This window comes from Hemiscyllium ocellatum, chromosome 45 (assembly GCF_020745735.1).
Source record: "Hemiscyllium ocellatum isolate sHemOce1 chromosome 45, sHemOce1.pat.X.cur, whole genome shotgun sequence".
Taxonomy (NCBI): domain Eukaryota; kingdom Metazoa; phylum Chordata; class Chondrichthyes; order Orectolobiformes; family Hemiscylliidae; genus Hemiscyllium; species Hemiscyllium ocellatum.
The window spans coordinates 16,226,348-16,298,436 of NC_083445.1; the positions used below are offsets into that span (position 1 = coordinate 16,226,348).

At 40.9% G+C, this 72,089-nt stretch overlaps 1 protein-coding gene across 2 annotated transcripts; it reads left to right on the forward strand.

The window, feature by feature from the left end:
- Positions 1 to 6,880: 6,880 nt before the first annotated feature.
- LOC132835944 (adhesion G protein-coupled receptor E3-like) lies at positions 6,881 to 59,101 on the forward strand. Of its 2 annotated transcripts, XM_060855081.1 has the most exons (19): positions 6,881 to 7,007; positions 10,656 to 10,748; positions 11,587 to 11,742; positions 13,084 to 13,176; positions 14,906 to 15,058; positions 21,406 to 21,498; positions 25,475 to 25,533; positions 27,046 to 27,147; positions 29,646 to 29,823; positions 31,089 to 31,208; positions 36,794 to 36,993; positions 37,629 to 37,799; positions 40,922 to 41,119; positions 41,885 to 42,117; positions 44,105 to 44,171; positions 47,098 to 47,189; positions 55,403 to 55,571; positions 57,810 to 57,911; positions 58,550 to 59,101. In XM_060855081.1, exons 1-19 carry the CDS (start codon positions 6,974 to 6,976, stop codon positions 58,559 to 58,561), a joined length of 2,325 nt encoding a protein of 774 aa, XP_060711064.1. In that variant the 5' UTR covers positions 6,881 to 6,973; the 3' UTR covers positions 58,562 to 59,101. The 2 variants fall into 2 exon arrangements, with proteins under 2 accessions (XP_060711064.1, XP_060711065.1); XM_060855082.1 differs by lacking the exons at positions 47,098 to 47,189; positions 55,403 to 55,571; positions 57,810 to 57,911; positions 58,550 to 59,101 and adding an exon at positions 46,475 to 46,497.
- The last annotated feature ends 12,988 nt before the right edge of the window (positions 59,102 to 72,089 follow it).

The following is a 72,089-nucleotide window of genomic DNA, read 5'->3' on the forward strand; positions in this document are numbered from 1 at the left end:
GGCAGAGTTGCAAAGTTACATTTACACCTCACCCAAAATCCTTAAAGATGGAATCACTTAAAGGCAAGTTAAAAATACAGGATTTCTTTCCCTTAAAAAATCATTAGTTAGTCGGGTGGGTCTTTATGACAATTTATGATATGTCATGCTCACCTTTACCGAGGCTAGCTTTAAATTCCAGATATTATCAATTGATTTTAATTCAACCAGCTGCTTGTCCTCAAGCATTACTAGTCTAGTGATATTACTGGCTACCATCTCTCCCTGCATCTATGAGATAAAGGGATTGAAAACACAGTGTTGCCTAGTATGATTGTTTAGGAGAGGAAATCCATGCAGACACATCTATTCAACAATATGAATCAGGTCAGTTGCAGCATGTGTTATGATGTGGGATGAAAGATATTACAGGTTAGGGGTGCAGCAATTACTGGAAGGACCTGCAAGATGATACATAGCTGCATTTTGGTGCAGGTGTGGTTTCAATAAGACAAGTGTATGAAAAATAGGGAGGCATTTTGTAACATCCTTCATTCCCTCAGGGCATTCTCAGTGAGTGAAATATTTGGAAACACAGTCACTGTAAATTGTAGCAGCCAATTTTCCATCAAGTCTTATGAATGGTAACTTAAATGAATCATTGGTTAATCTCTTCTTGGTGATGCAACTTGACCCAGACACAACAATCTCTTCCTCCTCTTTCAATGGTGACATTCTCAGCATACTTTAAAGCCACCTAAATAGGAAAACAAGACCTTGAAGATCTCACATAAAAAACAGCTTGGTGTAGGAAATATTTGCAATGAAAACAGCATATATAATGAATATGAGCTATAGCAGGGTTACATCAGTTGACTATAGTGGTGAGGAGAAAATTAATGACATAAGTTGTGCTACACAGTGCTGGATCAAGCAGGACTGGGAGTATGATGAAACAGGGGACTCCACATCTATACCAATCTTTTCAATAAATTGTGACTGTTCATATATAAAATATACAGTGAATGTCCTTATGTTACTGTCTATTTATAAAATATTTTGTGATTGTCCATTGGTGTATATGGTGAAATCTGCTGCTTTATCAGAATGGTGTATGTTGTCTGTGTTCACTGGAATCATCTGCTATAAGTAAACTTGCTGCTATCAAGCCGCCTTATCAGTATTAGTATAAGTTAATGTTGCCATATGGGGAACGATGCTTGAGCAAAGTTTTCAACAAAAAGTAAGGCTGAATATCGATAAACAGCTTATTATTTGGAATTTAATAGCTACTTATATTACACCTGAGGTACAAGATTGTTTCTTGTGAGACATTTGACTCTGCTTAACAGGAAGACACATTCTTGTTAGCTACATTGATCTTAGCACTTGCAACTGGTACTGCAATACTGGAACAGTTGGTACACAACTGATTAGCTTCTTACAGGAACAGTGCTATATATCCTGATTCGCATAGCTTTTCTCGTGTTGCCATTTAACCCTTTAAGGTATTAGTTATCTTATACAACATCCTCCCTGAACCTTTTTTTCTATGGTTATTAAATTCTTCATGCAGCTGTTCCAATTTAGTAAAGTAGGTTTACCACTACCCCATCTCTCCCTGTGTTTTTGACTTCAGAAATGACAGATGATTTGATTAGTTTATGTCTGCTGCTTGGAGATGAAACATTTAGGTTCAGTTTATGACTATATTGAAATCTTGGTGGATTTTTAATTTCCCAGACACCTTTTGCAGAGGTGCAAACCCTAACCCTTAACCCTAAGCCTTTGATATCGATGTTGCTATTGAACATTTATATCTTTTAGAAGATCCATAATTTCCTCAGATAGTTTCAGAGAAAGACAGCTATGCTTCTGGAAAAAAAAGTAATCTTCTCCTTTTGATGTGATAATGTAAATTTCCGTGTGATTCTTTTCATTCTCTCTCTCATACTTTTGGATAACATCATCATTTTATTAGGTGAAATCATAGACAGTCAAGCTGATGGAGCTATTTTGGTACTGCTTCTAAACAGTCAAATTGACTCGCAAATATCCAATACTAACTCCTGCTGGTTGTGTTGTCAAAGGTATCGAATGATCAGATTTTGAAGATTCATCTCCCTTTGGAAGACAACTGAATAATTCCTCCAAACTTGTGAACTAGTGGTATCTTCTGATCTCTCAGTCATGAAGATATGCGCCAACATAATGAATCCTGAATGGTGCTCTTTTTCTCTTGGGTTTGGTGAGTATTCTTCAGAGACCTTGGAGATGTTGCTTAGAAGTATAGCCTCTTTTTCCATTATCATTGTGTTTCATTGCTATTATTTCTTGTTAATGATTTACTTGAAAGCTGTTGAAGGAATTTTCTAATTGTTAATTTATGTAGCTGTTTGTGCTGTTCAGATTTTGAGTTGTATATTCACTGCAATTATATTAAATGTCATTTTCATCAGCAAGTTTTCAAAAATAGTATATTAATATTATGTTTAATGAATTGATAATGAAGTTGAATTTAATGAAAAATTTAAACTTCCACTTATTTGTTTTATTTTTCAGAATTTCCCTTTGATTATTGTTGAAGTTGAAACGTTTCTAATATTTTAGAATGTGTTCAAAAATTATTTTTGAATCATTTAAAGATTGTTAAATACTTCAAAATGAAAAATGTTGTATTTTTATCTTTTCTAAGAAGGCGGCAAAGACTATTAATTCCTGCAATTTTTCCCTCCTTTGCATTTTTCATGCTTAGAAACAATATGAATGATTTATGCCTTTTTAATTTCTTCTAAATGATGTTTGCACTGTTTTGGAATGAAAGAGATGCTGTTAATGTGTTTTTAACAATATTTCTGGTTGCACAAAAAATTAGCTTTTTCCTCAACGCAGTGATTTTTAATAAACTTTTCAGCTTTCACTTTTCTCACTCAAATTAAACAAATTAGCCAGCATATTGTGTGCAGTCTGGAAACCACATTATATTGAGGGATATAATAGCACTGAGAGTGTGCAGAGGATTACCAGGGTGTGCCTGGACTGGAGAGTTTCAGTTATGAAAAGAGATTGTATAGTCTAGGTTTGTTTTCCTTGGAAAATAGGAAACTGAATGGGGACATGATTGAGATGTATAAAATTATGAAGGCTTAGATAGAGTAGGCAGGAAGAAACTTGATGGAGGGATCACTGACCAGGGGGCATACAATTAAGGTAAGGGAGGAAGGTTTAGACGAGATGTGAGGAAAACTTTTTTCCCCAGAGATTGGCAGGAATCTGGAACTCATTGCCTAAGAGGGTGGTAGTAGCAGAAACCCTCAGAATATTTAAGAAGTACTTAGATGTGATTTGTGAGGACAAGGAAGACAAGGTTATGGGCCAAATGCTGGAAATTGAAATTAGAATAGTTGTAGTTGTTTTTGATGGCATGGGTGCGATGGACCAAAGGGCTTTTTTCTGTACTGTAGATCTCTGTGATTCAGCAATTCTAAATTACACTGCATTTTAGTGATATCCTTTTTCTAAATAACGTTTTCACAGATTACCCCAATCATTTGAATGATTTGTTTGTTAAATATTGCAATTAAGTCTTTCAGTTTCTCAGCATAAAAGTTTTCTTTAAATCTAAGAATTTTCACCTTACCTTTAAGTTGCTGTTGCCTGCTGCTCTCTCAGAATCTAACTGGCTCTGTGTGCTTGCAAAATGTTGAATATTTAAAGATACACTATATTTTCTGACTGGAGATTTTTTCTTCTTTCTTTTCTTCAGATGGATGTGGCTTTGATAGAACTGAATATTTCTATTCAAATAAATACTTATCCAATTCCCTATTGAATGTTCCAGTTGAACCTGCCTTCTCCACACTTTTAGGCAGTGTCTTCCATATTCTGACAAAAAGGGTAAAGTCGCCATAATCCTACTGGACTTATAGGGCTGCTCTGTCATTAGAGAGAGATGACTGATGATGGTTTAACCTGAGGGTCGGCACACCTCAGGCAAGGTGGGCAATTTGAAAAGGGGAGTCGTCATGAACCTGACACAGTGCAGGATCCACACTGTTGGTGTTAATCTCTCTTTAAATCTGTGTCCTTTCGTTGGTTTTCTACTTTATCCAGCTGGCTCATGATTTTGAAAACTTCTATCAAATCTCCTCTCAACCTTGAATTAGAACAGTCTCAACTTCTTCAATCTATCTTTGTAACTAACTTTTCTCACTCCTGGAACCATTCTTGTAAATCGTTCTGCATTTTCTCCAATGCATTCACATTTTTCCTCCAGTGTGTTGTTCACAACTGTATATGAAACTCGAGCTGAGGTCTGCCAAGTGTGTTGTACAAGTTGAACATCACCTCCCTGCTCTTGTATTCCATGCCCCTATTAATAAAGCTGAGAACATTTAGAATTGTATCCTGATTTTATATTGTCTATCAATATTCTTCTGATCAAAGTGCATCGTCTCACAATTCTCTGCTTTGAACCTCATTTGTCCCGTATCCCTAATAATTATTTGGATTAAAATGGTGTGGAAGAATGGAAGGAGATTAGCACTCAGTAACAGAATCAGTGCAGACACAATCAGCCTAATGGCTTCCTTTCACCCCAGGCTTCACACACCTTAGGCACAGCTCTGCCTGAATTGACAATACACCCAGAGATTGGCTCGAGGGGGTTTAGTTACTCAAGCTCCTCTGTAGCACCAACAATAACCTAATGTTTTGCCAGTTGTGTAGATGTCCATGCTGATCTCCCAATGGGCCCTTGAGGGAAGATCTATGGAAGATGATGGTGAAATCACTTACAGTTGGAATATGGAATATCTGCATTATGGAAACATTAATTACTGCAAAAATGCAGTATTGATCACACAATTAAGTTTTCATAATTTTTAATTCAATAACCTTTTTAAACTTGAGCTGTGAACAAAATATGCTGGAGATCGCAACGAGTCAATCAGTATCAATGGAGAGAAAGCAAGCTAACATTTCAAGTCTAGACGACTCTTCATCAGAGCTGAAGCGAAGTGTGCAATTTCATGGAATCCCTACATGGAAACAGGCCATTTGACCCAACAATTCTACACCAACCCTACGAAGAGGCACCCAGATCCATTCACCCTCCACTCTACATTTACCCCTGACTAATGCAGCTAACGCACGCATCCCTGAACACTATGGGCAATTTAGCATGACCAATTCACCTAACCTGCACATCTTTGAATTGTGGTAGAAAACAGGAGCATCCAGAGGAAACCCATGCAGGGAGAACATGCAAACTTCACATGGACAGTCACCCGAGGCTGGACTCAAACCCTAGTGCCTAGTGCTGTGAGGCAGCAGTGCTAACTGAAGAGGTAGCAGTTCTGCACTAGTTGTGGAGGGGGGAATTGGGGAAGGTGGAGTGCTGGGGAGAAAGGATGTTGATAATTCAGATTAAATGATTGGAATGTGCATATGTTTATGCATTTAAGGTGTAGGTTTGCTCACTGAGCTGTAGGTTTGATATCCAGACATTTCATGACCTGGCAAGGTGACATCATCAGTGGCGACCTCCAAGTGAAGCAAAGCTGTTGTCTCCTGCTTTCTGTTTATATGTTTGTCCTGGATGGGGTTCCTGGGGTTTGTGGTGATGTCATTTCCTGTTCATTTTCTGAGGGGTTGATAGATGGCATCTAGATCAGTGCATTTGTTTATGGCGTTGTGGTTGGAGTGCCAGGCCTCTAGGAATTCTCTGGCATGTCTTTGCTTAGCCTTTTCCAGGATAGATGTTTTGCCCCAGTCGAAATGGTGGTTTTTTATTTCATCCGTGTGTAGGGCTACGAGGGAAAGAGGGGTGTGTCTTTTTGTGGCTAGCTGATGTTCATGTATCCTGGTGGCTAACTTTCTTCCTGTTTGTCTGACGTAGTATTTGTGGCAGTCCTTGCATGGAATTTTGTGGATGACGTTGGTTTTGTCCATAGGTTGTACTGGGTCTTTTAAGTTTGTTAGTTTTTGTTTGAGAGTGTTGGTGGGTTTGTGTGCTACTAGGATTCCGAGGGGTCTTAGTAGTCTGGCTGTCATTTCTGAAACTTCTTTGATGTATGGTAAGGTGATTAGGGTTTCTGGCTGTGTTTGGTCTGCTTGTCGTGGTTTGTTCTTGAGGAATCTGCGCACTGTATTATTTGAGTATCCATTCTTCTTGAACATGTTTATGCATGTTTGAGCTGCCAATTTATGTGAATTATATATAAACAAATTCAAAAAGTAAATGTAAAGATGATAAACCATATTAGTTTGATGGAAAAGGAGTAAGTTTCAGCTTTGGTTAAAAAGAATTCTTATGTAAAACTAAATAAATTCTTTTTGTCCTTATATTTTGCTAACTGCTCTTTTTTTGAACTATACCTTTATCAGTAAAGCCATCCTTAAGATGAGTACATCGAAGGCCTATCATTTTCATTATTAAATTAAATCTAATGGCACATTCAAATAATTTATCATCTCAGCCATATTGCAAACAGTGATGGTCACAGTCATTAAAACCTGGTCCTCAAACCAAAGGCAGCATTTATAATCAAGTTCAGAATTGCTCTACAGGGTTGTGTGAGTTCACAAAGAAGAGTTATCATCCCTTTTTCTAATCCATAAAATGTGACATCAAGGCAACAATGCAAGTGTACTGATAATATCTCTCCATCAGATATAATTGTGTCTGGCCCTCAAACAAATTTACTTTGGATTCTCTCCTTCAGCTCAGCTGCTGCTTAAGTCTGCTTGTTTCAACACGTTTTCAAACTGAACAAGCATCAAACCAGTGCAATGATTAAGCATTTCTAACTGACTTGGGAACTCCCTGAAAGCATTCATCCATTTCCCTTCTTGTGTCCTGTGACTATAAGAATGCAGCTCCCGACTGGTTATGTCCCACTTCTAAAGAGGGCACAGAGCTGTACAGAAGTGTTGAAGAGTGTGACATGCTATCTGGAGGGTCATATCCAGACAGACAACATCTTGGAAAACCATGGCATTGCTAACCTCAACGTATCTGATCTTAGGTAAGTGGTTGACATTTAGAGCTGGAGTCATGAAAGCAGAAATGATGTTGCACAGAAGATATTCAGTCAGTGGTGACTATAAGAGCTCTTTGAAAAAGATAACCAGTTAGTCCCAGTGTACAACCCTGTTTCCCCTGTCCTAACCTCTCAGATACCTGTGAATCACACTCACTGATTTTTTTAAAGAGCCTTTTCATTGTGTTGGAAGTTGGGGAGCACAAAGCTTTACTATAGGCAGCCTCTTATTATTGCCATTTTCCCAACTTTCAGGTCCTCAGGAAGCCTAACCCTAATGCTTTTGCTGGACTTTGAAAGGAAAAAAAAAGGGCTCTTTTTTGCATTAACCATCCCTGGCAAGTTGACACTAATGTGTCTAATCAGTGACAACTCACTGCATTAAAACATTTGCCCTCATACTTCTTTTCCAGTCACCTTAAAGTAGCGTTCTCTTGTTCTTGATCATTGCACTAATGTGGAGAGTTTCTCCTTAGTTACTCAGTCCAGACCTGTCATGACTGTGAACACCTGTATCAAATTTTCCTGTTAAGCTCACTGCATAGGCTGCAAGGTGAGGAATGTCCTACAGTCTGAGTTTGTTGAAAATGCTAAGCCTTCCTTTCCTCTTGGTAGAGGAGAGGAGATCTCCCTGACATCTTGAACCATTTTATATCTTTTGTCAACATCACGAACAAAAATCAATGTATTTGTCATCTTCACATTGCTGCTTGTAAGATCTTGTGTGCAAGATGTGATGTTTGTTTCGTACATTCAACATTGACTGCACTTCAAAAATACTCTGTTGGGTGTAAAGCATTTGCTGTATATTGGTCTTCTGAAAAGCATTAGATTTGAATACTTCTTGATGATTAAATGGCTTCACATTACACTCAGTCCTCAGAATTGAACCAGTCCCAGTTCATTGTAAAGTGTACTGCGGCCTGAATTTGAATCATGATAAACTTTGGACCAGCATGTCAAGTGCAAGGTTTACAAACGTCGTGTGTGGCAGATTGATGCACAGAATGACAATGTCTTACAGAGTTGGCCGACACTGCCCTGTCACAGTGTGTTCTGTGTGTGAGTCACTCTCACCATAGGCACAGTTTGTTGTAAATTTAAGCTGAACTTAATATAAGGACTTGGATTAAATAAATATTGAGGCAGTGATCTCGTACACTGTAAAATTTGGATGAATAAAGTATTGATCTAATAGGGGAAGCTATTCTAATAGGGGAAGCTATTCTACCCAAAGCTTTAAACACTTTGAAGGCATGTTCCACATCAAGTCCCTTTCACCCATCAAGATTTTGCTTACTGCCTCACAGCTTGACAGAGCTTTAAGTACAAGTTTCTTACTCTTCTTTGTAAACTTCTCCCTATCATTCTGAAGTCTTTCCTGTAGAAACTGGTCAAAGTGAAGGCAAAGTCATGAACTATCTTTGGGCTTAAACAGAACTATAAATATATAAATACTGCAGTATATGATGTTCGTTGGTATACCATGCTCAGCTTTATAGTCACATTAGCTAAGGACTAAATCCATCTTCTTTGTGTATTCTTGTCTATGCTGATTATGTCGTCTTGAATATAGTGTGGTACAGTTGAGTTTGGTCAACTGTGTTCCAGTTCTGCCTACACTGTGCTATTTATGCTGAATGATGTATAGCTATGTGATATCATCACAAAGTTGTTGCAGAGTCCAGAAGCCCTTTCAGAACATATCTAGCTTTGCAGTCTTTGGAGGTCACTGTGCTCCTCCAATTCTAGCCTGTAGTTTATCTCTAAACTCATTGATCTGCTGTTTGTTTTCAGCTACTTAGCTCTAGAAATCCCTCCATACCTCTCCATCCTCCTTCAAGGACCTCCTAAAATAGTGCTGTTTTGAGGGATTGGGGGGTTTGGGAGGAGGGAGAGAGAGAGAGAGAGACCCGTGAGAGTAACAGGATGGCAGTAGTGTTGGATTGTGGTGTTAGGAAGAGGAAGTGATTTGGGCTACATATGAGGTGAAGTCGTCTTTCCATTGACTTTTTCAGAGCAGAAATCAAGCCTCAAAATTAGGCCATACCCCTATTTTGTTTTAAAAAATGGAGTATTTAAGTGGGCCAGGCTTGGTCCTAGCTTCATGCCAGCCATTGCTTCCTCAGAGGTTTAGAACCCAATGTTTTGGCTCACAACCCCACTAAGGGATGTAGACCCACAATTTACGAATCTCTGTTACATTAATTACCTCTTTGACCAGGCTTTTGATCACCTGTGCTAAAATCTCCAGACATAGCTCACTGTCAAATTTTGTACGATAATCAATCCTGTAAATTGCCTTGGGACAATTTACTGTGTTAATGACATGGTGTGAATGACCATCATGGAATACAATTGGGAATTTGTGCGCCACAATCATAACCCAACTAAACTTTTGTGCCCTGAATTGATGGAATCACAGACCAATGATCTAAATGCTGAACAGGCAGGCGATGGTTTTGGGCTTGTCTATTTTATGTGGATTATATTTGATGATTTGGTCTGTGTGGAAGTTCTGACAGCCATTGCGTGACTAACCTAGGCTCAAATTGTGTTTGTCAGTTGACTAGTGATTGATTAATAGCTTTACTCAGTAAGGCAGTAATAAATGTACATTTGGAGAACAGGTGAGATGTGTCTGTTGATGTTGAAATTATCTTCCCCATTGCAGAGTCAACCAGGTGAAATACTCTAAGGCTTTGTTGATGATTGAACAATTAACTTGGCTCATTAATAGTACCTGAAGTGCTGGGTTCTTATGTTGTAACCACGCATATTAACACGAAAATTGTGCAGTTAGATCCCAGCTGGATAAACCATGATAGGTCTGGACAGAGCAGTTCAGGAGAAATTATCTACTGGCTGCACTGGAGAGGGAGCTGGCATTGATCTGAGGCAATGATGACTAAGGCAAAACTTTTTTACACAGGAGGTGATGAGGATTTGAAATGCACTACCTGCTTGTTAAGTGGAGGCAGATTCAATTGCAGCTTTCAAAAAGGAATTGAACATTTACTTGAAAATAAGTAAATTTGCATGGTTGTGGTGAATTGGTGTCATGGGGACTGAAATTAGTTGCTTCTGAGGTGAAACCAGCACAGATCTAGGAGACTACTTGTGGTTTAAACATTGCGTGATTCTGTGGATGGAATAATATGTACATGGTGTTTTGCCATGTCGAGACTAAATGCATTGAGTAAGTGATGGACAGATGAATTTAACTTGACAAAGCCAATTGCATTTGTAATGTCTCTGTGTATCTCTGTACAGTCTAGGACAAAACTGGCCATTCCACATGCCTTACCCATTGACTCTGCATTTACAGTTGAGGTCTGTAAACATTGCAGAGACTGAAGGAAACTGTGGGTGGTGATGAGGGGATATGCAGTTGTCATGTATGCCAAGATAACAGTGGGCATCAGACTCGAAGAAGTAGCTCACCATCCCTTGTGCCCTGTGCTTTTCTGTATGTTCATTCCCCTCTGTCAGCAGTGCCAGGCACTCACCATGGCACTGGTTACCTGTGACAAATTTAAACTAACCTGATTAACAAAGCAAATCCTCTTCACGCAGCAAACTGAACAATATCTATTTCATAATGAGTAATTAAATGTTTCTTTTTTTTTACAGTGAGCTACTTTGGGAGGTTAATGAACCAATTTATCATCTGCAGTGATAACTGCTCACCTTCTGTCTACTTTCAAAACAACATGGTCTGTATTGGTGAGTCCCTAACCACAAAAGAAAGCCAAGCAGCCTTCACGGCCTCACGGTGTACCAAAGCACTTTATCGTCAAATAAATAATTTTTCACATTTATTATTATATGTGAGAACTGTTATAATATAGGCAATTTGGCTGCAGCAAGCTTCTATAAACAACAGTGAGGTAATGAGCAGATAACTTGTTTTTAGTGCACCTGAGGGAGCAGAGTGGACATCAGTTAAATAAGCCACCTGGAAACAGCTCTTCAGCAAAGGACTTCAGTGTTAGCTTTAACCATGTGCTTAATTTCTGCAAAACCATGTTACTACTGGATTGACATCACACATTACTCTGTCTAATATGTTTTGTCTTTCATAAGATTCTAGAATTACTTAGCTAGAGCTTGTTCTAAACTCTAGAAGGATTTTGAGTAAAACTTGTGTTGTCACCAGATGCTGATGCTTTCTGAACCTCTACAAAGGGGATATGACACTATACTGTAAGATCATGGGGTTGGGATTTCCTGCCGTTTTCAGAAACTTGTCTCACCATCCTTTGCGAAATATCAAATTTCTGTCAATGGTTGCTATGCTGAGGCAGAAGAGGTTATGAAAATGGCCAGAAGGCTCAGAGAGACAATCAGCCTGCAACTTGCTCAGTTCTGCAATCTCCAGGAATTGTGGAAGTTTTATACAGTTTAGCAATTGATGCCAGTTTAAAATAATATTTCCCATCTCCCTTCGATATCCCAACTCCCACCACCTTCAAACTTCAAACAAAAAAAATTCACTGTCTTCTATTTGATCATCTTAATTGATGTATTTAAAATGTTTTTCTAACACTTGCCTATATTTCAGATTATGACCACTGTGACATGGATCGAGTTATTCAAATCAAAGACTGTTCGGGGGCTGCAAATTGTCAAGATGCACCTGCGGGTTTGCACTGTCAATGTGTCAAAAAAGAGAATTCCTTTTTAGCAGAACTTTCCAGTTCATCACCAAGCTGCAGAGGTAATAGCAAGGAATCACACGTTATACTTCTCTGTGAGTTAATTCTGAAATGTTGTTTCAGAGTGAATCCATTCTCTTTGTTATTTTTCTTGAGTACTTGGAAAGAGAGGGAATGAATTGGCAGGGGTGTGGAACAGTGAGGGTTGGCCAAAAGACTGGCTAACATAACTATGGCCAACTTCTGTTCCTAATTCAGTTAGTTGTTTCTTCATGTGTCTGCAGTGAATGGGAAAATAGAGAGAGGACCGTGAAACAAAATTCTGAAACAGAAGGATGCAGCAGCAATGTTTTCATGCCCTAATACTATCCCTGACAACAACTGCTTATATTTATATAGCGCCTTTAACACTATTGCAAGAGGAATGGAATGTAAAAGTAGGGTTATTTTGCTCTAGTTGAACACTGTTTTGATGAGATCACATCTGGAGTACTGTTCACAAGCTTTGTAAATGGACCAGAAATATCTATACAGAGGCTGATATTCATTCAGCAAGTCACACTTCATTTTTATGTTCACAATACACCAGACATGGCCAGCCAGCTCAGAGTCGATCCCTCAAGTCAGGAGACTGTGGGTACCCTGTTTATATGTATCATCCAGGGCTCTCTGATTAGCACAGGTTAATAACTCCAGTCAAGAATCTCATGGTCAATATAATCCACTTGGTTCCAATCACTACAGAATCTAATTGCATTAGAATCAGTTCAGAGAAGGTTTACTCAACTGATTTATGGGATGCAAGGGTAGCTTATGAGGAAAGGTTGGGCTACTTGGGTCCATGACCATTAAAATTTGGGATAATGAGAGGTGATATTATTGAAAGACCATTTGCTGGACTTTTAAATTGTCTAAAATCAATAACTGCACAGTGGAGGATACTGTCACACAGCTTTTAAATTCATATTCCATTCTGCACCTCTTATGTTGTGTCTGCAGGAGAGATAAAGTGGCTTGGATAAAGCAGCTATGGCAGAAATGATATGAGTAAATCTGACTGGTGTTTTGCAAACCCTGCATACTTTTACTCACAAGGGACACAAGTCCTGGTCATGAAGAAAATAAGCAGCTGTAAAAACAAATGGTACATCAAAAAGCTGAATGTCACCTTTGCAGGGCCCAATGCAGGTCCTTTCTTGTTAAAATGCACTTAGTCCACCAGAAGACCAGAATATCTTGCTGTATGTTGCTGTGCAGTGTAAGGTTAATCCTGAATGCCACCCTTAAATCCCCTCCCCAAAAAAAACAAATTTTCCAAACATTTATTCTTTCTCACAAAACCTTTTTTTCAGCAAAACAATTATATCAGAGGACTACTTTCAAGTATTTAATTCTTTCTGCAGAGATTGACCAGCGTTATGTCAACAATACGATGATCTTCAATACTAAATTTTGTCCACCAGGATACTATTTTGACAGGAGAAGGTTCTGCTTTGGTGAGTTATTGTTAATAATGGGTCTCCTGTCTTTCTGCCCTTCTTAAAGTGGCTAACTGTGGATATTGGTGTCAAATAAACTGTGGTAATGCTGCTGAATTAGTAATCCGGACCAATGATTTATGGGCAGCAGTTCAAATCCCAGCAATTACGTAACTCTGGAATTAAAGAAAAATAATAATTTCAGCAAGGGCAACCATTACACCATGTTAACAAAAAGCACCTGGCTCTTATATGTCCTTGAGAGAAAAAAATACATGCAGTGCCCTTTGTGGCTCTAAAGCTAACCAGGGTATGAGGAGACAGTTCACCACTATCACTTTCTCAAGCAAAGTTAGGGATGAGCAATAAATGCTGATGTTGCTAACAAATATTGTTTGCAACTAATAAATGCGCTCATTCAAATAATCTGACAGAATACATTTGTTTTTTTGATCTCCTTAATATTACTCTGTGTCATGTGCAGAGATATGGACAATAATTTTAATTTCCTGGAAACTTTTCGGCAATCCTGGATGGTTGGTAACTCTATTCTGGTTGGCGGAGAATAAATGCAGAATATATGTCGGCTTCAGCGCCAGGAAGGGATCTACAAAGCCACTGAGCAGTGAATGTTAACATAAACTCCTAAAAAATGAGAAAGTTTCAATCAGATCAGCTATCATCTTATTAAATGGTAGAGTAGTCTTGAAGAAGCAAATGGTCTACTGCTGGCCCTTGTTTGCATGTGACATCTATGTAGCAACCTCAGGGAGGCCCAAAAAGCATTCTAACCAATGAACACTCCAGAGGGCTGCGTTGCAGGAAACATTATGGCCTATTTGTGCACAACAAACTCACACAAGCAGAAATTTGATAATGATTGGATTATCTGTTGTGGCATTAATTGAAGGATGAATGTTGGTTTGGACAAGACTTCAGCCAGTAGTGAGAGTATTCATTGAATTCCCTTATGAAAGTTACTACTGAGTCAGCTTCCATCCTACTTTAAGGAAGCGTGTTCCAGATCATTCCAAATCAATGCGTGAAAAATTTTTCTTCATCTCCTCTCTGGCCCTATTATGGAATATCTTAAATTTTCATCTTCTGAATACCAACCCTTCTGGTAGAAAAATTTTCCCATTGTTAATCCATCATGGTTTTGTACACCCGTAATTAAATCTCCACTGAACCTTCACTGTGTAATTTTACTCATTTGTCCGTGCACATGACTCTCATCCCATGGCACCATTCCAGTAAGTCTCCTCGGCATGCTCTTTACGGCTTTGACAAATGCCGTAGAGCTGCAGAGAGCAACAAACTCAGCAAGCAGCAGAGAGCATTACCATAGAAAATGGCATCAACAGTGCTGATTTAGTGTCACTGCCATGTGGTGGAGTTGGTCATATATAGAACATCAAAGCTCAACCATCTAATGAAAAATATATCAAGTGGAACATAGTCCCTCCCAGTCCTGATTTGTGCACTCTGGATGGTCACTGAGGCATTATGGAGTCAGGAGGTGAACTCCACATCCTAAAATACCCAGTCTCTGACCTGCTTTTGTTGCTTTGGTGTTCATATGGCTGGTCTTTTTGAGTTACTGTATTGTTCACTAAATTGGATCAATAGAAGTTACTGATTGTCAATCCCACTCTTTAAACTCAGATTAAAAATAATCTCTGTGTGCTGCAATTTACCAGAAGATGTGTCACAAAGAGTGTTTACTAGCTTTTCTTCTTCTTTTCAGAGTGGACTTGTGATCTGCAAGAAGACATGAAGATTAACTGGTGTACTATAAATAGACGATGTTTTGATACCCCTAATTATCTCAATTGCAAATGTAGGCAAGTGTCTCATTCAATCAAAATACAGGTGGATGTAGGTTCACAGAGGTGCCTAGGTAAGTAGGACAATAATGAATTCTATTTACTTGAGAAACAAAAACTGTCAAGCATGTTTGTGATAGAGCACGGATTGTCACTGTCCCAGGATGTGGAGTTTGACCATGGTGGACTAAGATGAGAAGAAATCTTTTCACTCCAAGGTCTGTGAATCTTTGGAATTCTTTCTCCCCAGGGGCTGCAGAAGTTCAGTCATTGGATGGGGTCAAGACTGTGATAGATGGATTGTTGGACAGGAAGACAGTCAGTGAGTATGAGGGTAGTGAGGGAAGGTGGAGCTGATGTAGAATTTCGGTCACATGTTGTTGAGTGAATCTGATGTGCTGTATGACCTACTCCTGCCCGTATTTCTTATGTTTTGTCCTATGGAGCGCACTGCAATCTTAATGTAAACCTATTGGTTTCTTTAAAGGAAATTAATCAGGAAGATGTGTTTTTAATTTTAAAGAAAAGACGGTTTGTTATGGTGATGGAAACTATTGGCATAAAGACAACTAGCATAGCTTCACTGTGAGGCACAATGCTAGAAAATGGCAGGTCAGCAGAAGAGAGACCCGTGGATGTTATGTTTGGTTATCAGGGTTATGTAAACATGGGTAATTAGAAGAGTTTAATGGAATGTTGGAATTAACCTCAAGACTGCTAAAATTCAAAACTCTTGGAGAGATGGTACAAAGCACAACATGCCAGCAAGGCCCCCCTGGAATCTTATATTCAGTTCTGCATGCTGCACTTAAGGCAAACTATATTGGCTTTATCAGGGATGCATCCTATGTTCATCAGTTTGACACCGGAGCTAAAAGAGTTAAATTAGGTGATTAATATGGCTTACAAATGGTCGAATGCCTCCTGTCATGGTCTGTCTAGTGAAACCTTGTTCTTCTTCAGCAAATCAGTTAACGGAACCACTACTTTGCTGAAGTTTAGAACAAACTTCCGATAGAATCCGCGGAGTCCTAAGAATTGAAGCACCTCTTTCTTCAAGGTTTGCCGCGGAAATTCCTCTTTCGTCTTTGAGTTCCGTGGGGTCAACCTTCCATGACCGATGTTATGTACCAAGAATGTCACCTTTGCTTTCACAAATTCAGTTCAATTTAAATTTATTACCAGTTTTGCTTCTCATAGTCTTTCAAAGAGCTCTGCCAATTGTGCCATGTGATCTTTCCAGGACTTACTAAAGATCACTACATCGTCCAAATAGACTGCACAGTTTGTTACCCAGCCACAACTCTGTTCATGAGTCGTTGGAATATGGTGGGGGGGGAGGGGCATTCTTAATTCCATCACTTTAAACAGATGTAGTCCATTTGGGATTACAAATGCAGAATTTTCCTTCACCGACTCTGATAAAGGTACCTGCCAGTAACCACGCATTAAGTCCAACTTGGTGATGTAACTGGTTTGTCCAACTTTCTCGATGCAGACCTCCATTCTAGGAATTGGATATAAGTCTGATTTTGTAACGGCATTGACCTTCTGATAATCACACAGAATAGTTGATCCAGTCTGGTTTGGGAACTAAGCCGATCGGCAAACTCCACTTGCTCTGGCTTGGATCGATGATGTCCTCATCGAGGCACATCAAAATCCACATCATCTGGATTTGATTCCTCACTCTGCAGGGCAGTAACTAACACCTGTTTCTTCAGTTCTTTCTCACAAGTATAATACGGTTTCAGTATGTTCATATTACGTACCCGATACCAATTTTTTCATCTGATATCTTTACTAGATAGTTCCCCTGACAACTTTTTCTCAATTTAATAGGGACCACTAAACCTGGCTTTGAAGAGATCCTCTATCACTGGTAACAGCACTAACACGTCATCCCCTCAGGCAAACATCCGCGTCTCAGACTGTTACCTACCGCCTGCTTCATTCTATACTGTGCCCTCTTTAGGTGCTGTTTAGCGAACTCATCTACTCGATTTAGTTTCGCCATCATATCCAATACATCATATATGTGTGACATCTCCAATTTTGGTTCTGTCAATTTTTCTTTAATCAATTTCAAAGAGCCTCGCACTTCGTGCTCAAATATTAACTCAAAGGGAGTGAACTGTGTAGATTTGTTTGGGGCATCTCTAATGGCAAACAATACGAAGTGATTTTTTAAACTCCTCTAGTAGAATAATCTCTCTTAGCCTCAAAGGTCCTATCTATTTTCAAAGCATGCACCCATCTATCAAAATGACTGTGTTTAATTCTTTCAAACTCAGCATAAATCTGACCTGGTTCCTTGTTCATGTTTCTGAACTGCTGTCTATATGCTTCAGCGACCAGTTAATAAGCGCTTAAGATCGCCTGTTTAACCTCTTCATAATCTCTTGACCCCTCATCTGACAGCGCAGCAAATACCTCACTAGCTTTGCCTACCATTTTAGTCTGAACTAGCATTACCCATACATCCTTGGGCCACTCCATCTGCCTCACCAATTTTTCAAATGAAATAAAGAAGGCTTCAACATCTTTCTCGTCAAAAGGTGGCAGAGCTTTGACATATTTGTATATATTGCTATCTTCTCTTCTAATCTCCATCCTGTTAACTTGAATTACTTCTACCGCACTTGTCTTTTTCTCTGACACACCTAAGTGTTTGAGTAACTCCCTTACAATTTCAGCTTTACTTTTGTCCTTGGTTAAATCCAAATCTAATTTCTCTGATCATTCTAAAAGTATGACCTTTTTCTTCCCTTCTAATCTTTCTTGGCAATTTGAGAACCATCTTCAAATCCCAAAACCAATTTAGCAATTTTAAGAGCCATTTCTCTCTCCTTTAATTTAATCAACCACAAGTCATTGAAGTTAAACAAATTGTCCCACCTACGTTTTATTTCAAGATCTAGGGCACTAACCTGCAAGTATTTAAATCTGTTGAGATTTTTCTTACCCCCAAATCTATTCAAATCTGTCTAAACCATTCAAATCACAAGTCCAAGACCCAAACTATTCAACAATGGACAAAAGCCCTCAAACTGTTCAAATCCCTGACAAGCCCCCAAACTGTTATGACACCGGTTAAACCCTCCTGTTTAATTTAAACGAACAACACAGAAAAGATTTATCCCGTGCAGTAATCTATGAAAATCCAAGAGGCCAAGAACTATTTAAAGTTTAATAGAGAATACTTAACTAACAACTATTTACTACTCCTTCCTCTAACCTATTTTTTACTTTCCCTTCTATTATATAGTCTGATAAAACCCCGACTAAGGTTGACTGAAAAATTCAAAGTTCAAAACCAGCCAACGATTGAATCTTTTCTTTATCTTCCTCTGTAGAGTTGCTCTCCAGGTTGGTGTTGATGTTTTTCTCTGTGCAAATTCCTTCTCTTGACAGGTACCTCTCAGAGAATTCTGACTAGCAGCGTATATTTTTTGGTCTTTTGGCAGTTCTCCCCGTCTTATACCCCCAAAGCAAGGGATTATGTCATTGCTATTAATATTGTCAATATATTCAATTCAAACTTGATTGGAGTTTGGTTTTTTTGCGGCGTATAGTTTAAACTGATTAGCCTGATTCAAACTTGCTTTTGGATCCATGCAATCAGGTACACTAGTTACTGGACCACATGTTACATTGTATCTTATTCAGAACACTTGGTGCTGTCAGGTAATTCTCTTAGCTTTTAACTCTCAAAGGTATAGTACACTTACATCTTCATAGCACTAGGCTTGTGTTCCTGGATTAATAGAAGGTTCACCACCAGCATTGACATCGGCTGTGCTTGAAAACCAGGATAATGTCTGCAAGGCTTCATGATTTGTACATTTAAAAAAATGATCTAATTGAAGTGCTTAAAACGATGACAGGTTGATGGAGTGCAGTTATTTGTTCTCAGAGAAGATTTCAGAACAGTGTCAGAATAGAGCTAGGCTGTTTGAGGGAGATGGCAGTTAGCAAGTTGGATTATAATAGGGAGGTGGGAAATAGTCTCGGTGATGGTGAGATTATGAGCTCAGAAACATGTAAAATGAAGTGGAAGCCTGGAACTCTGTCCCTCAAAAGGCAGTTATGAATGAAGATTAATTAAAAATCTCCAAACTGAGATTGATAGATTATTGTTAGTGAAGAGTCCTGAAGAACTGTGAAATGAATATGGGTTGTCAAAGTTGGATATAAATCACACATGGACTAATTGCATGACAGAATTTCCTTGAGAAGCTGAATGGTCTATGTCTATTCCTTTATTCCTGTCTAATTGCTTCCATACTGATCGATCTGTCCAGTTTTAACCGGTTAAAGAGCTTGAGCCTTTAATATTTTGGCCAAAACTGGAACACATTGGTTGAATCACAATTCTGCAGGATTATAGGAATCTTATTGTGGAGGATGATTAAAGGACTGAGTAGATGTCAGTGATGCTCATGTACTCTTGGCACTTCAGTACACCTTGTAAAACTGCTGCCAACTCATAGAAGAACATTCTGCGAGAAACAGTAGCAGCTCTATTGTGTTTTAAGCAGAATTTATAGCATAGATATCAACTGCTTGATCCATTAGATTAGATTAGATTAGATTACTTACAGTGTGGAAACAGGCCCTTAGGCCCAACAAATCCACACCGACCCGCCAAAGTGCAACCCACCCAGACCCGCTCCCCTACATTTCACCCCTTCAGCTAACATTATGGGCAATTTAGCATGGCCAATTCACCTAACCTGCACATTGTTTTTGTACTGTGGGAGGAAACCGAAGCACCCAATTTACCTTCCCTGCTTATATTTTGTCTTGCTTGCATGGAGTCAAGGATCTGCTGTATAGAAAGTTCTTGATTAATGTAGTTTTGATTAATAAGGTTTCGCCACACATAATTTGCACTTTACATCCCAAAATTTCAATATGTGCACCTAATTCTTGATGATGCAGTTCTTACTTGACTTCAGCAGCACAGAAATAAATGTGAAACGAAACTTACCATTCCTGGATATATATGCTGTTCATTCAGCATTTAGATGTTACATGCCTTAATTAAGAGCTGATAAGTTTTTAGAAAAGTGTACACCACCAGAAAAAACATGGAGGCAAGAAACATCAACAGATAATATTTCTGCATATTTTCATGTCCATGAGTCTTTTATATTAAGCATAATCTTCTATTTGGTATTTGTTTGACATTCAGGGAACATAGTTAGAATGGGTTTCTGTGGGAATGTGTGATTTGAATAATGTGGTTCTATTTAGCATGGTGATTTTGAAGAATGTAACTACTGTTGTGTTAGCATACTATTGTGTTTTGTAACTATTATATTAGCACGATCTGTACTTCCTTAAAATAGATGTTCACAGCCATGAAGGAACCAATTTGCATACAGCAAACTCCCACAAACGGCAATAATAGGTTAGCTCTTTATAGTGATATTCAGTTGAAGGCTAAAGGTTGGCCGGTATTTCCCTGCTCCTCCGAATGGTGTTGTCAACTATTTTGCATCCACGTGAGATGGCATCTCAGTTTAACAATACCAAAAGACTGCACTGCTGACGTTTGTAGAGCTTCTGACCTCCTATTCTTTCCATCTCTGAGACTAACTATTGCCCACCTCCTTAATATCATCCAACTTCTCCCTCTCTTAACCCATCTGTACTTGAAACCCGACTCTATGTATTTGTTTCCCTAGACACAATCATTCCAAAATACACCTTACCTTCTGTAAACTTGGTATAAACCCAAAACTCCGCCACTTGTGTTTTAGTTCACAACAAGTCCCTAATACCTGTGGACTGATCTACATTGAATTCTGGTCAAGTAACATCTGGGCTTTAAAGTGCTTGTCCCTGTATTCAGGTTCCTCCAAGCATCACCTCTCCCCATCCTTGGAATCTCTTCCAACCTCACAACCTTCTCAGATATTTGTGCTTTCCTAATTCTGGTCTCATGTGCATCCCCAGTTTTCTTCGCTCCATCTGTGATGTTAGTTGTCTTGGTCCCAAGCTCTGGAATTCTCTCCCTAAACATCTCTGTCTCTCCGCCTTGCTTTCCTCTTTTGAGCTACTCCATAAAAGCTTGGTCAAAAATTTATGTTTTGTTCATCTGACCTAATATCTACTTACGTATTTTGATGTTACAGTGTGTTTTCTAATAGCCCTGTGAAGCATCTTGAATTGTTTCCGATTGTGTTAAATTCACCATACAGGTTAAGTTGTCGGTATTGATAGCACTTAGTTAGTTAACCCATGAAAGATTATGATCAATGTTATTGCATGAACCAAAGTATTACCTGTACTGTTGATTTTTCCCGATCACAGGAATTTTGGATCTGAAAGAGAATTGATTTGCCTACTTATTAATTTGACTGTAATGTGGGAAATACTTATGCAAACACTCATACATTTTATTTGGTTTTAGATATTGATGAGTGTCTTCAAAATCCATGTGGTGCTGAACAAGTCTGCACAAATAAACCTGGAAGCTACAGTTGTGATAACAAAACCTGCATTGGTAAAAACAAAGTTAATCAAGTTTTATTATTTAAAAAAAGTGCCATGTGAAATTTAGATTAATATTCAGACACACTGAATCAGCTCAAATGATAGAACCATAAATTCCTATTATACAGAAATAGGCCCTTTCGCCCAAACTGGTCCATGCCGACCAAAATGTCCACCCATGCTAACCCCATTTCAGTGTTTTTGGCCTAAATCTTTCCTATCCATGCATTTGTCCAAATACATTTTAAATGTTAATGTACGTGCCTCAACCACTCCTGCTGGAAGCTTATTCCACATGCGTACCACCCTCTGTTTATAGCCAAAGAAGTATCATTGAAGTGTGATGCATACAGCAAACTCACACAAACAGCAATAATTGATTAATTCTTTGTAGTGACAGTCAGTTGAGGGTTAAAGGTTGACCAATATTCACCCTACTCTTCAAAGTGGTGCCATCGACTATTTTGCATCCTCATGAGATGGAGTCTCAGTTTAACATCTCCAAAAGACTGCACTGCTGACAGTGCAGCATTCTGTCATAATTGCACTGGAGTGTTAGCCTGAGTTATCTGCTCAAATTCTTGAAGGGGACTTTGAAACCCCTGCTTTCTAACTTAGTAGTGAGGGTGTCACTGCTGAGTACGAGCTAATGTTTGTAGAGCTCCTGACCTCGTATTCTTTATGTATTTGTTTCCCTAGACATAACCATTCCAACACACTCCTTACCTTCTGTAAACTTGGTATCACTTGTGTTTTAATTCACAACAAGTGCTCACTGGTCCACGTTGAATCCTGGTGTAAAAACATTGCCTTCAGGTTCCCTTTCATTCTTTCCCCTCTAACCTTAAACTGATGCTGTCTAGTCCACAATTCCCCAACCCTGGGAAAAGGACTGAGTGCATTCACCCTATCCATGCCTCTCATGATCTTACAAGCTTCTATAAGATTCCCTTTCAGTCTCCTATGCTCTAAAGGAAAAAGTCCTAGATTGTTCAACCTCTCCCTATAATGCAGACTACTGACTCTTGACATCATCCTTGTAAATTTCTTCTGCACTCTTTCCAGTGTAAAACATCCTTCCTATAGCAAAACTGAACACAATTCTCCCAAGTACAACCTCACCAATGTCTTGTACAACTGCAATATAACTTCTCAACTTCTATGCTGAATGCCCTGACTGATGAAGGCCAGTGTGCCAAAAGCCTCCTTCACTGCCCTGTCTACCTGTGACTCCAGTTTCAGAGAGCTATACACTTGATCTCCACGTCCCTCTGTTCTACTGCACTCCTTAAGGACCTACCATTCACTATGAAACTCCTACATTGAGTTGACTTTCCAAAATGCAAGACCTTACACTTATCTATATTAAATTCCATTTGCTATTTCATGGCCCACTTCCCCAGCTGATCAAGGTTCTGCTGCAATTTCTGGTATCTTCCTCATTGTCCATGTAATTGCCTATTTTAATGTCATCTGCTAACTTACTAATCATGCTTTATACATTCTCATCCAAATCATTGATATAGATAAACAACAGTGGGCCCAGCACCGATGCCTGAGGCACTCAACCAGTCACAGGCCTCCAATCCAACAAGCATCCTTCCACTATTACCCACTGCTTCCTACCATCAAGCTATGTATCTAATTTTCTAGAAGAAGATGAGAACTGCAGATGCTGGAGATCAGAGCTGAAAATGTGGTGCTGAAAAAGCGCAGCAGGTCAGGCAGCATCCAAGGAGCAGGAGAATCGACGTTTCGTGCATGAGCCCTTCTTCAGGAATTCCTGAAGAAGGGCTCATGCCCGAAACGCCGATTCTCCTGCTCCTTGGATGCTGCCTGACCTGCTGCGCTTTTCCAACAACACATTTTCAACAGTGCATCTAATTTGCCAGCTCTCCCTGGATTCCATGTGATCTAACCTTCCAGAGCAGTCCACCATGTGAAACCTTATCAAAGACCTTACTGAAATCCATATAGATATGTCTATTGCCCTGCCCTCTTCAACCTAACTGGAACTCGAAAGATTTGTGAGGCATGATCTCCTGTGCACAAAACCTTTCCCAATCAAAACTCGTCTTTCCAAATGCATGTATATCTTATCTCAGAATCTTATCGTGACTTACCTACCACACATGTTTAGCTTACTGGTTTATAGTTTCCAGGCTTTTCTTTGCAGTCCTTTTTGAATAAGGGCACAATATGTACTACCCTCCAGTCTTCCAGTACCACACCCATGGCAAATGATGATACAAGAATATAATCCAGGCCCCCACAATTTCTCCTGTAGCCTCTTGCAGAGAAGAGGATATATCTCATCGGGACCAGGGGATTTATCCACCTTAATACATTCTAATACATTCAGCACCTCCTCTACTGTAATATGGATTGTTCCCAATATATAGCCACTGACTTGCCCAAATTCTCAATTCCTCATGTCTTTCTCAATGGTGAACACAGAGGATAAATATTCATTGGTATGTTATTTATCTGGTGAAGCTGTGGATGAGTGCCAGGCTTTAGAGCTCCCTTTGTTCATCCAGACAGTTAGCTTTCATTAGCCTACTCTGCCGTGGCATCATTGATGACCATCTCACTTCCGGGCACAATTTCTTGAGAACTCCCATAACTCCATTTTATCTGAAACCCAGTTGATCCAAAACTTTACTTTCAATTCATCACTAAATTCATCCTACTGTCATGATTCGTGAGGATAGGACTCATGACTGGAATCCAAACCTGTCCTCCTTGAGTTGCCATTTACAAATATATTTTTGTATGCACCCTGTGTCTCTCAAGCACTGAGATGTTTAAGTTACTTCAAACAGATTCAAATGCTGTCATATGACCAAATCAGCTCTTAACAAAGTGACATATTTTGTGATTATGACAAAGATAAACTTTCCATCTTTGGCCCTCTTGACCTGTACACAGTCATTGATGCAGTTGACTGCATCATCCTCCTCAAACCCCCCACCATTGTTGTCCAGCTGTGGGGGAAATCTGTTCTTACCTGGTTCCATTCATTATCTGTCTCATTGTAGCCAGAAATTCCCTGCAACAAAAACAGAATTTGCTGGAAAAGCTCAGCAGGCCTGGCAGCATCTGTGGAGAGAAATCAGAGTTAATGTTTTGGGTCAAGTGACCCTTCCTCAGAACTTTAATTCTGATTTCTTTCCACAGATGCTACCAGACCTGCTGACCGTTTCCAGCAGTTTCTGTTCTTGCTTCTGATTTACAGTATCTGCAGTTCTTTCGGTTCCTCCGTAACAATCTATCCTGCTTTCTCTTATACTATTACCTCTGGTATCCACAAAAAATCTGCCCTCAATCTCTTCTATTTCTCATATTACACCTTGCCAACATCATTCCAAAGCATAGTGTCTGTTCTGTAGGTACACTTATGAAACCCAATTCTACCTCACCTTAGCGCTCTCAACTCCTTGACTCTTCCATTAACTCTGACTTCTCTCCACAGATGCTGCCAGGCCTGCTGAGCTTTTCTAGCAATTTCTGTTTTTGTTGCAGGATTACCTCTAAATACAATGAGACAGGTAATGAATGGAACCAGCCCTATCAGACTGCCAATAGGGCTTCCAGTATTGGATGAGCAGAAATCTCCAATTAAATATTGGGTTTGAAGTCATTGTATTTTGGTCCCCACTCCAAACTCCATTCCCTTCATCTCCAACCCCAGTCAGATGTTAAGCCAGCTTGTTTGCACCACTGGCATTGTTACATTGTGTGCAAACTTGCTGCTTCATTTGCAGAAACAATGATTGCAACTTTATTGTCCATAAAGCATTTTGAAAAGTACTGTAGTCATGAAAGGCATGAGACAAATGTACATGAGTTTTACTTAAGACACTAAATGGCAATAAATATTGCCTTTTTCTTCATCCACATACTGAGAATGAGTAAAGGTGAATATGTACACATTTCTATTTGCTTTTGTAACTCTTGAATTCCATGTTTAAATGTCTTCATAGACCCAAATCAATTTAACATATCACGGTGCAATTTCATCCACTGGGACCAGCAGATTCAGGTATGTTACCACACCACATCATATTGCCATTCTGATGAAATAGCTGTAACAATAACCATGTGTGAAACATTTCAATCAAATGTTAACCTTTAAAGAAAGCAATATGCATTTTGGGGAATAGAGCAATTCCACATTGCCAGTGCTTTACCCTGAACGAATTTGGATTTCATCAATGAGGCAAAATGGTTTATGAGTGTTTCTTTACTATTATGGGACAGTCTAAAATGGAGCTGCCATCTGTCAAACGGTAGAATCTTCCACTCTGATCGATGATGAGTTTGGAGGTGTGAAAGGCATTTAGTGTGGCATGGCTGATCCTGCCTCCATTCAGATTAGGTTCTGAGCAGGAGGTCCCAGGTCGAGTTGCCAACCCCACCAATGAAGGACTTCTGACCTTCATGACTATTCCATGACCTCTGACTATTGCCAATGAGCGTCCACAATGGGTCAGATTGAAAGGGCAGCTTGTCACCTCAGTGGGATTGGTGGGGTTCCACAATCAAAGGCACTCAGTGCCTGGTCAGGGAACTGGACATTGGATAGGGGTGTGACAAAGAGAGTCACCTACTGCACTTATTACCAGTCCTGCTGTCTACTTCCATCCCTACGATCTCCAGCCCATGAACCTCCTCCCCACAACATCATTTAGCATGTTTTTAGGCTGTAAAACATAGGAGCAGAAGTAGGCCATTTAGCCTATTGAATCTACCCTGGCATATAATGTGATCATGGCTGATCTTATAATCCTCATTTCCACTTGCCTGCCATTTCCCCATCATCCTTGATCCACTTCATTATTAAAAACCTGTCTATCACAGCCTTGCATATACTTAACAATCAGCCTTCTGCGGTAAAGAATTGCCTGGAACATCCACAGTCCTGGAATTCTGTGGGTGCTCTTCTTCCAGCAATCACTGCCCCCTCATTGTGGTTGCACAGCACAGAGCTGCTAGCCTCTGGCTGACAGCTCTCACCTTGAATGAACTTCGAGCCCAAGGCCATGGTTCGAGGGAGGTCCATGCCTTGGCCTTGTCAGTGTCTGATTGCCATGTGGTTCAACAGGCTTCCCGAAAAGAGGCATGCATGGTTGTTGCTGATTCACTAGCCAATTGGCAAGACACCTAATGCTATAACAAGAGTCCACTCCGAGATTTGTGATATTGTGAAGACCATTTTCACCCATTCTGAGTCCAAGTTTGGAACTTACTGGATACAAGGAAATATTTCCTCTTCTTTGCTCCAGAGCTATATCTCACACCTCAATGCATATGTATGCAGGTGAGCATGTGCTATATATGTAGCTGAATACACAGAGTATTCACATATGTCTGATAATTGTCAGTTATATGATGGTATTTATGAAGTGTCATGCTTGTGATTTGTTTGCGCATGTTTGAACCCTACGTACCTTTGCTGACCTCTGAAAATTTTGCAAATTATTAATTCCCAGTGGACTGAGATTCACTCTCTACTCCTAAAGATGTTCAAGCTTTGTTTTCTTCCTTATCACAGAATCCTTGGTATACATTGCACAGATATTGTTCTGAGGTTAATTCGATTGTTGGACTGGTGAATGAGCAGTGTCAGGCCCAGAATGGTGAGCCTGCATTTCAGGTTAGTCACAGCAGATAGCACTTCATTTTGTTCCGTCACAGGGTTAAATTGGTAATTCAGCTCTGGGAGATTCCAGAACTCAGGGCCTATGTGCCTGAAGGTATGGCTGCACAATGAGGGAGTAAAGGAGTGGGGGAATAGAAAAAAGAATTGAATGGAAAGAGAGTGTAAAGATGTTAATGCATTTTACGATTGAACGAGATTTCAAAGATAAAGAATGTATTTCAAAGATAAAGTGGGTGAGGGTATGAAGCAATTTGAAAATGAGGTTTAGGAGCTTGGGTGTGTCAGAGCGCAGAGTGGTGATGGTGAACAATGGATATGTGGTTCACTATTTGCAATTTCTGCACTGGATTTGCTAGTCATTCAACCTGTCCTATGATATTGACAATATAAGGTTCGTATTCACACCTAGCCTACCAAATAATCTACGTCCCATGTATGTTCAAAGTGAGACTCTGGAAAATGTCACCTTTTTTAAGGAATGGAAAAAAATACTGGCCTGGTCAGCCATACCCATCTCCCATTAATGAATTGAAAAAGTTGTTTCCCTTAGCTCACAGTTGCGTCTCTCAAAAGACCATTATTGCTGAGGAGCTCCAACACCGGATCTGCTGCAGTAGCTCAGCCTTCTACAACATAGAACATAGAAAAATACAACGCAGTACAGGCCCTTTGGCCCTCGATGTTGCGCCGATCCAAGCCCACCTAACCGACACTAGCCCACTATCCTCCATATGCCTATCCAATGTCCATTTAAATGCCCATAAAGAGGGAGAGTCCACCACTGCTACTGGCAGGGCATTCCATGAACTCACGACTCGCTGAGTAAAGAATCTACTCCTAACATCTGCCCTATACTTACCACCCTTTAATTTAAAGCTATGCCCCCTCGTAATAGCTGACTCCATACGTGGAAAAAGGTTCTCATTGTCAACCCTATCTAAACCCCTAATCATCTTGTACACCTCTATCAAGTCACCCCTAAACCTTCTTTTCTCCAATGAAAACAGCCCCAAGTGCCTCAGCCTTTCCTCATACGATCTTCCTTCCATACCAGGCAACATCCTGGTAAACCACCTCTGCACCTGTTCCAGTGCCTCCACATCCTTCCTATAGCATGGCGACCAAAACTGCACACAATACTCCAGATGTAGCCACACCAGAGTCTTATACAACTGAAACTTGACCTCAGGACTCTGGAACTCAATTCCTCTACCAACAAAAGCCAGTACACCATATGCCTTCTTCACAGCACTATTTACCTGGGTGGCAACTTTCAGAGATCTGTGTACATGGACACCAAGATCCCTCTGCTCATCCACGCTACCAAGTATCCAACTATTAGCCCAGTACCCCATCTTCTTGTTACTCTTACCAAAGTGAATCACTTCACACGTAGCTACATTGAACTCCATTTGCCACCTTTCTGCCCAGCTCTGCAGCTTATCTATATCCCGCTGTAACCTGCCACATCCTTCCTCACTGTCAACAACTCCACCGACTTTCGTATCATCTGCAAGTTATGGGAGAGAGCGTTTGACAACAAAGATCTCTATAAGTCAACAAAGTTCCTATGGTACAGTTGTCAACACGTTCCATTATTACAGTGAGACTTGGATATGTATCAGCAATGCATGATTGCACTAGAAAATTCCCCCAGTAGTGCATCTGCGCCATTCCCCAGACTGAAAGGGAGTGCTGCTGAACCAACACGAGTGTCCTTCATGAAACCAGCTGCACAGCATCCAGGAAACACTCCTGCAAAAACAATGACTATCTCCCCTTCCAGGTCCTGTTCTCTCACAAGTTCCATAGGAGGACAAGAATAACTTCTTTGAAGTTTTCCTTGGACGGCAGCAGCATTGAGATGCACTTGCTACCAATCTTTTAAAAATATGGTGACAACCAGTCCAAAAAACTGCATCAAGCTTTTGAGTTCATGAGACTTTAATGATGAGGCAGAGTGGTGGTGAGGAAGGGAAAAAAAAAGCAAATCCTGGATCCTACTGCCCTATGAGTACCCTGCCTCAAGTGTCCAAAAGTCTGCAGGCTGAGAATTAGCTTATACAGAAACACAAAAGATCATTTTAGAAACTGGCTGTACTGAGTAGATGTCATCCTCAGATTGAGCGAAAACTGACTATGGCAATGGTGTGTTGGAACTCAATAGGCATGCAGCAGAACTTTGCAGAATTTCAAGTTTACAGATTGTGGAAGGTGAGGGACATGATGGTGGAACTTGCAAAGATTATGCCTGGGATAAGGTGGGAGGGGATTTTGATGGAGCCAATGTGAGGTTGGGAGCTCAACCTTGGGTCAAATAGCAGTGAGGCTATGAAAAGCCAGTTCAGTCTGAGGCAGTGGCAAGGGAAATGGAATTGATGGCTAAATGACAGAGTTTGTGGTTAGAACATCATTAAATTTTATTAAAAAGGCTTAATGTTTATTTGAATTGAATTGAATTTATTGTCATGTGTATGTCTTGTCCTCTACAGAAAATTCTTTCTACTGCAAATAAATTGCTAAGGAATGACTCCTTATGGGGGAATTTGGAAAACGAAAAACGGTTTTATTTGGCTTCTATATTCCTGCAATCTGTGGAAAATACTGTGATAATTGCCAGTCTAGATTTACCTGATCAAGAAAAGAGAATTGTATCAACTGAAAATATTGGTAAATTCAGCAGACATATTTGATTTGATATGCTTTCTAGAAGCAAGTGTGAGTGGCTGATATGAGGCATGGCAGCTATTGACATTCTATGCAAGACAGATAATGTGAAAATTATTGAGAAAATACTCCTCAATCAATCATTCTTCAATCACTGGGATTCAACTAATTGACAGTTCTTTTGTCTAGGGAACACATTTGTGCCACTAGCATGGAAAATCATACAACACCAAAAGAGTAATGTTCACTGTATAATTATCACTTTAAAGAACTGTAGAAGTCACTTGGTTTTCAACCCATTGACTCAGGTAGGGACAGTAACAAGAAAGCCCCGGTGACACTCCCAGTGCAATGCTAAGGCAGTCATGCATTGTTGGAGGCAGCATCTTTTAGTCGACTTCAAATAAAGCTCTATCTGCTCTCTCAAGTGAGTATAAAAGACCCTTGAAACTGTGCGGACAAAAGACAAGAGGATATCCTTTGTGTTATGGCCAATAGTTATCCCTCAACCAAGGTTTTCCGAAAAGGTTATCACATTGCGGTTAATGGAAGCTTGCCGTGCACAGTTGATAGCCACATTTCACACATGCTACCACATTAACTATATTCAAAAACAGACTTCATTGACTTTTGAGTGTTCTGAACTAGTGAAAAACACAATTTAAAAACATATCTTGAGAACTTTTATTTAATGCAAAAGTTGGAACTTCCTGAACTCGTGACTAAACGACATCTCCAGATGACCATGGCTGGTGCCATCTTATATTTTCATGGTCATCCACCCAAATCATCTGGGAAGTTTTGGGTAGTTTTGCTGCCACCAACCTTTCTTGAGGGTATTGATCTAACCTTTACATATGCCATGTAAGGAATGATGCCCACGCAATATCCTTGGCAGAAAATAAATTCAACCATGACAAACAGGAAATAGGTTTATTACGCAGTACTTAATAACGAATTACATTATATCTGAGATGCATGAAGGTATCCTGTGAGACATCAGGAGCAGCTTAAGAGGAGGTTTATATTACTACTACTGAAACATTCTCAGACACAAATTGCTAACAAACACAGAACTGGTTAGGAAAGCACAACTGGTTAGAATACTTATTAATTCCTCCTTGGAAAGTCCCTCTATATCCTGACAGGCAGACCTTATTTAATTATATCAGTTGACTCTTTCCAGTAATAACTTCCTTTTACAACATCTGTGGTTAAATCTACTCTCACAGGAAACATTTACATAGCTTCTTTGTTTTAATTTTTAGATCTGGAAATGCATAGCTTTCGAGGTAAAAGTGCTTCAGCTACTGAAATAATCAGACTTCAGACAAAAGGCACCTTTATAGATATTAATCGAAGTAGAATCAACAAAGAAAAAACAATGGGTAAATTTAATTTTTCTGTTAATTATTTTCTTGTTTCATTTCTCTGAGAAGCCGCCGACGTATTTTCATATCTAAATCCTAGAATGGAATTTTTCAGGTAATTCAGCCTCTGGGAATGCTGCAGGGAGGGACATTAGAGCACCCATAGTTGGCAATCTAAAATGTGTCTGAGCTGTGGTGAATCAATCATACTTGGTGGCATTCTCACTCTCCGGAGCTGCTCATTCCCCACAATGCTGAGCAGCTCTGCAAAGACATTATCTGTATGTATGCTCTTTTGCTTTTTGGATGTTCTACACTGACAAAATATTGAAGATGGTGAAGATGAATATGCACACTTAGGGGACATTGTATGAGTAAAATACTGCACTTACCTACAGCTAGACAGGGTTAAGAGCTTTGGCTGAAAATTGTAAAGGCATATTGAAAAGTGTTCAGTTACTGAAAAGATTGCAAATTTGTTTTTGGGGCATGTCATCTCTGGTGAAATGGACATTTATTGCCTATGCCTAGCAGCCCTTGAAGAAGTGGGTGATGGAACTCCTTCCCGGCAGAAGGGGAAGGCACTTCCCCCGGTATGCTGGCAAAGATTTATCACTTGACCAATATCACAGAAAAATATAGATAATTTGGCTGTTGCTGTTTGTGGGAGCGTTCTCTGTGTAAATTGCTGCACTCCCAAAATGACAACAGTAATTACTTTTCAAAAATTCCTCAGATTTGGGAATATATGAAGGTAGAAGGTGCTAAATAAATGTAAGCCTTATTATTCCATTCCAATTAGTTCCTGATATTCTTAAGTGAAATTAGAATGTGCACCTTCAGACTTTCTTCCTGTGGAAGGTCAAGAGATTCATTGTTAGAATAGATAGAATAGATTAGATTATCTTGTATTGTCATATGTACTCCAGGAGATGTTCAGGAGTACAATGAAAAGTTTTTACAACGGTTGCCTCTGAAGAAGTTACCTGAGGTACAACTACCTAATTACAAATCTGGGAGACAAAGAAAAGTAGTGCATTACTTACAGTATCTAAAAAAATGGATAGGCAGGACTGGCAGCTTAATGTTCCAGGAACAAAATGCTACAGGAAGGATAGAAAGGGAGGGAAGAGAGGAGGGGGAGTGGTGTTCCTGATAAGGAATAGCATTACAGCTGTACTGAGGGAGGATATTCCTGGAAATACATCCAGGGAAGATATTTGGTTGGAACTGAGAAACAAGAAAGGGATGATCACCTTAGTGGGATTGTATTATAGATCCCCTAATAGTCAGAGGGAAATTGAGAAATCAACTTTAAGGAGATCTCAACTATCTGTAAGAATAATAGGGTGGTTATGATAGGGGATTTTAACTTTCTAAACATAGACTGGGACTGCCATAGTGTTAAGGGTTTAGATGGAGAGGAATTTGTTAAGTGTGTACAAGAAGATTTTCTGATTCAGTATGTGAATGTACCTATGAGAGAAGGTACTTGACCTACTCTTGTAAAATAAGGCAGGACAGGTAACTGAGGTGTCAGTGGGGGAGCACTTTGGGGCCAGCGACCATAATTTTATTAGATTTAAAGTAGTGATGGAAAAGGATAGACCAGATTGAAAAATTGAAGTTCTAAATTGGAGAAAGGCCAATTTTGAAGGTATTAAGCAAGAGCTTTCAGAAGCTGATTGGGGGCAGATGTTCGCAGGTAAAGGGATGGATGGAAAATGGGAAGCCTTCAGAAATGAGATAACGAGAATCCAGAGAAAGTATATTCCTGTTAGGTTGAAAGGGAAGGCTGGAAGGTACAGGGGATGATGGATGACGAAAGAAATTGAGGGTTTGGTTAAGAAAAAGAAGGAAGCATATGTCAGGTATGGACAGAATGGATCGAGTGAATTCTTGGAATATACTTAAGAGGGGAATCAGGAGGGCAAAAAGCGAACATGAGATAGCTTTGGCAAATAGAATTAAGGAAAATCCAAAGGGTTTTTACAACTACATTAAGAACAAAAGGTTACCTAGGGAGAAAATAGGGCCCATCAAAGATCAGCAAGGCGGCCTTTTTGTGGAGCTGCAGAAAATGGGGGAGATACGAAATGAATATTTTGCATCAGTATTTACTGTCGAAAAGGACATGGAAGATATAGACTGTAGGGAAATAGATGGTGACATCTTGCAAAATGTCCATATTACAGAGGAGGAAGTGCTGGATGTCTTGAAACGCATAAAGGTGGATAAATCCCCAGGACCTGATCAGGTGTACCCTAGAACATTATAGGACACTAGAGAAGCAATTGCTGGGTCTCTTGCTGAGATATTTGTATCATCAGTTGTCACAGGTGAGGTGCCGGAAGACTAGAGGTTGGCTAACGTGGTGTCACTGTTTAAGAAGGGTGGTAAGGACAAGCCAGGGAACTATAGACCAGTGAGCCTGACATCAGTGGTGGGCAAGTTGTTGGAGGGAATCCTGAGGGACAGGTTGTACATGTATTTGGAAAGGCAAGGACTGATTAGGGATAGTCAACAATACTTTGTGCATGGGGAATCATGTCTCACAAACTTGATTGAGTTTTTTGAAGAAGTAATAAAGAGGATTGATGAGGGCAGAGTGGTGGATGTGATCTATATGGACTACAGTAAGGCGTTCGACAAGGTTCCCCATGGGAGACTAGTTAGTAAGGTTAGATCTCACGGAATACAGTGAGAACTAGCCATTTGGATACAGAACTGGCTCAAAGGGTGGTAGTGGAGGCCTGTGATCAGTGGAGTGCCACAAGGATTGGTGCTGGGTCCTCTACTTTTTGTCATTTATATAAATGATTTGGATGCGAGCATAAGAGATATAGTTAGTAAGTTTGCAGATGACACCAAAATTGGAGGTGTAGTGGACAACGAAGAAGGTTACCTCAGATTACAACAGGATCTTGAGCAAATGGGCCAATGGGCTGAGAAGTGGCAGATGGAGTTTAATTCAGGTAAATGCAAGGTGCTGAATTTTGGGAAAGCAAAACTTAGCAGGACTTTTACGCTTAATGGTAAGGTCTTGGGGAGTGTTGCTGAACAAAGAGACCTTGGAGTGCAGGTTCATAGCTCCTTGAAAGTGGAGTTGCAGGTAGATAGGATAGTGAAGAAGGCTTTCCTTTATTAGTCAGAGTATTGAGTACAGGAGTTTGGAGGTCATGTTGCGGCTGTACAGGTCATTGGTGAGGTCACTGTTGGAGTATTGCGTACAGTTCTGGTCGTCTTCCTATCGGAAAGATGTTGTAAAACTTGAAAGGGTTCAGAAAAGATTTACAAGGATGTTGCCAGGGTTGGAGGATTGGAGCTATATGGAGAGGCTGAACAGGCTGGGTGTTTTCCTGGAGCATCAGAGGCTGAGGGGTGACATTATAGAGGTTTATAAACTTATGAGGGGCATGGATAGGATAAATGGACAAAGTCTTTACTGGAGTGAGTGAGTCCAGAACTAGAAGGCATAGGTTTAGAGTGAATGGGGAAAGATATAAAAGGGACCTAAGGGGCAACTCTTTCACACAGAGGGTGGTATATGTATGGAATGAGCTGCCAGAGGATGTGGTGGAGGCTGGTACAATTGCAGCATTTAAAAGATGTTTAGATGGGTATATGAATACGAAGGGTTTGGAGGGATATGGGCCAGGTGCTGGCAAGTGGGACTAGATTGGGTTGGGATATCTGGTCGGCATGGACAGGTTGGACCAAAGGGTTTGTTTCCATGCTGTACATCTCTATGACTCTAAGATGGTTATAACATAGTTAAAGGATTGACATTACAGTCCAGTAAAGAGTTTCAAAATAACTGCAGTTCAATGCATGGTCTCACCTCACCCACACTAGGCCCCAGTCCGACAACCATCCCCCTATCCTCGTGTCCCCTCCTCACCGGCATTCAGCTGCATCAAGGTATGTTGCAATGCACTGGACTCATTTCTCAGCACACCGCTCCAGGTCTCGTTCCCCTTGTGTTGCACTGGGACTCGCTTCCCTTGCACTGCACCAAGTCTTGTTCCCCTTGCGCTGCCCAAGGACCCGTTTCTCCTTGCATTGCTCAGGGAATGCTAAAAGCAAAGAAAAAAAAGAAAGAATGACAAAGAACAAGGGGAGCAGAGGCGCTCCTGCTCCGTGGCCATCTTACAGGAAAACTGAATTTAGGAGAGACACTTTTATCTTTGATATGTATGTTTAGTATGTTAAAATTGTATGGCGTAACTGACCTGAGAATAAACAACTCTAGTTATGTGTTCTGCTGAAAGTTTCATTCCTAAATTGTAATCAACCCATTAAGTCAAAACATCTTTATTTTTGCTCCATCATCAGTCGTCTTAACAGTAAACAAAATGTGCAAAAAAAAGCTGCTGTGTCTTTTTCTCTTGTGTGTTAGAATTGGTGACCAGGAGATAGATGTTTAGTTCTGACAAAATAATGACAGTCCTGGAGGATGGACAACCTGAATTGATTTGGTGATGACCTGCTTTGATAATGTAAAGGGACAGTGGTCAGTGGAGTGTAATGTACAGAAGCGTAGTCGTAATAATAGATATCAGAATATTCTGTTCAAGATTTGAAGCTTGAAGCTTTGGGTGGCATGGTGACTCAGTGATTAGCAGTGCTGCCTCACAGCTCCACGGGCCCAGGTTCGATGCCAGCCTCAGGCAGAGGTCTGTGTCAAGATTGCACATTCTTCCTATGTCTATGTGGGTTTCCCCCAGGTGCTCCAGTTTCCTCCCACAGTCCAAAAATGTGCAAGTTAGGTGGATTGGCCATGCTAAATTGCCCATAGTGTTCAGGGATGTGTAGGTTAGGAGCATTAGTCAGGGAAAATGGAAAGTAAGAGGGTAGGGGAATGGGCCTGATTGGGATACTCTTTGGAGGGTCAGTGTGGACTTGTTGGGCCAAATGGCCTGTTTCCACACTGCAGGAATTCTATGATTCTTAAATGTTGATGTTCAGAGGTAGTTGGATATATACTCATACATGGAACAATTATGAAGGCAAATGACATGCTGGCCTTTATAGTCAAAAGACTGGTTTGCAAGGGAAATGAGTTCTGGCTATAATTGTGTAATACCACCCCCGAACACTGTGCATAGTTTTGGTCTCCATATTTAAGAATGGACATGCTTGCATTGGAGGAAGTACAGTGAACGTTCATTAACTTGGTCCATGACATGAAATGCTTGACCTATGATCAATAGCTGAGTAATTTGGATATATTTAAGACTAAAATAGACAAATATTTTTGGTTTACCAAAGATTCAAAGGAACAAATGGGTAAATATCGAAAAAGCATGTAAGACAACACTTTTCACAGTACCTCAGTACACGTGACAGTAATAAATCAAATCAAATCAATGGTATTGAAGTCCAAGATCAGTCATGATCATATTGAATGGGCTGAAAGGGCTAAATAGACTACTTCTGCTCCTACATCTCTTGGTCGTATGGGATAGCGCAACAGACTTGAACGACCTTGGGGATACTCCTGCACATATTGCTTGTGTTTTTAAGCAACTGGAACTATACATACAGATTAATGACTGCATGGATTTCATTCCATAGTTAGTAATGTTTGACACTACTTCCAGGGGCAGACTTTGCTGTGGCAGCTTTGATCGTACTCAGCAACATGGATTCCATCCTGAATGGAAGTGTTTACAACCTTGGGACCACTGCTGGAAAACTAAGGCCATTCCGATTGATTTCAGATGTATTTTCAGCTGTCATAATCAATAACCACAGTGACGGATTTGACCAGATGGTGAACTTCACCATTAAACACACTGAGGTTTGTAAAGAGCTGTGTCAGTTTTGATGTACTGTTTATGGCAGATTGGATGCTCGTCTTGCACTGATAAACCTAATGTAAAATAGCAACCCCACTTTAGAGATGCAAGAGGGATCCCATCCAGTCAAGCAATTTAGTGAAAAAGCAGAAGGGTTGCTTGGATGAGAAAGTGAGCAGTTTGTTAATGTGACAATCTTTTATCACACTATATTATCTGCTACAGGGACTATATGGACTCGGTTATGAGATAAAACAGCTCAAGGTTGATACAGCTAACGTAAAAAATTATAATATATTTAAATTGTCTTTTCCTAGAGTTTAGCCTCCCTACCTCCAGTTTAAACACCTAACCAGCCAAGTGATCTAGCCAGCCCCTAAGCATGCACTCACAAAAGTTTGCACACCTGGTACTTACGCACATGCACAGACAAACACACATACGTACGATTTCTTTCGGGTCTGTGATGGGCTAATATATTGCTGTACTGGAGTGGAGCCTGGTGTGTTGCTTCTCTGTGATTCAGGAACTCCTGTCAATGCCTCCTTCAGTGAATGTCATGTACATAGTCTATTTGCTCAGTTACAGCTAGACCAGTAACAGCGGCATGGTAAAATAAAATACTTGCTCTCCATAGGAAGCTAACGTTAATTCAGAATTGCACTGTGCCAACTGGAATTACATGCCCGGGGAAAGTTATTGGTCTCCCAAAGGGTGCATTAAGGGAGTTTCCAACAGGACTCATACTCAGTGTCGATGCAATCAGCTCTCCAGCCTTGCTCTGCTGTTGACCCATTTCGAATGGCAGGTACGTTTATATATTCTGAAAGTTTATTTGTCAATGTTTGTATGGGGTTCATAGCCACTAGACAACTTGGGATCTGAATGTGAGGCTTAGATATTGTAGTGGAGGGTCACAGGCTTATTGACAGTTTACAACTTGAGCTGAAAATGTGTTGCTGGTTAAAGCACAGCAGGTCAGGCAGCATCCAAGGAACAGGAAATTCGACGTTTCGGGCCAGAGCCCTTCATTCCTTCAGGCCCGAAACGTCGAATTTCCTGTTCCTTGGATGCTGCCTGACCTGCTGTGCTTTAACCAGCAACACATTTTTAGCTCTGATCTCCAGCATCTGCAGACTTCACTTTTTACTCAAAGAGTTTACAACTTGAATACAATATATTTTTATAAGATGGGAGGGAGTGTATCCTGGGGAGTTTACCCCAGCTGATGGGGGAGTGGGGTTTAAATCCTACACTTTACTGCCTCAGCACCATCAGTGTTCTTCTGAGCCAAAGCATATGTGATTTGTCATGGTCAGATGTTCCAATGCAATAGATGATAGGAGCATGAGGAGGTCATTCGGCCCTTTGAGCCTGCTCTTCCATTCATCACGGTCATAGCTGATAATCCAGCTCAATGCCCTAATCCTGCTATAGAAACATAGAAGACAATGAATGTGCCTCATGTCATAGAGTCATAGTCATACAGATGTACAGCACAGAAACATACCCTTCGGTCCAACTTGTGAGGTTTATTGACAGCTTATTCTTTATCTGCACTTTTACAATTTAATTTGTTTTATTTAGAAACTTTGGTGAGGAAACAAGTCCCATATACAAGACAATATGGGGCAAACACAGGATAGGGTGAGAACATTGGATCATAGGAATATAAGGGGGCCATTTGGCCTCCAAAACTCTTGCACTATTTAATAAGATGGAGGCTGATCAGAGATGAAACTTCATAACCTTTGTCTTTACTCATTATACGACATGAACAAGGAACAGGAGCCCCTCGAATATGGCTGATCTGATTTCAAACTTAACTCCTTATTACTACCCACCCCTGAAAACCTTTCACCCACTTCTTTCCCAAGAATCTGTCTACCTGTGCCATAAAAATTCAAGGTCTCTGTTTCCACCACCCTTTAAGGGAGGGATTCCAAAGACCTGCAATTTTTTAACAGAAAAAAACTTGAGCGCATTCGCAATTTTAAGTGAACCACCTTTACTTTTAAGCAGTGAACTCTAGTTACAGATTCTTCATCAAGAGGAAGCATCCTCTGCACATCTACTCTATCAAGACCCATCAGCATTTTATGTTTTAATAAAGAAACCTCTCACTTTTCTAAACTTCAGTTCTTACTCTGTCCAATCTTTCTTCATAAGACATCTCACCCATTCCAGGTATTAGTCTTAGTAAACCATCTCTGTACTGCTTTCATACAAATATAGAATCCCTGCAGTGTTGGGTGCTGTGAGACAACAATGCTAATCACTCAGACACTGTTCCACCTAGAAGCATCTGAAATGCTTCCAGAGCATTTACATTCTTCCTTAAATACTATACACAGTAATCCAGATATGAACTTACCAATGTCCTGTATAACTGAAGCGTAATCTTTCCAAGATGGTGTGGGGAAGGGTTGCGTTTTGTGGGGTTGATTGTTCAGCTGGTGTCCATGGATCAAAGGCATTCATTGTTTGAACAATGAACTGTGAGTAGGGCAGGGCAATGTCTGCTGAGAGCCATTCACATGCCCTGGTTCTGGGCCCCATCTTGACGACCCCTACAAGCCCAGAAACATTCTATCACATCATAAATCATTTTTCTTGTTCCTGTGTCCTTCACAATCTTGCAAACTCCAGAGGGTCCTCTCCCATTGGCAGCCACAGCCCCTTCCTTGTCACTGCTGACTGAGTTAAAAGCCTTCATACTGTAAGACAAAACAGAGTCTGGGAGACATAGGTGCCTGGAGGAAAGGAACTTCAGGGGAATGGCTATTAGCAGTGCCCCCAGCAAGAGATGGGACCATTCTTCAAGATTTGGAGGGAATTGGGATTTGTTGACAATGCTGAAGGGAGTTGTGTAAGTTTCATACAAAATTGGGAATTCCTTGAATGCAGTTTTGGAGGAAACACGTCATCTATTTAAGACCGAAAAACTGTCACTGTCCTGTCACATTACAGATTCTACTTTCCTATAGTCAACTATCATGGAGGTTAATAGATCAGGAGAAAGAGGACTAATTGGGTAGCATTTTCAAGGAGCTAGCAAAGGCTCAGTGTGTATCGTGAAAAGATACAGCACGGAAAGAGGCCATTCAGCCCATTGTGGCTGCTTCAGCTGAATAACCTAGCCACCCATTGTAATCCCACTTACCTGTGGCTTATAGCTTCACAGTTTACACCAATTCAGATACAGATCCAGGTTCCTTTAAATGAGTTGAGGGTTTCATCCTCAACCATCAACTGGACAGCAACTTCCAAAAACTGAATCCATCTGGTTGGAGAAGTTTTTCCTTCTGCCCCCTCTTTTCCTTCAGCTGATTACCTTAAATCTGTGCTCCTTAGGAATTGACCTCTCCACTGCAGTAAACAGTTTTTCCCTGTTCACTCTATCCAAGCTCCCATCATTTCATACAATTTGCTTTAACTGACCCTCAACCTTCTCTGTTTGAAGGAAAGCAACTCTAGCCTATCCAATCTTTCCTCAAAACTGCAATATTTCAAACGCCCAGCAACATTTTTGTAAAACTCCTTTGATCTCTTTCTCGACAACAATTATATCATTCCTGTAATGTGCTGACCAGAACTGAACAAAATCTCCCTCTCTGACCTAGCTAAGGTGTTAGTTCATTCCAGTGTTATATCTCTGCTTGTGCGTTCAATACCTTCCCAACGGGAGAAAGCATTCCAAATGCTTCCTTTATCATGTTATCTATCTGTTCTGCCACTTCCAGGGACCTGTGTATATTCATCTGATGGTTTCTGATCACCTGTTCCTGCTCAGTATCCTTTTATTGTGTGCTACTATAATTAAACGTCGATCAATGCTTTCTGAATACTTAATCAATAGTATTTTGCATAGTTAATAAGAGTCTCTTTGCACCAAAGCCTTTTAATGTGTTTTTTTTCTGCCTATTGTAGACAGAGCCTTTTGCCCTTACTGTAATTACATACGTTGGGATCCCTGTATCACTCATGTGTCTTGCTGTTGCTTTTGGAATTTTTGCATTTTGGAAGGATTTTAAGAGCATGTTAACTGCCACCCATATGCAGCTGTGCTTGAGTCTCTTCCTGGCAGAGCTACTCTTTCTAATCGGCATCAACCAAACCAAAAATCGGGTAAGTAAACCCTCCACAGCCAGCAACACAAGGGCTACAGGTTGCACTGGGATCACACAGTGTTTGTAATCCAAACTTAAGTACACTATATAAAGTTGTTCATGAGGGAAGAGGAAGATATAAACAGGTGGATAGCAGCGGTGGAAATCTTACCCAATCCTTGTAGTTTGGCAGTTGAGGTGCCCACTAGTGTGCTTTCTCATCCAGGTTTCTGAGCCCATCTTGAATGGGTGTCCGAACAACATTGCATTCAATCCTGTCAATGATGTGAGCCGATTGTGAAAGATTGAGATCAATATATTTTCACCGAGGGTAGTATTATGGGATATAGAGCAAAGATGGGTCAATGATGTTTGTGTGGAGAACTTCCCCGTATATCAGAGTGGTAGTGAAATAAGAAAATGCTGGGGAAATACACTATGTGTGGAAGCATCTGAGGAGAAAGAAGCAGAATTAATGTATTGAGTCTAATCTGACTCTTCTTGTTCTGAAGAGCAGTCATATCAGACTCAAAATGTTATTCTGTATCTTTCTCCATAGATTCTGCCAGACCTGCTGAATTTCTCCAGCACTTCCTGTCGTGATTTCAGTTTTCCAGCATCCTTAGTATTTCGTTTCTAATTGAATGGCAGAACAAGCTTAAGGCCTAAATGGTTACTTTCCATTCTTATGTGCAAATATTTCTGCTGAACTTGTATAATGTCTTTGGGTAGATTACAATTTGCGGTCTCTGAAGGACTATCACAGTGTTTTTTATTGTTACAGGTTGTGTGTGGGATTATAGCAGGATTTTTACACTACTTATTTCTGGCTGCATTTGTTTGGATGTTTCTGGAGGGAGTCCAGCTCTACCTCATGGTCAGAAACATCAGAAAATTGAGGATCACTCATTTGGAAAAAATTGGGAAGTTCATGTACCCTGTTGGCTACGGAGTTCCTGCAATAATTGTGGCTATTTCTGCTGCAGTGTATTGCAATGGCTACGGGTCACTCAGGCAGTAAGTAATGTCCCCTGTTTTTCCAACTTTACAATGCAAATTGGCAACTACTGTCGACTCATTTGTTAACCCTATTTTTGACTGATCGGGAGATAGGAAAACGCTTGTTAATTCTTTTGTGATCTTGGGATATGAAACTCTCCATCTCAGATTTGTGTGTATAAGTCTGACCCCAAAGACTTGAAGGCAAAGTCCAGCTTGAGATTGCCAGTGTACTACTGAGTGCTGCAAACAACAGCTTGCATTTCTATGGCCATTTCTATGGCTTCATGCTAAACTGTAATTATGTGGTAGAGTTGACAGTGTGCTTGTCACCCTTGTGCTATTTGTCCCAAGGTGCTTGACAAGAGTAATAACAAAAACATTGAAAGGATATATCAGGACAAGTGAATAAATTGTTGATCAAGGAGACATTGTGTCAAAACCCCATCTTTCAGAGACAGACAGTCATGGGTTCAAACCTCACAAAAGATACGTATGCACAAAAACTCACATAACACGGCAATGTTATAGATATTGTCTTTCAGCTTAAAACCATGATTTGGAGATGCCTGTGTTGGACTGGGGTGTACAAAGTTAAAAAAAATCACACAACACCAGGTTATAATTCCACCTAATGAAGGAGCGGCACTCCGAAAGCTAGTGCTTCCAATTAAACCTGTTGGACTATAACCTGGTGTTGTGTGATTTTTAGCTTAAAACCAGGTTCTATCTACCTTCTGAGGTGGATGTAATAGATCCTAGGCACTGTTATGAAGAATAGCCAGGGAGTTCTCCTTTCTCTCAACCAGCATCATGAAGAAAACAACAGATAAACTGGTGTGGGAATTTGCTGATTGCAAATTAGTTTCCCCACTTCCTCTATTAGAACAATGGCTGTATTTCAAAACACATTGACTGTATAACATTTTGGGATGCCCTGAGGCTGCGAAAAATGTGATATAAATACATTTTCCAGTCTGAAGTGCAATTAACTCCAGCAATTCAACAAATATCTGATGACCTTGTGAACTCTACCAAGAAAGCATTTGCTTGTTGCTTTCATTGCCTTGATAAATCTTTGAATTGAACATTTTTCAATGATAGGATTCAGTTGCAAATGTTGACCATTTGTCTGAGGTCAGTTTTGCAGATGACACTAATTCTTACCTGAACCATTAACATTCATGCATGTTTATAGGAGCTGGAGCCTTTGATTGGATTTTTCCCTTCCTTAAGTAGGCACTTTTGCTGATCCCAAAGTAGAAAGCCAGCCTAATATAAACAAGAATACAACACTGTTAAAGGGTCAATGTCTGACTGGGTTCATTGTTTGCACTGAATCGCTGTTTTACTCGTGCAAGAAACAAAATTATCAAAGATGAAGCTTCATGCTAAACTGTAATTATGCGGTAGAGTTGACAGTGTACATTCTTTTCACCCTTGTTCTGTAGCTTTAAGGTTTAATCATTTCTTCCTCTTTTACACTCCACCACTTCTCTTGGTTCTGACTTCCGTTAGTGTATAAAGCCTCTTCACCCAAATAGCATACTTCACTCCTGAAACTACAGCGTGTGGCAGATGGCTATTTGTCCAGATAAATGATAAATGTTGTTACCTGATTTCTGCACAGTTACAGCAGGCACTGGTTGGCTATCAGGAGCACTGGCAAACATAATGGACTGAATGGCCTCCTTCTGCCTCCAAACACTTTTGTGATTCTGTAACCTGGTCTTTCCCTTCTCTCGGTGGGGGTGGAGGATGCAGTTGTTGAGTTCTGTTGTCATGCCTCCTGCCACTCCTTTTGCTAAATCAGTCCAGAACGTGAAACCCTGCATCAAAAATGCAGTAGACAAACAGGCCTTTCAGCCCAAGTAATCTCGTGCTGCATATAAGACGAGTTCATTGACTGATTGGTTATGCCTGAACCTTGGGGACAATTTGTAATTTGCTGAAGATTTAATGTATCAGAATTTTTAATGATAAATCTTCTATTGTTACACTCCAGCTGCTGGCTACAAACACATAGAAAATTTATCTGGAGCTTCCTGGGGCCTGTTTGTGCAATAATTGGGGTAAGTATCTATGTTATCTATATTTAGATTGTGTCAATGTGGTCATTCATTGAGGTGATTATGTTTCAAATCTGCAGTAAATTCCATCTTTGAGTTTCCTGTCTCAATCTCTCTGCTCACTCTTACCTCTGTTGCCTTTGTTGTGGGCGGCACGGTGGCACAGTGGTTAGCACCGCTACCTCACAGCGCCAGGGACCCAGGTTCAATTCCTGCCTCGGGCAACTGTCTGTGTGGAGTTTGCACATTCTCCCTGTGTCTGCGTGGGTTTCCTACGGGTGCTGCGGTTTCCTCCCACAATCCAAAAATGTGCAGGTTAGGTAAATTGGCCATACTAAATTGCCCATAGTGTTAGGTGAAGGGGTAAATGTAAGGGAATGGGTCTGGGTGGGTTACGCTTCGGTGGGTCGGTGTGGTCTTGTTGGGCCGAAGGGCCTGTTCCACACTGTAAGTAATCTAATCTAATCTCAACTCAAATATTCTCCGTTGGATGGCCTCACACCTTTCACTGTCTGTGAATTTGAGCACTTTCAATACTCTGCTACCTGCATCCAAATAAAGTTTGCAGATGACACCAAAATTGGAGGTGTAGAGGACAGCAAAGAAGGTTACCTCAGAGTAAAACGGGATTTTGATTAGATGGGCCAATGGGCTGAGGAGTGGCTGATAGAGTTTAATTTAGATAAGTGTGAGGTACTGGATTTTGAGAAAGCAAATCAGAACAGGATTTATACACTTAATGGAAAGGTCCAGGGGAATGTTGCTGAACAAAGAGACCTTGGAATGCAGGTTCCAGTAGAGTCCCAGGTGGATGGAATATTGAAGAAGGCGTTTGGCATGCTATCCTTTATTGTCAGAGCATAGGGTAAAGGATTTGGGAGGTCATGTAGCAGCTGTACAGATCATTGGAGGCCACTTTTGGAATATTGTGTGCAATTCTGGTATCCTTCCAAATTTTGTGAAACTTGAAAGGGTTCAGAAAAGATTTATCAGGATGTTGCAAGGGTTGGAGGATTTGAGCTATAGGGAGAGGCTGAAAAGGCTGGGACTATTTTCCCTGGAATATCGGAGGCTGAGGGGTTACCTTATAGAGGTTCATAAAATCATGAGGGGCATGGATAGAATAAACAGACAAGGTATTTTCGCTGGGCATAGGTTCAGGGTGAGAAGGGAAAGATTTAAAAGGGACCTAAGGGGCAACTTTTTCGCGCAGAGGGTGGTCCCTTTATGTAATGAGCTGCCAGAGGAAGTGATGGTGGCTGGTACAATTACAGCATTTAAAAGGCATCAGGATGGCTATATGAATAGGAAGGGTTTAAGAGGGCTATGGACCAAATGCTGGCAAATGGGACTAGATTAAGTTAAGATATTTGGTGGCATGGATGAGTTGGACCGAAGATGCTGTACATCTTTCTGACTCTATGGCTGTAAGTCTGATCACCCACTGTACACACTGATGTGCTTGAGCTCAAGGACTGAATAGAATTAATATTCAGGTCTTTATCTTTTCAAATACCTACATGGACATCCTAATTCTTTTTCCTCCTCGAACTCTACAAGCCTCTGAAATCTCTGCATTACTGCAGATCTAACATCTTGGGATATCCAATTTACATTGTGACAGCTGCTAAGCCCCAAAACCCTGGAATTCTCTCCCTGAGCTCACCTTTAACTCTCTCTTCACCCTTAAGAAACTCCTTAAAATCCAACTTTTTGACCAAGTCTGTGTGTTCTGGTATCAAGATTTTCTTTGATAATGCATATATGAAGCATACAAAATTACTAATGCATAGTTGTTGCTTTTTAACAGCCATTGTATTAATGATTAGATTCCTTACAGTGTGGAATCAGGCCCTTCAGCCCAACAAGTCCACACTGACTCTCCAAAGAGCAACCCACCCCCCTACAATTACCCCTGACTAATGCTCCAGGCAATTTAGCATGGCCAATTCACCTAACCTGCACATCTTTGGACTGTGGGAGGAAGCCAGAGCACCCAAAGGAAACCCACGCAGACACGGGGAGAATGTGTAAACTCCACACAGACAGTTGCCCGAGGCAGGAATTGAACCTGGGTCCCTGGCGCTGTGAGGTAGCAGTGCTAACCGCAGCCACCGTGCTGCCCTTTTATGTGAGACCAAGATCGCCTCATATTTAATACAGTATGGTTAAATAATCTATTTAAGATACTGCAATGACGTAGAGGCAGGGTATAAATGGGTCTTAGCTGATCTTGACAAAGCAAAGCATTACTGCCTAATTTGAACCGAAAGCCATAAATTAGACATGATTTGTCCTGCCTCCAGATTCGATGATGTAATGCAGAAGACACAGAACAATTGCCAATCTCGAGATGCAGAGGAAAGAAGAAATTCTTAAAGGAGGGAAGGATTGAGGCCTGTAGAGGACCATGAGTTAGGTTGATAGAGTGTTTCACATCTGCAAACCTGAAATGTCTCATTCACAGCTGGTGCTAGGCTTTAGATCAATGCTTTTCTGACTGTATGCCCATTTTGAATCTATATAATTATCACAACCTCTCAATGAGAAATGAGAAAACAGGATTTAAGGGCTGTGAAAGGAGGAACCTGTCAGAGAAGGTATGTAGCTGAAACAGCTCACTCAGAATTTGTTGGCACCCATTACTGCTTCGGAGTTCATGACCCCAAAATTTCAGCTCGCTTGGGGTCCTGACCCTCACTTTGGAAAGACCTGCCAGTACAGGCTGGAGAATCTATTCTGCTGCACTTTAATTCTCTGTCTGTCTGTCTCTCTCTCCCCCCCTCTCTCTCTCCCCCTTTCTCTCACACATACTCTCTTGCCCCCACTACATGTCTCAAAACCCCCAAGCTCTGGTTAATTGTTTTGTCTCTTAGGGAATGTGGACTCTTTTAGTTTGTTGAACTTCTCTTTTAAAATCTTTCAACAGATCAACACATTCCTTTTTCTCTTAACACTCTGGTCTTTGAGAGAATCAGTTTCCAAGCGTGACATTACAATATCTAAACTTCAAAACACGAGGTGAGTTTAAGCTCTGCAGGTGTCCTGCAGGATAATGTCCTTGGCCTAACTATCTTTAGGTACTTCTTCAATGACCTTCTTTCTATCAGAAGTGGGGATGTTTGCTAGTGATTATGCAATGTTCAGCACCACTTGTGACTCCTCAGATGCTGAAGCTGCCCATATTCAAATGCAACAAGATCTGAACAATATCCAGGCTTGGGATAGGCTTGGCAAGTGGTAAGAGTCGAAAAGTGTGGTGCAGGAAAAACACAGCAGGTCAGGCAGCATCTGAGGAGCATGAGAGTCAAGTTTTCAGGCATAAGCATAATTCCTGATGAGGGATTTATGTCCGAAACCTCAGCTCTCATGCTCCTCAGATGCTGCCTGACCTGTGTTTTTCCAGCGCCACACTTTTCAACTCTGACTCTCCAGCATCCGCAGTCCTCAGTTTCTCTCTGACAACTAATAAGTAACATTCCCACGACACAAATGCCAAACAATGAATATCTCCAATAAAAAAATTTAATAAACACCCCTTGACATTGGATGGTGTTAGTGTAACTGATCCCCCACTATTAAGATCCTGGGGGTTATCATTGACAAGAACTAGGTTGGATTTGCAGCATACACACAGTGGCTATAAGTGTGAGTTAGATGCTAGGAATATTGTGGTGAGTAACTCACCACCTGACTCCCCAAAGCTTGTCTACCTTCTACAAGGCACAAGTCAGGAGTGATAGAATACTCGGCACTTGTCTGGATCAGTGTAACTTCAATGACACTCAAGAAGCTTGACACCATCTAGAACAAAGCAGCTCACTTAATTAGCACCATATCCATAAGTATCCATTCTTTTCACCGTTGATGCTCAGTACCAACAATGAGTTAATCCACAAGATGCACTGCATAAATTCACCAAAGATCCTTATACAGCATGTTGCAACATTTAAGAGGCATTTGGATGGGTATATGAATAGGAAGGGTTTGGAGGGATATGGGCTGGGTGCTGGCAGGTGGGACTAGATTGGGTTGGGATATCTAGTCGGCATGGACGGGTTGGACCAAAGGTCTGGTTCCATGCTGTACATCTCTATGACTCTATGTTCCACACCTATGACCACTTCCATCCTGCAGATCCATGGGAACACATGCACACCACCTTCAAGTTCCCTTCTAAGCCACTCACCATGCTGACTCAGAAATACATCACAGTTCCTTCACTGTCATTGGATCAAGATCCTGGAATTCTTTTTCTGAGGATATTGTGAGTCAACCTATAGCACGTGGACTGCAGTAGTTTAAGAAGACAGTTCACCATCACATTCTCAAGGGCAACTGGGGACAGGTAATAAATGCTCAGCAATGACCATATCCCATGAGTGAACAAAAAAAAATCAAGGTATCCACTGGTTCATTCAGGATTTTGCTCACCCCCTGTGTTTAAGGGATTGTTTCTGTGGTGCTCACTACTTGGTATCTCATTCAAGTGGCCATCATTCATCGGCACGTCTCGACTATGTATAGCAGTATTCTTTTTTGACTGTGAGAAGCTTCAGGCAGGGATTATTGACTGGGTAGAGGGAACCCTTACTGGTTTTCTTTTCTGTAATGAAAGACGTTGAGGTGAAAGCCCAGATCCAAAAGGGGAAAACATAGGAAGTGAGTACCATGAGAGTTACAACAAATTTATATTTACCCAGCACATTTAGTGTTGTGCAACATCCTAAGAGGCTTCACAGAAATGTTAGCTGACAAAATGTGACACTTCAACCACTGACAATGATACTAGGGCAGATGACCAGAATCTTTAAAGAAGGGAAGAGATTAGGGAGATGGGGATGGTCATGAAAGAAATTCCAGAGCTTGGTATGAGGCAGCTGTAGGATCAGCCACCAGTGGTGAAGTGATTAAAATCAAGAATGTGTAAAAGACTAGAATTGGAGGCTGCAGAGATCTCAGAGAATTCCAGAAAGGATGAGGCTATGTAGGGGTTTGAGAAGGGTGAATATTTTAAAATCGAGGCATTGCATAACAGGGAGACAGCGATCATAGGAATGAAGGGGACAAGGTGCAAGTTGGGCAGATGAGCCCCAGCAATTTGAATCAAAGTAACATTCTTGCAGCTCATTCAGTTGGGATAAGCTTATGATTTGATTTAAACCCATAAACTCTCAAATATTAGATTCGCTGACTCATGGTGGTTTCAGTTAGCTAAGTTGGCTTGGGTGAGTGTATCAGAATAACTTCAGCACCATGTGTTCAGTTCCCAATCCAGCTGCATTAGATATGGGAACTGCTCTGGAGAGTGGAAGGCAGTGACAACTCACCACTGATTTGAAAACTTCTGTGAGGACTCGGCAAGATGGCAGTGATTCTGTAGAACTGCTGTGGATGGCTCTGCCTAACAGCCAAGGCATATTGGTGTTTTTTGCCATCCCTGGCCAACTTATGTGGAGGAATTACTGATTTAAAACCTCACAAAACGCATATTTGTTAATATTTGGGAGTGGGAAGGGTGCCAAAGGGAAAAGGAGCGAGCAAACAGCAGCAGGGAGGACACTCCCCTACAGAAAGTTGGGGCTGCGATTGGGGAGATCCATGAGGAGATGCATGCACAGGTCCAATCCATCATGTCCATGCTTTCACAGCATGGACAGGAGATCCAGGGCCTCAGGGAGCGGCTGGAGGAGTTGGAGGGTTGAACCAACGCCTCAGAAACTACGATGAAGTCCTCATCTGTTTGGATCCAGCTGCTGGAGTGAGAGGTGCGGGCCTTATGAGACCAGGTCGACAACCTCAAACATAAAGGTTGGAGGATGAACCTGCAGATTGTTGGGCTTCTGGAAGATGAAGAAGGTGGGCAGCCAGTCAGCTTCTTTGAAAGTTGGCTGCCGCAGTTCCTAGGCCTTCAAATCAAATCCAGCCTGCTGCAGATTGCAGTGCACAGTTCTGGACAAGTATACCGCCCCCGCCCGGTCCTAGTGCAGTTCCGTTCATACCAGGACAAGCAAAAAGTAATAGAAGCTTCCAAATTACTGGGAAAAGACCCACAGGCACTGCTGTATAAGGGGTCAAAAATCATTTTTTTCCTCGGCAGCTTTAATTTGAAAGAGGAAGTCCTTCAAAGAAGTTTAAAAAGAGGCTGAGGAACTTGGGTATCCTTTGTTGTCTCTTTTTTTGTTGTTATCTTTCTCTTGTAGTCACAAGTAGGGGTGACATGAAGCCGGGGATGGGCGGCGTGCTTATCCTGACTTTGTCTTTTTTTTGTTGATTTAAGGATCATCTCCTTGTTTTTTTTCCGCCTAAGGTTTGGGCACAGTCTGGGCTTGAAGGAGCTGTGAAGGAGGGGGTGGGTAGGGTAAGTGCCCCCTATGGGCAGGGGGCAGAGTCTTCCTTTCAAGTTGGTTTCCTTTGTAGTGTTTTGGTAGTAATAGTTGTTTGTAGTTATGATAGAGTAGTCTTTGTATACACAATTCTTCAACTCTGAGTCTTTATTTACTTGTGCTTGGCGCATTGTAAGCAGGATTCTCCCTCTCATGGGTTCAAAAGGTCTCTGAAAGGGGATGTGGCTAAGTGTCTTGTTAAATGGTGCACCTGGAACATCAAGGGAAGTCATTCATCTGTTAAAAGGAAAAAGGTGCTTTCTAGCTTTAAGAGGGAAAGGATTGATATCGCTCTGTTACCAGAAGCCCATCTTGATGGACAACACCGGAAGCTACAACAGTGGGGTTATGACCAGGTATTCTTTTCATCCTTTACTACTAAAAGTAGGGGAGTGGCAGTACTTATCCAGAAAAATTTTCTGTTCACATTATTAGAGCAGGTGAGCGATGAGCAGGGACGGTTTGTGATACTTAAGGCCCTGATACATGGGGAGGAATATGGCATTTTAAATGTCTACTGTCTCCCGGCGCATCCCCTCAAATTTTTGATTAGTGCCTTCTTAAAGCTGAGTGCCTTTGGAACACGGCACATTATTATAGTGGGGGGGGGGGAAGCAGATTTCAATTGCCTTTTGGATCTGACAGTAGACAGGATGCCTATTGGATCCCCAACGATTTCTTCGCAGGGCAAGTAGGTGGCTAACTTATGCAAGGAGTTGGGGCTGGTGGACATTTGGAGATGTCTTCACCCTACCAGCAGGGACTTCACCTTTTTATCAAACCCTCATAAATGTCACACGAGAATTGAACTCTTCTGGATTCGATTATGGGTTGTAAAATTGGGAACATAGCTATCTCTGATTACGCGTGGTATGTTTTGGAGCTTAAGGCCAAGAGTGGGGGGCTAGGTTTGCGGCACTGGCATTTGGACCCTTCTCTCCTTAAGGATTCTAAATTTGTGGAATACTTCTTGAAGGAGTTTCAGGAATTCTTTACTGTCAACTCAGGCATGGCTAGTAGTCCATCTATGCTATGAAAAATTACTAAAGTTTTCACTTGGGGATTAACTATTTCCTATTCGGCTAGCCAGACAGGACAGAAGGGGGAACAACAGCATCTACTTGAGGCATGGTTGAAAGCTGCTGAAATGGCATATTTTGTGCGGCCTTCTGTAACTAAACTACAGCGGATCACGGCCTTCCGGGCTGCCTTGAATTCAATATTTACACAAACCGCAAAGAATTAACTTGTTTTTGCTTGACAAAGGCTGTTCGAGTATGGGGATAGGCCAGGAAAGTATTTATCATACCTGACCAGGAAAAAGCATACTCCCAATCCGTCACTGCAATCAGTGCCGGGGTCCTTACATATAATGTCAAAATGATTAATGAGGCTTTTCAGAGTTTTTACTCTGAATTGTATTGGTCTGAAGGTTGTGAGGGCAGGTGGGCTAAAATGGAAGCCTTCTTTAAGAACCTGGACCTCTCAGGGTGATCTTGGAACCTTGACAGCTCAGGAAATGCAGGAGGCAGCTCGGCAAATTCAGAGTGGGAAAGAGCCTGGCCCTGATTTCGGGTGAGTTTTATCAGGAGTTTATAGGGATTCTGTTAGGGCTGATGTTGGAGAAGTACAATCACTCCTATATTCCTGAATGCTTACCACCATCTTTGAGAAAAGCTAGTATTTCCTTAATTTTTAAGAAGGGGAAGGTTCCTGAGGATTGTACATCATACAGGCCCATCTCTCTATTAAATTCAGATTTCAAGATTTTGTATAAGATCTTGGCGCTGAGATTGGAAAAGGTGTTGCCCTATATTGTTAAAGAAGATTAGACAGATTTTATAAGAGGCTGTAAGTCTACTAATAATATTAGAAGGTTGCTGAATATGGTCCAAATTTGTCAGCAACGATCGATTCAGGGATTGGTGATTTCTTTGGATGCAGAGAAAGCATTCGACAGGGTGGAATTCCTGTATCTTTTTTATCTCTTAGAGTGGTTTAAGTTGGGTGTGGGCCCTTTGCTAGATGGATGGAGATTTTATATCACCACCTTCTGGCCACGGTTGTCATCAACGGGATGAAGTCTGTGACCTTTAGGATTGGTAGGCATAGTCATCAAGGCTACCCCTTTTCACCATTGTTGTTTATGTTGGTGATAAAACCGCTGTCAGTGGCCATTCGTCAGAACATACCGCTCCGGAAGTGGGATCGAGGGTACACAAGATTACACTGTATGCGAATTATGTCCTTCTGTTTCTATTGGACCCGATGACCTCCGTACTCCATCTGATGCAATGTATCAATTCATTTGGGGCTATTTAAGGATATAAGATCAACTTTGCAAACTTGGAGGCTATGCTTTTGGGGAAATTCAAGGAAGCGCCAGAGGTTGAAGGTGGCCCTAGGTTCCCTTTTAAGTGGTCACAGTGAGGTTCCGATACCTAGGAATTTTTATTACCCTCAAGTTTGATTGGTTATTTCAGACTAACTTTGCTCACTTGCTCGACAATATTAGGTGGGATCTCCAGAGATGGGAGGCTCTTTTAATTTCATGGTTGGCTTGAATATTTCTCAATAAGATGAACGTTCTTCCTCGTTTGCTTTATCCCATATGCATGCTCCCTTTTATGTTTCCCAGGTCAACGCTGCGGAAGCTAATGGGTTGGTTTGTCCCTTTGACTGGCATTGTGGGCAGCCCCTCATCAAACTTACTAAATTACGAAGGAGCGGCACTCTGAAAGCTAGTGCTTCCAGTTAAATCGGTTGGACTATAACCTGGTGTTGTATGATTTTTAATTTTGTACCCCCCAGTCCAAATTGGAGTTGCCTCAAGGAGGGGGAGGATTTGATTTCCCTGACATCAGGAGGTATCAGTTGAGTTCCCTGCTGTCCTTTGCTAGCGATTGGGGAGGTAATGATCAGGGCTCAATATGGCTGGATATCGAGGCCTCCTGGTAAAGTGCCCTCTTATTAACCTATTGTTCATGGATAAGATGATAATTATGGACTGCTGCCGGAACACTATGCATCAGAGTGAGGGTTGCTTATCCAAGACTTCACCACTTACGCCTACAGTTGGTATGCCAGGCTTCTGACCAGGGGTGATGGACGCGGGGTTCAAACTGTGGGCAGTGAGAGGAGTGGGAGACTTGTTTGAGGAGGAGGTTATGATGTCTTTCGAGCAACTGAGCCACAAATAAGGGTTGCCCAGCAGAGAGCTGTTCCGTTTTTTTTCAGGTTAGCGATCTCATCCAGAAGAAGACCATGCTTCTCACTAAGCCCTATAAGTCCATTGCGGAGAGTTTGTGCTGTGTTCCACAAATACCCTTTCGGTTAGTGCCCTCTATTGCCTGCTGATTGCCAGGGCCTGGCAGGATATTAACCAGTTATGGGAGGTCTGGGAGCAAGAGCTAGGAGTGGAGATCTCTTCTGAAACGTGGGAGAACATATGGGAGAATGCGCGAAAGATCTCAGTCTCTAATAGGACATGCGCTACGCAGTTAAAAGTTCTGCACAGAGTTCATTTGGCACCGGACCATCTGGCGAAGTTTAAAAAGGGGCATTTCCAATGTGCCCCAAATGTAAAATAAGTGTAGGTACTCTTATCCACTGTTTCTGGACATGCCACAGGCTCAGTGTTTCTTGGAGAGATTGGGAGAGTATTGAGGACTGAAGTTTAAGTAGACCCGATATCTCTCCTCTTAGGTCTGTTGAATTTATCATCGTTAGATGGGCATGGGAAGAAACTAGTTAATATTCTTGCATACTGTGAATGGAAGAATATTCTGATGAATTGGGTGTCTGAGAACCAGCCGGGTTTGTTGGGATGGCATAATATAATTATGGAGCATATTCCCTTGGATTTTTTTTACAAATGTTGTGCATCACACAACAGACCATTTTTATAAGATATGTCAGCCCTATTTGATTTATTTGGATATAGACTTGTCGGCTATTTTGACTAGGGTGTTTGTTTAACCAGAACGGTTAAGTTTGTTGAGCCCTGGGCCCTGGAAGGGGGACTCCTGAGTTACTCCAGGACTATATACAACGCTCCCGTTCTTTTGATTGGGAACTTTTGCATAGCTATTTTGTGTTCTTTTGTGTTTTAATTGCTTTTTTAAAATTTATTACTTACTTATTTATTGGTGTTGTTTTGCGCAGTGTTAGGTTTTGTCTTTTATTCTTGGGTAGATTAGTAGTTAGTAGACAGTATTTGTATTGTAATTTGTGTTTTTTATTATACAGGTATTTGTTATTGGTTGTATTTTCAATAACTTTATATTTTCGTAAAGTCAAAAAAACATTTTTTTTTTGCTAATAATTGACATAAAAAACTTCTGTGAAAGTGTCTCAGAATGAAGTGTGAGCAGCCAACATGCCCAGAAGCTGCCTTTGGAGAGAAGTACACTACAGATCAGGGAAATCTTGACACAGGTAGCTGAAGAAAACATCCAGTTACATCCAGCTTAAGTTAATAAAAGTGTCAGTTTTTAATCCCTTCATTAACATATTTGTAAGCTTAATTAAAATTGCAAACTTGGCTCATGTCATGTTACCAGATATCAAAGGGCCAGATGTCAGGTAACTGAAATTACAAGAACCTACTCAATGGGTGTTCACAACTCTACCCTCCAGGCTGCAGACACACAGAACTAATGGTCCAAAGGGTCTCTTCTTGTGCTGCATTGTCTCTGTCGCTCTTGGAGGACAGATCTGGAACATCATGAGTAATAACAGCCATGGAATATATATGATGTATGATGTTACATAAAGTTTCATTCATGTTGATGAATGTTGGAGTATGTCCTGCTAATTTCCTGCCTAACCCAGGTCTCTTTTCCGCAGAATGTTGTCATTTAAAGCCATCATGCAGATGTTTATCCTGGGCTGTAGCTGGATTCTTGGTTTGTTTCACTTTAACGAAGAAACCCTGGTAATGGCCTATTTATTTACCATTGTCAACAGTTTCCAGGGCACCTTCATCTTTGTCATCCTGTGTGTATTAAATCCCAAGGTAGGTGCTATAGTATTATGTAGTGTTTCTAACACAGAAACTGGTCATTCTAAACAGCAGAGCCATACCACTGTTTATGTTCCAAATGAGTCTCCTTTTTACCCCTCTGGACAATATAATTTCCTATTCCTTTCTTTATTATGTGTTTATCCAGGGTCCCTTTAAATGCATCTATGCTTTTACTTTACCTGCTCCTGATCCTCACGAGTTCCACATTCTCAAAGTTAACAATTTTCTCCTGAATTCGTCAATGAATTTACTTGTGACAATCTTATATTATAGCCTCCAGTTCTGTCAGGTCACTATTCAGTTTTCTCATACTTACACCATTCATACTTACCCTATTTACTGGGACCTTGCACAATGTTCTTTCTTTCTCAAGTGTCCACTGGTAATGAATGTATAGCAAAGGTTATTTCTATTCCATACAAATATCACAAACCTTTTTTAAAACATTTGCTCATAAATTTGCACAGTGGAAATTTTCAATAAAGCAGAGATCATAGAATTAACCACAGAATGTTGAAATCTGTAATTAGATAACTACAACTGTACTTGGGGATAGGCGTAGGCCAGTCAGCCCTTTAAGCCTGCTTCAAACCATTTAATAATATCATGGTTGATCTGATTATGGTCTGAATTCCACTTTCTGTTTGCCACCATAACTCAGAAAATCCTTGGCTATCAAAAATCAATTTGACTGGGCCTTAAATGTATTGAATGACCCAACCTGCGTTGTTTTCATGGAAAGAGAATTCCACAGACTAAAAACTCACCAAGCCAAAACATTTCTCATCATTAAATCTTAAAAATGAGAGCTCTTATTCTTGAATTGTTTCTCCTTGTTCTTGTCTCTCCTTCCAAATTGGGAAAAATCCTGCCAGTATACACCTTTGTCAAACCCCCTCAGGATGTTGCATATTGCAGTAAGATAATCCCTCATTCTTTAAAACTCCAGTGGATAAAGGCCCAACTTTATCAACCTTTCTTTACAAAATGGGCGGCATGGTGGCTTATTGGTTAGCATTGTTGCCTGATAGCAGCAGGGACCTGGGTTCAGTTCCAACCTCGGGTGGAGTTTACACATTCTCCCTGTGTCTGCGTGGGTTTCCTCTGTATGCTATGGTTTCCTCCCACAATCCAAAGTTTTGCAAGTTAGGTCTATTGGCCATGCTAAATTGCTCATAGTGGTCAGGGATGCGTAGGTTAGGCACATTAGTCAGGGGTAAATGTAGAGTAACGGAGAATAGGTTTGGGTGGGATACTCTCCCAAGGGTCGGTGTGGACTTGTTGAATTGAAGGGCCTGTTTCCACACTTTAGGGATTCTGTTCTATTCTACATCCAAGCCCCTCATTCAAGGGAAGAGCCTTCTCAGAACTCCTTCTGACCTGATTACTTTTCAAATAAGGAGATCAAAACTACTCAGTGCCCGGATGTGTTCTGACCAAGGCCCTGGACAGCTGCAGTAATATTTCTCGACTTTCATATTCCATTCACTTTGCAATAAACAGCAACATTCCATTTATCTTCCTAATCACTTGCTGTTCTCACATGCTAACTGCTTATGATTAATATGCCAAGACATCCAGATCCCTCTGTACCTCTGAGTTCTGCAATCTCATTTCATTCAAATAATAAGCTCCCTTTTATTCTTTCTGTCAAATTGAACAACTTCACATTTTTCTACGTTATGTTCCATCTGCTAAATTCTTGCCATCTCATTTAACCTATCTAATATCCTTTTGCAAACACTCTTGTCTTGACAATTTAATTTCTTATCTATCTTGGCATCATTAGATAATAAAGCTACCATACATTTGACCTTATGTCCAAATCATTGACATAGATTGTTAATAGTTGACACCCCACCTATGAGCCCTGTGGCATCTAAGAAAATGCCCAGTTATCTCTCTCTCTGCTTCCAAACAGATAATGAGCACTTTGTCAATGCTAATATGTTACCATTCACACCAAAAGCTCTTGTGTTGTAACTGTAGCATTTTACCAAATGCATTTTGGAAATCCGTGTACAAATCCTCAAAAAAACTCCAAAAAATTAGTTAAAACATGATTTGCTTTTGACAATACCATGTGGATTCTGCCTGATCAAATTATAACTTTCTAAGCATCCTGCTATACCCTCCTTAAAAATTGAATCTATTGCATAAGTCAAAATGACTACATTGAGTTTACATGTCCAGGGATTATTAGCTGTGTATTGTATTTCTTCCCGTAAGGTGAGGGTCCAGTGCAAGAAATGGTTTTCCATGCTATTCAGATCAAAGACAATTGTCTCACCCAAGAATAGAGCTGCAATCATGCCAAAGAATACCAAGGCGGTAAGTGGTTTTGCTTGACCTCTATTCATGTTCTACTGACAGCAAATTGGTTGATGCCCACAGTTGGCTAAGTCAGATGCTTCAATGTTGGATTATTGGGCTGATATTCCACCCTGGTGTAAATTTCCAGAAAAGAATGGGTAGAAATGCAACAAAAACACATCGTGAAATTTGGTTCTGTCACAGAATGTGCTCTTCATATGCCTTGCCTAAAATTGTCCTGTTGAAGCCAGGGAAATAACAGTGAGGAGAACAGGTAGTACATTTGATGCTGTCACTGTCCAAGAACAAATGGCATTGCAGGGATTCTGTTTCTAATTGATCTCCATCTCCCTTTGGCAGTCGTATGTTACTTTGGTAACAACCAGTAGATGGGCTATTGCATCTGAGCCTGATTCTGTTCACGTGTATTGTCAGCAAGTGTCACTGGATAGCAGAGCCCCTGACTAGTATTTCTCTTTGCTAATCCAGAAGGCCGTTTGTCATCCAGTTTGCTTCAAAATGAAGCTGAGACTATTCTAATCAGCATGGCTGAAATGAACTCATCTGAACCATCAGAAAACCCTGCACTTTTGCATTTTTGACAGAAAGTAACTCACTGAATGCAATCATAAAAATTATTTTTCATTTTGTTGTAGAGCTCAGGGTAATGATGAACCTGCTCTTGTCACACACTGTGTGGGATAGACCTGACGGATGAAGAAGCAAAGACCATTAGCTTTACTGCAATGATATGGATGGACTTTTGATAGCTACTTGAATTGACTGGTGTTTGTGCCAAGGACCACGCACAAATCAGACAAGAATCTCATTTCTGGCAACAGATGCATTGAACTACCACCCTCTGCAAGCTCCCACTCCAAATTTAATGTTATCAAGACTAGTGATTAGTACTTGGCCATTCCTTAGTCATCACTGTGTCAAATTTTAAAATTTCCATGAGCTAAAAGTGGGAATTTTTTTCCCATTTGGGAAAACCTTCAGTGCCTGGACTGCAGAGGTTCAGGTTTGTGGTCCATTACATGTTTCTGAAGACAATAATTGCTGAGAACATCCGCAGCTCATGAAAAATGTTGAAATGTTACATATTACTGTACACATCCTTAACTGTGTATACGTGCTCGGTAGAAGAACTGAAACTGTGACAACAGTAAAGTCTGTTACAAGAATGAATATTTCTCCTGAACCTGCCCTAGACCATGGCTCAGTTTGTCATCTCGTTAACCTCTGAGTGAGAAACCAAGACTTCCAGCCTAGTTCCTACACCCACCCACATTACAGTTAAGCTGTATCTGTTAAGCTAAAACCTTTGCCTCTCTGTTCAGGTGAGCATCAAGAAACTATCAGAGGAAGATGTAGCAACTGTGGAGAAACAGCTTTCATGGAATTCCTACAGTGTGGAAGCAGGCCATTTGGCCCTCTGAAGAGCATCTCACCCAGATCATCATTTCCCATAGCTAACCCAACTAACCTACACATCCTGGATACTATGGGCAATCCACCTAATCTGTTCGTCTTTGGGTTGTGGGAAGAAATCAGGCCATCTGGAGGAAACCTATATAGACACAAGGGAAATATGCAAACTCCAGAGATAGTCACCTGAGGCTGACATCAAACTCGGGTCCCTGACGCTGTAAAGCAGCAGTGCTAACCATTGAGCCACTGTACCTTTGGTGATTTATGAGACCTTGTACAGGAATCACTAGAAACTAGTGGTCAGGTAGAAAAAAATAAATCCAAAAGGCTAGTTAAATCATAGAATCCCTACAGTGTGGAAAAGGCCCTTCAGCCCAACAAGTCCGTGTTGTCCTTTTCATCAAGAGGACTGGAATACAGAATGAAATGAATCTGCCTATCTGTTTTTACTTATTGGTTTGGTTCAAATGTATGGGCAAGATGATGCGGTGCTCTGCCATTGCTTTCTGTAGGATGGCAGAGCAGGTGGCTTTCTCACTCTTACCATTGACTGTAAACCCGATTGGAAGGATTCATTGGCTTATAACCTATTTGGCCACATTATGGATGCAATAGCTTTGGGCTTATGGCCAGCAAATTCTGGCATGGGATTTGAACTTTAAGTTTCTGGTTCAGAGGTAGGGTCACTGCCTCTGGGCCACAGAACCTCTTGAGATTCAGTCCAGCTGTATACCTTCCTGGTGAGTCACCATCTAGAGAACCACATTCAGTTCAGGGAAGGCATCCTGGTTTTGAAGTACTAGAGTTTGGAGTCCCTCGAAGGATACTGTAGTTTAAATGGATTTCATGGGATAGATTAGGAGAATCAATTTCTGCTCATCATTGGATGAAGAGTGGAGAGTCCAGATCAAGGGAACACAACGATATTGTTGAGAACATAGAACAGTACAGGGAAAAAATGAGTTCTGCAGCTGCTGGAGATCAGAGTTGTGAGTGTGGTGCTGAAAAAGCACAGCAGGTCAGGCAGCATCCAAGGAGCAGGAGAATTGATATTTCGGGCATATGTCCTTCAAGAATGAGGTTCCTTTCTTGCTGCTTCCTGCTCCTCTAATGCTGCCTGACCTGCTGTGCTTTTCCAGCACCACATTCTCAACCCAGAACAATACAGCAAAGTACAGGCCCTTTGGCCCATGATGTTGTGCCGAGCATTTATCTTAATCAAAGATCAACCTAACCTACATGCCCCTCAATTTACTGTCGTCCATGTGCTTGTCTAGCAGTTGCTTAAGGTCCTTAATGTCTCTGATTCTACTACCACTGCTGGCAGTGCATTCCATGCACCCACCACTCACAGCATGAAGAACCTACCTCTAACATCTCCCCTATATATTCCTCCCATCATCTTAAAATGATGACCCCTCGTGACAACTGTTTCTGCCCTAGGGTAAATCTCTGGCTATCTACTCTATCTATGCCTGTCATTACCTTGTACTCCTCTATCAAGTCACCTCTCTTCCTTCTCTCCAGTATGAAAAGTCTGAGCTCACTCAACCTTTCTTCATAAGACAAGCCCTCCAATGCAGGCAGCATCCTGGTAAATCTCCTCTGCACCCTTTCTAAAGCATCGACATTCTTTCCATAATGAGACGACCAGAACTGGATATAATATTCCGAGTGTGGTCTAACCAGCGTTTTATTGAGCTGCAGCAAAACCTTGCAGCTGTTAAACTTAATCCTGCTGTTAATGAAAGCCAACACACCATACGCCTTCTTAACAACCCAATCAACTGGATGGCAACTTTGAGGGATCTATGTACATGGACCCAAAAACTCTGCTGTTCCTCCACACTGGCAAGAATCATGTCTTTAACCTGTATTCAGCATTCAAATTCGGCCTTCCAAAATGAATCACTTCGCATTTATCCAGGTTGAACTCCATCTGTCACTTCTCAGCACAGCTCTGCATCCTGTCAATGTCATGTAGCCTGCAACAGCCTTCAACAATATCTACAACATCACTGACCTTTGTGTCATTGGCAAATGTACCAAACCACCCTTCTACTTCTTCATTCAAATCATTTATAAAAGCTACAAAGAACAGAGGCCCAAGAACAAGCCCCTCACAAAGCCATGCTATCTTTAATCAAGTATTTTTATACAAATAGTCATCAATCCTACCTCTCAGAATCCTTTCCAGTACCTTGCTTATTGCAGATATGAGACTGGCTGGTCTGTAATTCTCAGGGATTTCCCTATTCCTTTCTTGAACAGAGGAATAACATTTGCCTCCCACCAATCAGCCGGTACTACTCCCATGGAGAATGAGGATGCAGACACCATCACCAGAGGTGCAGCAATCTCATTCCTCGCTTTCTGTAGTAAAGATATATCTGGTCTGGCCCTGGGGACTTATCTATCTTGATGCTTCCTGGACTTTCCAGCATCCACCTACTTAATATCAAGCTGTTCAAGCCTATTAACCTGATCCATGGTGTTCTCACTATCAACAAGGTCCCTCTCTCCAGTGAATACTGAAGCAAAAAAACTCATTTAGGGCCTCCCCTATCTCTTCAGACTCCAGACATACATTCCATCCACTATTCCTGATTGGCCCTACCCTCCCTCTGATCATTCTCTTATTCTTCACGTCCATGCAGAATGCTTTTAGGTTTTCCCTAATCCTTCCTGCCAAGGCTTTTTTGTGCCCCCTCCTAGCTGTCCTCAGTCCATTTTTGAGTTCTGTGCAAGCTACCCTGTCATCCTCTAAAGCTGTGCCAGATCCTTGCTACCTCAACCTTAAGTAAGCTTCCTTCTTCCTTTTGACGAGAAGCTCCTTGCTTTTGTTATCCAAGGCTCCTTCGCCTTACCATTCCTTGCCTGTCTCAGTAGGACAAAGTTATCCAACACTTGCAATAAGTGCTCCTTAAACAGCCTCCACATTTCTAATGTGCCTTTCCCATAGAACATTGTTCCAACTTATGCGCCACAGTTTGTGTTTGGTTGTTTCAGTGAGGCATTAGCGAGCAGTTCTTCACACAAAGGGTAATGACAAACTGGCACTCTTACTTCCCAACAAAATGCTGAATGATGAGGATCAAATGAAATTTTTAAGACTGATAATGATGGAGTTTTATTAGAAAAGGGTTTCAAAGGATGCGAATGAAGGAAAGCAAATGAAATTAACATAAAGCTCAGCCTCAAAATAATGGCAGTACAGACTTTAAGTGGTTGGAAGACTCAGTCATGCTGCTATGAATTAATTTACTACCATGGCCAACCACACCTGTTGCCATTAATGATAAAACAGGCATTCATCTTATTTCCTGTTTGTGAGGTCTTTCTATGCGCAATGGGGTGCTTCCTTCGTAAATGTGAGAAACCACAACCCAACCCATCATGGAGTGTTGAGGGCATAGATAGAACATGCTTTGTAAATGCAAATTCTCTCTCCTTACTTGCTTTACAGTGGATCTTGCTATGTCACAGCTGTCACATTTGCCTACAGTGTAATAGTAAACAGACTCTGAAAATCATTAATTGTTTATGAGATCTTGAATTACAATGAGTTGTTGTGCAAAAAGAAGTGTTTCCTTCATTCAGCTAACAACCAGTGCATTTACAAAAGAAGTTACTAGAATATCCTCTAACACTAGCTGAGATATGATTACATTTAGATTTGCTTTATCTACCCCAACTGGAGACTCAGTGCTCCTTGTATTTCTGAATATGGACAGGTATCAGCATGTGGGCCAGTGAAGTCTGCATCAACGGTGAAATCCATATCCACAGGCTGAGGCACGAGGAAGGGAAGATTCTGGTGGCTGAAACTTATTGAACTGGCGATGAAATGATGTTATATCCCTTTTAGTTGTGGAGTTGGGAGTCAGCGTAAATGTAACCTTTAAACTTGAATAAACCTCCCTTTCCTCAGTATACAGACCTTTATAAGTACTGTCATCCTTTCAATTAGCCATGCAGTCACCATGGTATCTACTCAATAAAAGAGGCATGACTGAATGTTGGCTGAGCTCTGGTTTGGTGCATGCCAGTTTTGGCCTGGGAGATCAGTTATAGGATCAGTAATTCCACTGTCAATCATCTGAGTCCCAGGAGTTGCTCAGAGTAGTTTCTATACTCAACCGTCATCTACTGCTTCATCATTGACCTTCACCTTGTTGTGGAGTAGATATTTTTGAATCACTCTATTCAGACTCATTACTACATGGCTCTGATAGGACTTGAACCTAGGCCTGCTGGCTTAGAATTAGGGACATTGTTACTGTCTCATAAGAACCTTGGCCTACTGCACCTGATCTCCTGAGGCAGTTACCCATTCAAGTACTAACCAGGCCTGAGTCTGCTTAGCTTTATAGATCAGAGGAGATCTGGCATTTTCAGTCTAGTGTGTAATGAGACATTTCTGGAGCAGGTACAATTTGAACCCAGGTCCTCTGGCTCAACTGGAGATGCTACCACTCCACCACAAGAACCCCAATCTGTTGTGGAATATCTAAAAACACCCCCTGTGAGTCAGCTGCGAAGTGAGTCAGGTAAGAATTTATGACTGCGATGTGAGGAATGTATTGATAATCAAGACCAACTATCCCATCAGTCTTATCATTTGTATAAATGTGTTAATGTAATCACCTCTATGGTCACTTGATTCCCTTGTATTCGACTAGTTAAAGTAAAAGACAACTTCACCAGGCTTTTTGAATGAACTCAAAAAAAATCCATTTATTACAAACAAAATTTAATACTAAAGCCATTTTAAAACTAGTTAACAACTACATTATATACTATAATTCAAACTGTATCCAATTAATCCCTGACAAACACATTCACGAGACTGAAAGCGACTCCAAACTTTGCAATGTTGGTATTGACAAAGAAACAAAAGGAAAGAGCAATGTTGTTGATCCATGGTCACTGATACAAAGGATAATGTTTGATGAATCTTCTCAAATGATGATTCTTTTGGATGGAACAAAATTTGTGATAGTAGATGGCGAATTCTTTGGACCTGGTGTTGATTTTGATGAAAATCCACTTGGAGATCGGTCTTTGAATAAAGGTTCCATCTTATTCTTTTTATTAGGATTGACAGAAGTAGCCCAAATTTTGAATTATGGAACTGTATAAAAAAGATTCCTAAATTTGCGCAGGAGAGGAGGAGTGAGGGAGCTTTTCGATTTGCATATAGCTGCTGTTCCTTTTCCAAGTGCAAGGCATGTTGCTAGTCTCTCTGCCTTTCCCCTGGTGTTTGACACACAAACCTAATGCAGCAAGGTTTGCGAGGCATTAAGCAACTGCCAGAGTCTCCTTTAAATAGTGCACTATCTCCTGGTGTTTTCCACATAGTCCACAATATTCCCATCAATACAGGAATGTCAATGAGAGAGAAACTCTCAGGTCACTCTGAGAAGCATTTTGACAATTCATAGGATCTCGACTATATTTTTACAATTTCTTGTGACATTCCTTGCATGATTACTTCATAGGCTACAGTTATATCATGAATCACATGCTTATGTTTATACTTTGTGTTCCTTTCGCTGCCTGTGTAAAATAAGTTACTGTGCAGCTCACCATTTTGACTTGGGACAATATTGTAATTCATTCACTGTTGCTAGGTCAAAATTCTGAAATTTAACCAAGCCACAGACCGCAATTCTCAAAGGTACTTCACCCCCAAGCCTTCTCCAGGGGAGTTACAAATGGACAAAATACTGGTGTAGCTGGTGATGCCCACATCGCATGAATGAATAATAGTGAAATGCTGGCTCACGTTCTGTCATCTCCAACAGGTCTACGTGCTATGATGCCCTGAGCTTCCTGTTTCTTTTTGGTCTATTTTCCTGTCATGAAACAGCGATTCCATGTCATGGAAGTCACTAAAATATTTTAGTTTTATTATTGTGAAACTACCTTACCCTTTGATCATTTTTCTTGCTTTTGTAGCTGCACTATTGACCTATGTCCTGATGAGCATGTTCTGCCTGCAATTTCAACAAAGCTATACTATAGAAATTTGACTTTAACCTTAATCGTGAGAGCAGAAGTCACATGTTTGCCTGCATTCAGCAAGATCTGAGCAACATTTGAGCATCTCCAAATCACATGTCAGGAATGTGTTGGATTGCTTGGCTGAGAGCAGCTCCAATAACATTCAAAAATTCAATACCATCCAGAAAAAAGTAGCCCATTGCTTGCCCACGTACCACTTCAACTGTCAATCTTTCCACCACTGATGCACAGTGGCAGCAGAGTGTAACATCTTCAATGTGCACTGCAGAAACTCATTCAAAGCTCCTCCAAAATCTGTGACCTCTCCTATCTAAGACAGTCAATATGTAAGAACATCACCATCTGCATGCTCCAATATAAATCACACCGCACCGTGAATTGAAATAAAACGAAGTTAATTCTAATAAGTGTAAGGTGATGCATTTTGGAGGTCTAATAACGGAAGGAAATTGACAGTGAATGGTGGGACCCTCTGGAGGATTGAAGAACAAAGGGAGCTTCTTGTACAGGTCCATAGATCCCCGAAAGTGTCTGTACAGGTAGGCAGGCTGGTGAAGGCATTCAGAGGAGGCTATGGAAGATCTGATTGAGTTTGCAAAACTAGGAGAGATAGAGACAGGATAGACTTTAAGAATCTCTTTTCCATTGTAGATGTGTCTAGGACCAGAAGGGATCACGTTAAGGTGAGGAACAAGTGATTTGGAGGAGATCTCAGACAGAATTTTTTTACCTTCATTAGCTGGGACACAGACTAATGGTGCAAGGTAGTCATAGAGTTAAGAGATGTACAGCACAGAAACAAAATCTTTGGTCCAATTTGTTCATGCCAACCAGTTATCCTAAATTAATTTAATCTCCTTTGCCAGCATTCGGTCCCTAACCCTCTAAATTGTTTGTATTCATGTGCCCATCCAGATGTCTTCTAAATGTTATAATTGTACCAGCCATGATCACTTCCTTTGGCCTTATTAAACTTTATAAAACATTGGTTAGGCCACATATTGTGTGCAGCTCTGGTTGCCACACATTTGGAAGATTGTGAATATTTTGAAGATGGTGCAGAGAAGATTCACCAAGATGTTGCCTGGGATACAAAGTCTCATTTATGAGGAGAGACTGAATAGGCTGAGTTTGTTTTTGTTGGAGAAGAGGAGCATGTGGAAGATCTGATTGAGTTTGCAAAGTTATGAGAGATAGAGATAGGATAGATTTTAAGAATTTCTTTCCCATTGTAGACGTGACTAGGACTAGAGGGAACATGTTAAGGTGAGGAACAAGTGATTTGGAGAAAATCTCAGACGGAATTTTTTTATCTAGAGGGTGGCTCAGTGGTTAGCACTGCTATTTCATAGTGCCAGGGATGGGGTTCGATTCCTGCCTCGGTTGACTGTCTGTGTGGAGTTTGCACATTCTCCCAGTGTCTACATGGGTTTCCTCCGGGTGCTCCGGTTTCCTCCCACATTCCAAAAGATGTGTAGGTTAGATGAATTGGCCGTGCTAAATTGACAATAGTGTTAGATGGAGAAAGTGAGAACTGCAGATGCTGGAGATCAGAGCTGAAAATGTGTTGCAGGAAAAGCACAGCAGGTCAGGCAGCATCCAAGGAACAGGAGAATCGACGTTTCGGGCATAAGTTTCCTGAAGAAGGGCTCACGCCCGAAACGTCGATTCTCCTGTTCCTTGGATGCTGCCTGACCTGCTGTGCTTTTCCAGCAACACATTTTCAGCAATAGTGTTAGATGCATTAGTCAGAGGGAAATGGGTTTGGGTGGGTTACTTTTTGGAGGGTTGGTGTGGACTTGTTGTGTCAAGGGCCTGTTTCCACACTGTAGGGAATCTAAAAAAAGGTGCCTGAGAGAATGGTGGAGGCAATACTCATGCAACATTTAAGAAGCATCTGGATGACCACTTAAAATACCAGGGCATCGTAGGCTATGTATCAAGTGCAGGTAAATAGGATCAGGTAGTTTGTTGGTATGACATGGAAAGCTGAAGGGCCTGTTTCTATGCTGTATGACTCTCTATGACTCTATGATATCACCACTTCTTCTGTGTTGCCTGGTCACAATCCTGGAACTCACTCCTTAACTGTGTTGTGGATATCCTCACGCCGAGGACTGCAATGCTTCAAGAAGACAGTTCACCTCAATTTTCTCAAACCATGCAGAGATGGACAATAAATGCTTGCACAGGCAGCAAACTTCACACCTTGTGAAGATTTTTTTAAAGAAGTAGCCAGGATTCATGTTCTTGGCCATGGTTAAGTGTTTACCATACCTATCTCCGCGTTTGAAACAATCTAAGCTCAAAATTGTGAATAAACACTCACTGCAGTAACAATGGAATGCGGCAGCATTGTATTCCAGAAACAGCATTAAACTGAGGCACCATCTATTCTCTAGGATGTACAGAAAGATTCCATGAGCTAATTCAAACTAATTCTTTGATGTTCTGGGGAAGACTTCTCGCTCAACCAGTACAGTGACCAGCAAAACAGATTGTCTGATCAATTCCACTTTGTTGTTTGTGGGATCTTGTTGAGCTCAAATTGTCTGCCTTGCTTTCCTGCTTTACAAAAGTGCCATTTCATTGGCTGTGAATCACTCTTGGATTGTTTTTATTCATTCTTGGATGTCAGCATTTCATGTTGAGTGAGAATTTGCCATCCCTTTCTCATGGCCCATGAGAACTTGGCAGGGAGCTGCGTTCTTCAGCTGCTGCAGTCTATCTCATGTTGGTACGCCTGCAGTACTGCAGGGATGCAACTCCAGGGTTTTGACTGATTGATAGTGAAGGAACATTGATATATTTCCCAGTCAGGGTGGTAATTAGCCTGGAGGGAAATTAGCAGCTGTGGTATTGCCACTACGTATCTGTGGGGAATAAATGTTAAAGGTGCTGGTTGTGGTGCCAACCAAGTGAATTGCTTTGTCTCAGATGTTGTCATATGTCCTGAGTTTTGAAAATTTGAGCTCATTTATTAGAAATAAGGACAGAAATAAGGAAGCTTTTCTCACTCAAAGCATTATGGAAATCTGGAAATGTATCTCCATGAGGCTTTGTATATGGAGAATGAACTGTAATTTTCAATACTGAGCTCAGTCGAGTTTTGTTTGTAAGAGAACAATGAGATATGATAAGCAAAAAGCTAAGTCAAGTGGAAGTACTGTAGATCAGTCATGATCTAACTGAATGTGAGAATGGGCTCAATTGGCTAATTGGCTTCCTCCTGTTCCTGCATTCATGTGATAGAAATGTTTAAAATTATGAACAGGTGACATCAGATCAGATAGCATGGTGCGGTTTTTTAGCAGAGGTTTTTCTTTTCTTTATTCTCTCATGGGATGTGAGCTACCCCATCTCTAATTACCCTTGAACTGAATGGTTCTCTTAGCCACTTCTGAGGGCTATTAAAAATTGACCGCATTGTGACGTGTCTGGAGTCACATGGGGGCCCCATTGAGTAAGGACAGTCGTAAATCAGGTGGATATTCACAATTATAGTTTAGCTTTTTACTCCAGATTTATGAGTTGAATTTAAGTTCGACCAGGTTTCATGACATTTGAACCTGTGTCCTCGAACATCAGCCTGATACTCTGGATTATTTGATGAGTACAGCATCACTATCCTTTCCTATTTAAGCAAATGTGCAAGAAAAACACCTTCAGTTGTAAGACTGGGATTCACTCACAAGATTTTGAAGAAGTAACAAAGAGGATTGATGAGGGCAGAGTGGTAGATGTGATCTATATAGACTTCAGTAAGGCATTCGACAAGGTTCCCCATGGGAGACTTGTTAGATCTCATGGAATACAGGGAGAACTAGCCATTTGGATACAAACTGGCTCAAAGGTAAAAGACAGAGGTGGTGGTGGAGGGCTGTTTTTCAGAGTGGAGGCCTGTGACCAGTGGAGTGCCACAAGGATCGGTGCTGGGTCCACTACCTTTAGTCATTTACATAAATGATTTGGATGTGCGCATAAGAGGTACAGTTAGTAAGTTTGCAGATGACACCAAAATTGGAGATGTAGTGGACAGCGAAGAGGGTTACCTCAGATTACAACAGGATCTTGACCAGATGGGCCAATGGGCTGAGAAGTAGCAGATGGAGTTTAATTCAGATAAATGTAAGGTGCTGCATTTTGGGAAAGCAAATCTTACCAGGACTTATATGCCTTAATGGTAAGGTCCTAGGGTGCGTTACTGACCAAAGAGACCTTGGAGTGCAGGTTCATAGCTCCTTGAAAGTGGAGTTGCAGGTAGATAGCATAGTGAAAAAGGCTTTCTTTTATTGGTCAGAGTATTGAGTACAGGAGTTGGGAGGTCATGTTTTGGCTGTACAGGACATTGGTTAGGCCACTGTTGGAATATTGCGTGCAATTCTGGTCGTCTTCCTATCGGAAAGATGTTGTGAAACTTGAAAGGGTTCAGAAAAGATTTACAAGGATGTTGCCCGGGTTGGAGGATTTGAGCTATAGGGAGAGGCTGAACAGGCTGGTGCTGTTTTCCCTGGAGTATCGGAGATTGAGGGGTGACCTTGTAGAGGTTTACAAAATTATGAGGGGCATGGATAGAGTAAACAGACAAAGTCTTTTCCCTGGGGTTGGGGAATCCAGAACTAGAGGGCATAGGTTTAGGGTGAGAGGGGAAAGGTATAAAAGAGACCTAAGGGGCAACTCTTTCATACAGAGGGTAGTATGTGTATGGAATGAGCTGCCAGAGAAGTGGTGGGGGTTGTTACATTTGCAACATTTAAAAGGCATTTGGATGGGTATATGAATAGGCAGGGTTTGGAGGGATATGGGCCGAGTGCTGGCAGGTGGGACTAGATTGGGTTGGGATATCTGGTTGGCATGGACAGGTTGGACCGAAGGGTCTGTTTCCATGCTGTACATCTCTATGACTCAATGTGTGCATGAGGTGGACACTGCAACAGTATTCAAGATTCAGTTCGATAAGTGGCTGAGGGGAATGGGGTTGAAAAGACATCAGTAAAAAAAAATCGATAAATGTGATTAGAATAATTTGGTCTCGCACATGGTAGACACCAACATAGATTAGTTTGACTGAATGTCCTGTTTTCCGCTGTAACTGCTAAGTATTTCAGTGTTTGACGGTTCCATGATCACTGTGGCACAGACATTGATGGTCTTCACACATTGATGATCTGTCACACAGCCGGTGAGGGAAAAGAAGTTTCCTCATTCTTTTGAGACCTGCAAAATAAGATCATTAGGTTATTAACCAGAATACTAATTGTTAAAATATAATTGTGTTAATGTAAGTATAAACTAGGATGAGTATCTAATTATTATATCTAAAACTACATAACCAATGTTATTAAGAAATTGTCTTGGTAGTATGGAATGTGTGGAGGAGGTGGAAACTAACAAACTTGGATGCGGTATAAAATGGGGCCAAAGCAGTAAGATCATGGGAAATTACATCAAGTTGTACTATTGATGCTTAGACTTTAAAGCTTGCCTGTGATAAGAATTGAATCAACATGCCTCTCTCGTCCACTCTCTCCCCTCTCCCCCACACATGCTAAGAAACCACAGGGTGTAAATGTCTTGCAATATAGTGACAAATTTATAGTGCATTACGTAAATATTTCAAATTAATCACAGTGACATAAACAATTCCAAGTTGATCAAGAAAAGCCTGATCAGCACAAGGTCACCATAACCTTGAGGGAAGGAGTTAATTGAATTAAAGCAACAATAAAAAGAGGGCCTTCTGATAGGATTCCGGCGGATGAGAAATCTTGAACATAGAATGAGAACAAACGAGAGAGATTCAGAAAAGAATCCAAAAATCATAATCTGCAAGTTGAGGAGGTATCATACACTTGCTGTTCAGTTAGAACACAGTAAGTTTATAGCCTGCATTATTCTCTAAATCGCTGGCTGTGGTTAATAATGCTGTTACCTGAAAACGTAATAAACTTGTTTGATTTAATCTTATTAAAATAGTCTTGGGACAGAATATTTAGACAGTCCATTCCCATAATAATTAGGTATTCAAAGACTTCTGACTACCAACAGCAATAAAAAGAAAAAATAAATTCTTATGACTCTGTTCAGTGAGTTAGCACTGATCCATGCAGTAAATGTAGTCCGACAGGAATTGGTCAGAAGACAGTACAACAGAGAAAGAAGATGGGAACATTCAGAGCCAATCCTGGCAGAAACCAACATTGCAACAGGTCAAAGTTCACAAGTGTAGCTATCTTACAAGTCTGGATCACTGTGAATCCAGTTACATCCATGAATTAATACCAGCTTTAAAATAATACAGGCTGTCAAATCTGTCCACAGTCAATCATCTGTGTTTCTAATGGGCAGCCATCCATATCAAGCAAATGACATGAATAATGGCATGTTTTAGTGTTCCCACATATCAGTTTCCTTGTTATTCGAGTTGGTGGAGGTCACAGATTTGTAAGGTGCTTTCAAAGTAACTATGATGGTTTTCCACAGTGTATTTGGAACACATTGCTGCCACGATGCATCGTTTGGGGAAAGAATGAGTATTTTAAGGTGATTGATGAGATAAAGATTATGTTAGCTGTTTTGCTGTGGATGGTGTTGAGCTTCTTAAGTGATGTTGGAGTGCGTCAATTCAGGCAAGGAGACAACTTCCATCAAATTTCTGACTTGTTGCTTGACAATGGTGGCTTAGCTTTGGGGAGACTGGAGGTGAGATACTAGCTGCAGAATTTCCAGCTTCTG

Coding starts and splice junctions, on each gene's coding strand:
- LOC132835944 (XM_060855081.1), top strand. CDS start 6,974: ATGGCATTGCTAACCTCAACGTATCTGATCTTAG. Junction 13,177..14,905: donor CAGGAGAAGGTTCTGCTTTG/GTGAGTTATTGT, acceptor TCTTCTTTTCAG/AGTGGACTTGTGATCTGCAA. Junction 15,059..21,405: donor AGGTTCACAGAGGTGCCTAG/GTAAGTAGGACA, acceptor ATTTGGTTTTAG/ATATTGATGAGTGTCTTCAA.